The sequence below is a fragment of the Carcharhinus amblyrhynchos genome, unplaced genomic scaffold (assembly GCF_965287045.1).
Source record: "Carcharhinus amblyrhynchos unplaced genomic scaffold, sCarAmb.v2.hapA chromosome_337, whole genome shotgun sequence".
In the NCBI taxonomy this organism is placed as follows: domain Eukaryota; kingdom Metazoa; phylum Chordata; class Chondrichthyes; order Carcharhiniformes; family Carcharhinidae; genus Carcharhinus; species Carcharhinus amblyrhynchos.
The window spans coordinates 1-72,089 of NW_027650077.1; the positions used below are offsets into that span (position 1 = coordinate 1).

The 72,089-nt window shown below is 51.8% G+C and overlaps 2 protein-coding genes across 2 annotated transcripts; one reads left to right on the plus strand and one right to left on the minus strand.

Moving 5' to 3' along the window:
- Positions 1 to 10,921: 10,921 nt before the first annotated feature.
- On the minus strand, positions 10,922 to 21,069 carry LOC145339196 (rhomboid-related protein 4-like). The gene is made up of 3 exons (XM_080183580.1): positions 20,655 to 21,069; positions 16,619 to 16,748; positions 10,922 to 11,123 (listed from the first exon to the last, which is right to left on the minus strand). The coding sequence occupies exons 1-3, from the start codon at positions 21,067 to 21,069 to the stop codon at positions 10,922 to 10,924; spliced, it is 747 nt and encodes a 248-aa protein (XP_080039706.1).
- Positions 21,070 to 32,653: 11,584 nt separating this feature from the next.
- On the plus strand, positions 32,654 to 58,076 carry LOC145339195 (uncharacterized). Its single transcript, XM_080183579.1, has 6 exons — positions 32,654 to 33,777; positions 53,546 to 54,042; positions 54,295 to 55,029; positions 55,117 to 55,290; positions 55,357 to 55,729; positions 57,922 to 58,076. Exons 1-6 carry the CDS (start codon positions 33,402 to 33,404, stop codon positions 58,074 to 58,076), a joined length of 2,310 nt encoding a protein of 769 aa, XP_080039705.1. The 5' UTR covers positions 32,654 to 33,401.
- Positions 58,077 to 72,089: the final 14,013 nt, after the last annotated feature.

The following is a 72,089-nucleotide window of genomic DNA, read 5'->3' on the forward strand; positions in this document are numbered from 1 at the left end:
ACACCCCCACAAACACACCCCCACAAACACACACCCACAAACACACCCCCACAAACACACCCCCCACAAACACACCCCCACAAACACACCCCCACAAACACACCCCCACAAACACACACCCACAAACACACCCCCACAAACACACCCCCATCCAAACACACCCCCCCAAACACACCCCCACAAACACACCCGCACAAACACACCCCCATCCAAACACACCCCCACAAACACACCCCCCCAAACACACCCCCCCAAACACACCCCCACAAACACACCCCCCCAAACACACCCCCACAAACACACCCCCCCAAACACACCCCCACAAACACACCCCCACAAACACGCCCCCACAAACACGCCCCCACAAACACACCCCCACAAACACACCCCCTACATACACCCCCACAAACACACCCCCACAAACACACCCCCACAAACACACCCCCACAAACACACTCCCACATACACAACCCCACAAACACACCCCCACAAACACACCCCCACAAACACACACCCACAAACACACCCCCACAAACACACCCCCACAAACACACCCCCACAAACACACCCCCACAAACACACCCCCACAAACACACACCCACAAACACACCCCCACAAACACACCCCCATCCAAACACACCCCCCCAAACACACCCCCACAAACACACCCGCACAAACACACCCCCATCCAAACACACCCCCACAAACACACCCCCACAAACACACCCCCACAAACACACCCCCACAAACACACCCGCACAAACACCCCCCCACAAACACACCCCCACAATCACACCCCCACAAACACACCCCCACAAACACACCCCCACAAACACACCCCCATCCAAACACACCCCCACAAACACACCCCCACAAACACCCCCCCACAAACACACCCCCATCCAAACACACCCCCACAAACACACCCCCATCCAAACACGCCCCCACAAACACGCCCCCACAAACACGCCCCCACAAACACGCCCCCACAAACACGCCCCCACAAACACACCCCCACAAACACACCCCCAAAAACGCACCCCCATCCAAACACACCCCCACAAACACACCCCCCCAAACACACCCCCCAAACACACCCCCACAAACACACCCCCATCCAAACACACCCCCACAAACACACCCCCAAAAACGCACCCCCATCCAAACACACCCCCACAAACACACCCCCACAAACACACCCCCCCAAACACACCCCCACAAACACACCCCCATCCAAACACACCCCCACAACACACCCCCACAAACACACCCCCATCCAAACACACCCCCACAAACACACCCCCATCCAAACACACCCCCACAAACACACCCCCACAAACACACCCCCACAAACACACCCCCATCCAAACACACCCCCACAAACACACCCCCACAAACACACCCCCATCCAAACACACCCCCACAAACACACCCCCATCCAAACACACCCCCACAAACACACCCCCATCCAAACACACCCCCACAAACACACCCCCACAAACACACCCCCATCCAAACACACCCCCACAAACACACCCCCACAAACACACCCCCACAAACACACTCCCATCCAAACGCATCCCTACCCAAACCCACCCCACCCACACACCCCCCCACCCAACTGGGTTACTTGCCCAGTCACCCAACCACACCCCCATGCCCCCACCCGATTACCTGATCACCCCCAACCAATCACATCCCCATCCCGCCACCCAAACACCCAATCACCCAACAACACCCCCACCCAATCACCCCCCCACCCACTCACCCCCCACCCAATCACCCCCCCCACCCACTCACCCCCTACCCAATCACCCACCCCCAACCAATCAGCACACACACACACTCTCTCTCTCTCTCACACACACACACTCTCACACACACTCTCTCACATGCACACATACACACACACACACATCCACACACACTAACACACACTCTCACACACTCTCTCACACACACACTAACACACACTCTCACACACTCTCTCACACACACACTAACACACACTCTCACATACACACACTCACATACACACTGTCTCATACACACACACACGCACACACAATCTCATACACACACACACACACTCTCACATACACACATTCTCATACACACTCTCACACACTCACACTCTCATACACACACACTCTCATACACACACACTCTCACATACACACTCTCACATACTCACACTCACACACCCACACACACTCACACACTCACACGCACACACAATCTCATGCACACACACACACTCTCACACACACACTCTCATACACACACTCTCACACACACATACACACTCTCACATACTCACACTCTCATACACACACACTCTCTCACACACACACACTCACACAAATATACATACAGATACAACACACGCGCACACACAAATTTACAAACAGATGCACACATTTAAAACTCAAGTGCACATACAACAGGCACACACCAATATATCGGACACACACAGATGTACAACATTTACACACAAGTATACAACAGACTCAGAGATCTACCAGATACACAGAGGCAGGCGTACAGCACAGAAATATGCAACGTGCACAGATATACAAGACGCACTCTAATATAAAGTTCACAAATATATAGCAATAAACTGCATTGTTTTTATTCAATTTGTGGGACATGGGGTGTCTCTGTCTGGGCCAGCATTTATTGCCCATCCCTAGTTGCCCCTTGGAGGGCAGTTGAGAGTCAACCACATTGGCTGTGGCTCTGGAGTCACATGTAGGCCAGACCGGGTGAGGACGGCAGATTTCCTTCCCTCAAGGAACCAGATGGGTTCTTCTGACAATGGGTCATCAGTAGATTCTTAATTCCAGATATTTTTTATTGAATTCAAATTCCACCATCTACCGCGGCAGGATTCGAACCCGGGTCCCCCAGAACATTACCCTGGCTCTCTGGATTACTAGTTCTCTGTCTTACTAGTTCAGCGACAATACCACTACCCCACCGCCTCCCCGTAAACACAAATATACAACAATAGGTGACATGCACACAAATATACAGCAGACATAAAAATATACACAAAAACATACAAGACACATACAAAGAAATTCACAATGGACAAACGCTCAACAAACACGGACCGACATACAATATAAAATACAAAAACACACCCAAATGTACAACACCCGCACAAACTACAGCACATGTATAAATCACACATACACAAATATCCATTACAACAAATGTACGCACACATTTATACAGCACACATCGGCAAATGTAACACAGTGTACAAATACGCAACACAGTCACAAATTTACAGACACAACAAATATACAGCACACATGTAGGTGTACCGTTGACACCACAGATATTCCAGACACACGCAAATATACAACACAGTCAGAAATACACAACGCACACCCATGCAAATCTACAAGACAGAAGTGTTCAATGCACACAAATATACAGCAGATGCAAATATACAGCATGCATAAATATACAACGTGCAATGTGACAAATATACAACAGGCAATGTACAACACTCACAAATATACAACAGGCAATGTACAACACTCACAAATATACAACAGGCAATGTACAACATGCACAAATATACAACACTCAATGTACAACTCTCACAAATATACAACAGGCAATGTACAACACTCACAAATATACAACAGGCAATGTACAACATGGACAAATATACAACAGGCAATGTACAACATGCACAAATATACAACACACAATGTACAACACTCACAAATATACAACAGGCAATGTACAACATGGACAAATATACAACAGGCAATGTACAACATGCACAAATATACAACACACAATGTACAACTCTCACAAATATACAACAGGCAATGTACAACACTCACAAATATACAACAGGCAATGTACAACATGGACAAATATACAACAGGCAATGTACAACATGCACAAATATACAACACACAATGTACAACACTCACAAATATACAACAGGCAATGTACAACACTCACAAATATACAACAGGCAATGTACAACACTCACAAATATACAACAGGCAATGTACAACACTCACAAATATACAACAGGCAATGTACAACACTCACAAATATACAACAGGCAATGTACAACACTCACAAATATACAACAGGCAATGTACAACACTCACAAATATACAACACACAAACATGCACCATATCCACATATGCAGCACACAAAAATATAAACACACACACAAATCTACAACACATGCACAAACATATTACGCACAAATACGCAGTAATATACAACATGCACAAAGGAATGCACCATACTTACGGACAAATATGTGACTCCATGCAAATACAAATGGCACACAGGAATATAAAAATACTCAACCACAAACAAAATACATGACAGATACATACAGGACATACACAGATATACAAATGTACACAAATAGGCAACACACACATACAAATATACAACCTGTACCGCAAACACATGCAAGTATACAACACCCAATTATACAATTCCAAAATATGTCATGCACACAAATATACAACACACCAAAACACCGACACAAATCTACAAAGATACAAAGTAAAAGCAAAGTAGGCCATTTGGCCCTTCCCGGCCTGCTCCTCCGTTCAATAAGGTGGTGGTTGATTCGTTGTACATCTGGGTGTGTTTTGCATTTTGTATTGTATTTATATTGTTTCAAGTTCCACATTCCCATCAACCCTGACTTAGATTTTCTCAGCGAACAAGACCCCACTGGCCACCTTAAACATATTCGGTGACCTCCCCAACCCCTAACATTCCCACTTCCTGAGGCAGACAATTCCCAAACACAACTCTGTAGGGGGAATGGGGAGAGGGGGAGGGCCAACACCCCCTACTTAACCCCTTAGTTAGCTGTCACTGCCTTATCCCCTGGCCCAGGACCTCAATTCACTTCAGCCAGCTCAGCTTTCACACCCACACAGTTACCCTTATTTACGTTTAAGACACTAGTCTTTGACCCACTCTTCTCTCTTTCAAACTGGATGTGAAACTCAATCGTATCTGTGAACAATCCCCCCCAACAATAAAATCTGTCTGGCAACATAGAGTAATAGAGGTTTACAGCATGGAAACAGGCCCTTCGGCCCAACATGTCCATGCTGTCCAGTTTTTTAACCACTAAGCCAGTCCCAATTGCTTGCGTTTGTCCCATATCCCTCGATGTCCATCTTACCCATGCAACTGTCTAAATGCTTTTTAAAATTGTACCCGCCTCTACTACTACCTTTGGCAGCTCGTTCCAGACGCTCACCACCCTCTGTGGGGAAAAAATTGCCCCCTCTGGACCCTTTTGTATCTCTCCCCTCTCACCTTAAACCTAAGCCCTCTAGTTTTAGACTCCCCTACCTTTGGGGAAAAGATATTGACTATCTAGCCGATCTGTGCCCCTCATTATTTTATAGACCTCTATAAGATCATCCCTCAGCCTCCTACGCTCCAGAGAAAAAAGTCCCAGTCTATCCAGCCTCTCCTTATAACTCAATCCATCAAGTCCCAGTAGCATCCTCTTCTGCACTCTTTCTAGTTTAATAATATCCTTTCTATAATAGGGTGACCAGAACTGTACACTGTATTCCAAGTGTGGCCTTACCAATGTCTTGTACGACTTCAACAAGACATCCCAACTCCTGTCTAGCTGATCTATGCCCCTCATTATCAGGGAAACATGCAGATCATTGCACTAAAGAGCCACTAACGAACCCTGCCCCAACTTCCCCAACTCCACCCCCCCCCCCCCATAGGCCATCCAGACCACACTCAAAGAGAGCTATACAAAGGTCATCTGCGTCAGTAGCACAGTGGGGCGGCACGGTGGCACAGTGGGTTAGCATTGTTGCTTCACAGCTCCAGGGTCCTTGGTTTGATTCCCGGCTCGGGTCACTGGCTGTGCGGAGTTTGCACATTCTCCTCGTGTCTGCGTGGGTTTCCTCCCACAGTCCAAAGATGTGTGGGTTAGGTTGATTGGCCATGCTAAGGAATTGCCCCTTAGTGTCCAGGGATGTGTAGGTTAGAGGGATTAGTGGGTATAATATGTAGGGATATGGGGGTAGGGCCTGGGTGGGATTGTGTTCGGTGCAGACTCGATGGGCCGAAGGGCCTCTGTAGGGTTCTATGAGTCTATGATGATGATCTCATGGTCCAGGATGTCCAATAGAAGGTCTGCTGAGACAAAGGGCCCTCCCCCCCCCACCCCACAACCTTCCTTGCAATCCTTAATTGAAGAATTAAGAGTTCCCCAGGTGAGGGATGCATGTCCTTTGTCAAAGGGAGGGTGGAGAGGTGGGAGTAGTGGTTCTCTGGCTCGTTGGACCACTAATATTGCCTTGCAGAATGGCAAAGTCTAACAACAACAAGGCGTTGCGGCCCTGGGTGGACAGCGGGCCCCATGTACGCTGCTCCTGCTGTGAATTCTTACAAGAATCATTTCTTGTGTGCCTATCTCGGCCTGAGAAGTCTAAACCCCACTGGAGAAGTAAATTATCCAGCATCGGTTTTCAACCTGCCAAAGGAATTCCTCATTGGAATTTGATTCTGGGACTTTTTTTCCTCTGCGTTCTGCGCCTTGTGAGTCTTTCCTTTCTCCACCTTGTGGCAACATTGCAACCCACCACCCCCTGCGCTGCTTCCACTTTCAGAGTGTGCGTGTGCAGATAAACTAACCCTCAAAACAGAAAGCGCTGGAAAATCTCGGCAGGTCTGGCAGCATCTGTAAGGAGAGAAAAGAGCTGACGTTTCGAGTCCCGATGAAATATTTTTAAGACGCGGGTTGATGGGTTTTTGATAAGCGAGGGGATTAAGGGTTATGGGGAGAGGGCGGGAATGTGGAACTGAGCCACGACAGATCAGCCATGATCTTAATGAATGGCGGGGCAGGCTCGAAGGGCTGGATGGCCCACTCCTGCTCCTATTTCTTATGTTCTTATGTTCTTATGTTCTTATGACCCCTTTGTCAAAGCTGTTGAGTTCATCCTGTCTCGAGTTCACTGAGGGAGTTACTAAAAGAAACTTTGACCAAAACCAAGAGAAGACTTATAACGAGGGCAACAAATTAAATCCATCTTGCTCTTGATCGATGGAGGGTGAGAGGAGAAATTGGGGCTGTTAAAATCTGCCTGTAACACGTCCCGATTGTTTTTCTCTAAGTGCCCAGCTATAACCCCTCGATTCGAATGTGCAAAAGTGCCAGAAAAATACAACGTGCAAATGCAAACTCTCAAAATACAAAGTAAATCGAACATTGCAAAGGGTTGTTAACATAGCCCAGTCCATCACACAAACCAACCTCCCACCCATTGATTCCACCTACACTTCATAGAATCCCTACAGTGCAGAAGGAGGCCATTTGGCCCATCGAGCCTGCGCCAACCACAACCCATCCCCTATCCTCCTAACCCCCACATACTTACCCTGCCACTCCCCCGACACCAAGGGTGATTTATCATGGCCGATCCCCCTAACTCGCACATCTTTGGAGTGCGGGGAGGAAGCCGGAGGAAACCCACGCAGATACGGGGAGAACGTGCAAGCTCCACACAGACAGTCGCACGAGGCAGGAATTGAACCCGGGTCCCTGGCGCTGTGAGGCAGCAGTGCTAACCCGCCATGACACTTCCCGCTGCCTCGGGGAAAAGCAGCCAGCATAATTAAGGACCCCACACACCCCGGACATTCTCTCTTCCACCTTCTTCCATCGGGAAAAAGATACAAAAGTCTGAGGTCCCGTACCGACCGACTCAAGAACAGCTTCTTCCCTGCTGCTGTCAGACTTTTGAATGGACCTACCTCGCATTAAGTTGATCTTTCTCTACACCCTAGCTATGACTGTAACACTACACTCTGCACTGTCTCCTTTCCTTCTCTATGAATGGTATGCTTTGTCTGTATAGCAACAATACTTTTCACTGTATCCCAATACATGTGACAATAATAAATCAAATCAAATCCTTCTCCCCTGTGTACTCTATGAACGGTATGCTTTGTCTGTATAGTGCGCAAGAAACAGTACTTTTCACTGTATCCCAATACACGTGACAATAATAAATCAAATCCTTCTCCCTTGCGTACTCTATGAATGGTATGCTTTGTCTGTACAGTGCGCAAGAAACAATACTTTTCACTGTATCCCAATACACGTGACAATAATAAATCAAATCCTTCTCCCTTGCGTACTCTATGAATGGTATGCTTTGTCTGTACAGTGCGCAAGAAACAATACTTTTCACTGTATCCCAATACACGTGACAATAATAAATCAAATCCTTCTCCCTTGCGTACTCTATGAGCAGTATGCTTTGTCTGTATAGCGTGCAAGAAACAATACTTTTCACTGTATCCCAATACATGTGACAATAATAAATCAAATCCTTCTCCCTTGCGTACTCTATGAACGGTATGCTTTGTCTGTATAGCACGCAAGAAACAATACTTTTCACTGTATCCCAATACACGTGACAATAATAAATCGAATCAAATTATAGCTCATTACCCTCCAATCACACATGGAGGTGGCCACAGGTAACAACAGAGATATGACAGAAATTATACAGTGATTGCCAAGGATAGGAATGACATTGCCCAATGAACAATGAGATAAATGGATTGATTTTTTTTAGAAAAGAGATGTATTGAATGAACTAAGTTAACCCTGAGAGGTTAAAACACTTGGAGCGGATGGATTGTATCCACGGATTTTAAAAGCCTAAGGAGTCGATCAGATTAAACAATTTGATTATTTCTTCATTCATTTCTGGGACATGGGTATCGCTGGCTGGGTCAGTGTTTATTGCCCATCCCTAGTTGCCCCTTGGAGTGTAGTTGAGAGTCACCCACATTTATAGCGAAGGAGATAGAATATAAAAGCAGGGAGGTCTTGCTGCAACTGTACAGGGCACTGGTGAGGCCGCAGCTGGAGTACTGTGTGCAGTTTTGGTCGCCGCACTTACGCAAGGATATTTTGGCCTTGGAGGGAGTGCAGAGGAGGTTCACCAGGCTGATACCAGAGATGAGGGGGTTGGACTATGAAGAGAGATTGAATAGACTGGGTCTGTACTTGTTGGAGTTTAGAAGGATGAGGGGGGATCTTATAGAGACGTATAAGATAATGAAAGGGATGGATAGGGTAGAGGTAGAGAGATTCTTCCTGCTTAGAAAGGATAGCAGGACTAGAGGGCACAGCCTCAAGATAAGAGGGGGGGGGGGCAGTTTAGATCGGAGTTGAGGAGGAACTTCTTCACTCAAAGGGTGGTGAATCTCTGCCCGTTGAAGTGGTGGAGGCTGCCTCGCTAAATATATTTAAGCCACGGGTAGATAGGTTTTTGACAGACAGGGGAATTAAGGGGAGAAAGTGGGAAAGTGGAACTGATCCACTTCAGATCAGCCATGATCTTATTGAATGGCGGGGCAGGCTCGAAGGGCTAGATGGCCGACTCCTGCTCCTACTTCTGATGGACATTGCTATGGCTCTGTAGGCCACACCGGGGTAAGGACGGCAGATTTCCTTCCCTCAAGGGAACGGATGGGTTTTTCCGACAATGGTTCATCAGTAAATTCTTAATTCCAGATTTTTGTTTCATTGAATTCAAGTTCCACCATCTGCCTTGGCGGGGATTCGAACCCGGGTCTCCCAGAACATTAGCTGAGTTTCCGGGTTAATAGTCCAGTGATAATACCACGAGGCCATCGCCCCACTCTCGTCAGAGAAAAGTGTACTGCCACAGAATTGGTGGATTGATAATACAACCCCGCGGTTTGAGAAGGGGGAATGTGTCAAGGGAATCAGCGCAGTGCGAAGGAAAATAGTTTTTTCTCACTGAAGATAGAGAGGGGAGATAAATACGTACAAGTGGAAAGCCTGTTCCCAAGGGGTCAATGGTTTCAAATGAGGAAATCATATCTGGCTGTCTCTCGAGTGACAGGGGACGCCAATCGTAACTCCTTCACCTCCTCCAACAGCCCTCACTTCCTAAAGTCCACCATCTCTCCAAGCCCAGGGGCAGCTAACTCTACACAAGCCAGTGCAGGGTTTGAGGCCTCCTCAGCTTCCACAGGGCTGGGGCCCTGACCCACACCTTCGAGACAGTGCGGACTCTGATTCCAGCTCTGGATTGGATAGTCCAGATCCAGAGGGAATTTTAGAATTCAGATCCACGGCGTTATTTGGGATCATGGAATCCCGACAGCGCAGAGGGAGAGGCCATTCGGCCCATTGAGTCTGCACCGATAACAATCCCACCCAGGCCCTATCCCCTTAACCCCACACATTTACCCTGCTCACACAAGGGGCAATTTAGCATGGCCAATCCACCTAACCTGCACATCTTTGGACACTAAGGGGCAATTTAGCATGGCCAATCCACCTAACCTGTACATCTTTGGACACTAAGGGACAATTTAGCATGGTCAATCCACCTAACCCACACATCTTTGGACACTAAGGGACAATTTAGCATGGCCAATCCACCTAACCTGCACATCTTTGGACACTAAGGAGTAATTTAGCATGGCCAATCCACCTAACACGCACATCTTTGGACACCAAGGGGCAATTTATCATGGCCAATCCACCCAACCTGCACATCTTTGGACACTAAGGGGCAAATTGGCACACCCGATCCACCTAACCACCTTGGAAAAAATACATAATTTGCGCCCTCCGATCCCCCCCCCCCCCCCGACAACATTCTTGATGTTTGGCGTCTACCAGTTGACACCCCTCGCTGTTCCCACGCCCCATTGCAGTCGCGCCACCCAAATCCATCACTGCTACTGGAGTGATAGGGGCAACCGCACTGAAAGAGGCCATTCAGCCCATCGTGGGGGTGCTGGCTCCTGGCGAAGCAGTCAAGTAAGGGGCAAGGGAAGAAAAAAGCACGGCGGGCGAGCAGAGACAGCCCGAGAGGTCTATCGGCGGCCCAGAGAGGCCGGGACCCCACCTCTTTCCAAGATGTCTTCCAGACACATGCTCCGAGTTCGGTGGCAGCACTCGACAAACCGGATGTTTCCGTATTCTTTCCCCGTGAAGCAATTGATGAAAGCTTTCAGGGGTCCCTTCACATAGGCGACGCCAACCAGAATGCCTGCTAAATGGCCAACGAAGGAAGATCTGAGGTGGAGAGAAGAAAGGACAAAGACAGGCCTCAGCATCAATATACACGCCAAGGTCAGGAAAAGCAAACCGTACCCCAGTGTTATACAGCGACAGGCCCGTCCCCACCAGTACTGTACCCCAGTGTTATACAGCGACAGACCCGTCCCCACCAGTACTGTACCCCAGTGTTATACAGCGACAGACCCGTCCCCACCAGTACTGTACCCCAGTGTTATACAGAGACAGACCCGTCCCCACCAGTACTGTACCCCAGTGTTATACAGCGACAGACCCGTCCCCACCAGTACTGTACCCCAGTGTTATACAGTGACAGACCCGTCCCCACCAGTACTGTACCCCAGTGTTATACAGCGACAGACCCGTCCCCACCAGTACTGTACCCCAGTGTTATACAGAGACAGACCCGTCCCCACCAGTACTGTACCCCAGTGTTATACACTGACAGACCCGTCCCCACCAGTACTGTACCCCAGTGTTATACAGAGACAGACCCGTCCCCACCAGTACCGTACCCCAGTGTTATACAGCGACAGACCCGTCCCCACCAGTACTGTACCCCAGTGTTATACAGCGACAGACCCGTCCCCACCAGTACTGTACCCCAGTGTTATACAGCGACAGGCCCGTCCCCACCAGTACCGTACCCCAGTGTTATACAGCGACAGACCCGTCCCCACCAGTACTGTACCCCAGTGTTATACAGCGACAGGCCCGTCCCCACCAGTACTGTACCCCAGTGTTATACAGCGACAGACCCGTCCCCACCAGTACTGTACCCCAGTGTTATACAGCGACAGGCCCGTCCCCACCAGTACTGTACCCCAGTGTTATACAGCGACAGACCCGTCCCCACCAGTACTGTACCCCAGTGTTATACAGCGACAGACCCGTCCCCACCAGTACTGTACCCCAGTGTTATACAGCGACAGACCCGTCCCCACCAGTACTGTACCCCAGTGTTATACAGCGACAGACCCGTCCCCACCAGTACTGTACCCCAGTGTTATACAGCGACAGACCCGTCCCCACCAGTACTGTACCCCAGTGTTATACAGCGACAGACCCGTCCCCACCAGTACTGTACCCCAGTGTTATACAGCGACAGACCCGTCCCCACCAGTACTGTACCCCAGTGTTATACAGCGACAGACCCGTCCCCACCAGTACTGTACCCCAGTGTTATACAGCGACAGACCCGTCCCCACCAGTACTGTACCCCAGTGTTATACAGCGACAGACCCGTCCCCACCAGTACTGTATCCCAGTGTTATACAGCGACAGACCCGTCCCCACCAGTACTGTACCCCAGTGTTATACAGCGACAGACCCATCCCCACCAGTACTGTACCCCAGTGTTATACAGCGACAGACCCGTCCCCGCCAGTACTGTACCCCAGTGTTATACAGCGACAGACCCGTCCCCACCAGTACTGTACCCCAGTGTTATACAGCGACAGACCCGTCCCCACCAGTACTGTACCCCAGTGTTATACAGCGACAGACCCGTCCCCACCAGTACTGTACCCCAGTGTTATACAGCGACAGACCCGTCCCCACCAGTACTGTACCCCAGTGTTATACAGCGACAGACCCGTCCCCACCAGTACTGTACCCCAGTGTTATACAGCGACAGACCCGTCCCCGCCAGTACTGTACCCCAGTGTTATACAGCGACAGACCCGTCCCCACCAGTACTGTACCCCAGTGTTATACAGCGACAGACCCGTCCCCACCAGTACTGTACCCCAGTGTTATACAGAGACAGACCCGTCCCCGCCAGTACTGTACCCCAGTGTTATACAGCGACAGACCCGTCCCCACCAGTACTGTACCCCAGTGTTATACAGAGACAGACCCGTCCCCGCCAGTACTGTACCCCAGTGTTATACAGCGACAGACCCGTCCCCACCAGTACTGTACCCCAGTGTTATACAGCGACAGACCCGTCCCCACCAGTGCTGTACCCCAGTGTTATACAGCGACAGACCCGTCCCCACCAGTACTGTACCCCAGTGTTATACAGCGACAGACCCGTCCCCACCAGTGCTGTACCCCAGTGTTATACAGCGACAGACCCGTCCCCACCAGTACTGTACCCCAGTGTTATACAGCGACAGACCCGTCCCCACCAGTACTGTACCCCAGTGTTATACAGCGACAGACCCGTCCCCACCAGTACTGTACCCCAGTGTTATACAGCGACAGACCCGTCCCCACCAGTACTGTACCCCAGTGTTATACAGCGACAGACCCGTCCTCACCAGTACTGTACCCCAGTGTTATACAGCGACAGACCCGTCCCCACCAGTACTGTACCCCAGTGTTATACAGCGACAGACCCGTCCCCACCAGTACTGTACCCCAGTGTTATACAGCGACAGACCCGTCCCCACCAGTACTGTACCCCAGTGTTATACAGCGACAGACCCGTCCCCACCAGTACTGTACCCCAGTGTTATACAGCGACAGACCCGTCCCCACCAGTACTGTACCCCAGTGTTATACAGCGACAGACCCGTCCCCACCAGTACTGTACCCCAGTGTTATACAGCGACAGACCCGTCCCCACCAGTACTGTACCCCAGTGTTATACAGCGACAGACCCGTCCCCACCAGTACTGTACCCCAGTGTTATACAGCGACAGACCCGTCCCCACCAGTACTGTACCCCAGTGTTATACAGCGACAGACCCGTCCCCACCAGTACTGTACCCCAGTGTTATACAGCGACAGACCCGTCCCCACCAGTACTGTACCCCAGTGTTATACAGCGACAGACCCGTCCCCACCAGTACTGTACCCCAGTGTTATACAGCGACAGACCCGTCCCCACCAGTACTGTACCCCAGTGTTATACAGCGACAGACCCGTCCCCGCCAGTACTGTACCCCAGTGTTATACAGCGACAGACCCGTCCCCGCCAGTACTGTACCCCAGTGTTATACAGGGACAGACCCGTCCCCGCCAGTACTGTACCCCAGTGTTATACAGCGACAGACCCGTCCCCGCCAGTACTGTACCCCAGTGTTATACAGTGACAGACCTGTCCCCACCAGTACTGTACCCCAGTGTTATACAGTGACAGACCCATCCCCACCAGTACTGTACCCCAGTGTTATACAGTGACAGACCCGTCCCCACCAGTACTGTACCCCAGTGTTATGCAGTGACAGACCCGTCCCCACCAGTACTGTACCCCAGTGTTAGGCAGCGACAGTCCCGTCCCCACCAGTACTGTACCCCAGTGTTATACAGCGACAGACCCGTCCCCACCAGTACTGTACCCCAGTGTTATACAGCGACAGACCCGTCCCCACCAGTACTGTACCCCAGTGTTATACAGTGACAGACCCGTCCCCACCAGTACCGTACCCCAGTGTAATACAGCGACAGACCCGTCCCCACCAGTACCGTACCCCAGTGTTATACAGCGACAGACCCGTCCCCACCAGTACTGTACCCCAGTGTTATACAGCGACAGACCCGTCCCCACCAGTACTGTACCCCAGTGTTATACAGCGACAGACCCGTCCCCACCAGTACTGTACCCCAGTGTTATACAGCGACAGACCCGTCCCCACCAGTACTGTACCCCAGTGTTATACAGCGACAGACCCGTCCCCACCAGTACTGTCAGTACTGTATCCCAGTGTTATACAGCGACAGACCCGTCCCCGCCAGTACTGTACCCCAGTGTTATACAGCGACAGACCCGTCCCCACCAGTACTGTACCCCAGTGTTATACAGAGACAGACCCGTCCCCACCAGTACTGTACCCCAGTGTTATACAGCGACAGACCCATCCCCACCAGTACTGTACCCCAGTGTTATACAGTGACAGACCCGTCCCCGCCAGTACTGTATCCCAGTGTTATACAGAGACAGACCCGTCCCCACCAGTACTGTATCCCAGTGTTATACAGAGACAGACCCGTCCCCACCAGTACTGTACCCCAGTGTTATACAGCGACAGACCCGTCCCCACCAGTACTGTACCCCAGTGTTATACAGCGACAGACCCGTCCCCACCAGTACTGTACCCCAGTGTTATACAGCGACAGACCCGTCCCCGCCAGTACTGTACCCCAGTGTTATACAGCGACAGACCCGTCCCCACCAGTACTGTACCCCAGTGTTATACAGAGACAGACCCGTCCCCACCAGTACTGTACCCCAGTGTTATACAGCGACAGACCCATCCCCACCAGTACTGTACCCCAGTGTTATACAGTGACAGACCCGTCCCCGCCAGTACTGTATCCCAGTGTTATACAGAGACAGACCCGTCCCCACCAGTACTGTATCCCAGTGTTATACAGAGACAGACCCGTCCCCACCAGTACTGTACCCCAGTGTTATACAGCGACAGACCCGTCCCCACCAGTACTGTACCCCAGTGTTATACAGAGACAGACCCGTCCCCACCAGTACTGTACCCCAGTGTTATACAGCGACAGACCCGTCCCCGCCAGTACTGTACCCCAGTGTTATACAGTGACAGACCCATCCCCACCAGTACTGTACCCCAGTGTTATACAGTGACAGACCCGTCCCCACCAGTACTGTACCCCAGTGTTATACAGCGACAGACCCGTCCCTACCAGTACTGTACTCCAGTGCTATACAGAGACAGACCCGTCCCCACCGGTACTGTACCCCAGTGTTATACAGCGACAGACCTGTCCCCACCAGTACTGTACCCCAGTGTTATACAGAGACTGACCAGTCCCCACCAGTACTGTACCCCAGTGTTATACAGCGACAGACCCATCCCCACCAGTACTGTACCCCAGTGTTATTCAGAGACAGACCCGTCCCCACCAGTACTGTACCCCAGTGTTATACAGTGACAGACCCGTCCCCACCAGTACTGTACCCCAGTGTTATTCAGAGACAGACCAGTCCCCACCAGTACTGTACCCCAGTGTTATACAGCGACAGGCCCGTCCCCACCAGTACTGTACCCCAGTGTTATACAGCGACAGACCCGTCCCCACCAGTACTGTACCCCAGTGTTATACAGCGACAGACCCGTCCCCACCAGTACTGTACCCCAGTGCAATTTAGCATGGCCAATCCACCTAACCTGCACATCTTTGGACACTAAGGGACAATTTAGCATGGCCAATCCCCCTAACCTGCACATCTTTGGACACTAAGGGACAATTTAGCATGGCCAATCCCCCTAACCTGCACATCTTTGGACACTAAGGGACAATTTAGCATGGCCAATCCCCCTAACCTGCACATCTTTGGACACTAAGGGACAATTTAGCATGGCCAATCCACCTAACCTGCACATCTTTGGAGTCTGGGAGGAAACCGGAGCACCCGGAGGAAACCCAGGCAGAGACGGGGAGAATGTGCAGTCTCCACACAGACAGTGACCCGAGCTGGGAATCGAACCCGGGTCCACGGCGCTGCGAGGCAGCAGCGCTAACCCACTGTGCCACCCGGGGGTCCACAGAGGGGGTCGGGAATGCTTCACCTCGGAGAAAGCAGATGAATGAGGATAAGTTCAGCCCAGCAAGCGTCTCGTTTTTTGATTTGGAACGGTCCCGGTATACAGCCGTCAGCACTGTGTCCATTATTAATCACTTTCAGGGCAAACAGGACGCCTGTGGGAGAGAGATAGAGAGAGAGAGAGAGGGCACACAGTCATTCTCTTTGCAAACACTGCCACCTTCACAGTCTGGAGAGTATTATCTGTGTAAACTCATTCCCGCTTACGTTGAACTGGTCTGGGGCCCACCCCTGCTGAGTGGGAGAGATTCCCGTTAAACCAGCCTGATCCATTACTCCGCAATCTCCCTCTCCGACCCTCGATCTGGGTGGGAACCCGCTCCTCTCCCAGTTTGTACAGACACCTTCCTGTCTCCATGTGTCACCTGGTTTCCCTTTCACACAAACAACCTTCCTCCTCCATCGTGTACAAAGTCACTCTTCAACAGATCACTCATTGCTCTCTCTCTCCCACTCTTCACTACAAATTGTCTCCCCCCCCGTCCCTCTCTTCCTTCCATGTCTCCTGTCCCTCTCTCCGGTCTCTCTCGTCCCTCTCCCCCATCCGTCTCTGCCGTCCCTCTCTCCCGTCCCCCTGTCTCCCGTCTCTCTCTCTCTCCCATCCCTCTCTCCCGTCTCTCTCTCTCTCTCTCTCCCGTCTCTCTCTCTCTCTCTCTCTCCCATCTCTCTCTCTCCCGTCCCTCTCTCCCGTCTCTCTCTCTGTCTCTCCCATCCCTCTCTCCCATCTCTCTCTCTCTCCCGTCTCTCTCTCTCTCTCCCATCTCTTTCTCCCGTCTCTCTGTGTACCCCACTCAGTGATACCCTGTGTACACAAATTGCTTTCACTCCCATACCCAGTGTGTGTGTCCCCCTCTCTCTCCCATACCCAGTGTGTGTGTGTCTCTCTCTCTGCCATACCCAGTGTGTGTGTCCCCCTCTCTCTCCCATACCCAGTGTGTGTGTGTCTCTCTCTCTGCCATACCCAGTGTGTGTGTGTCCCTCTCTCTCCCATACCCAGTGTGTGTGTCCCCCTCTCTCTCTGCCATACCCAGTGTGTGTGTGTCCCCCTCTCTCTCCCATACCCAGTGTGTGTGTCCCCCTCTCTCTCCCATACCCAGTGTGTGTGTCCCTCTCTCTGCCATACCCAGTGTGTGTGTGTCCCCCTCTCTCTCCCATACCCAGTGTGTGTGTCCCTCTCTCTGCCATACCCAGTGTGTGTGTCCCCCTCTCTCTCCCATACCCAGTGTGTGTGTCCCTCTCTCTCTGTCATACCCAGTGTGTGTGTCCCTCTCTCTCTCCCATTCCCAGTGTGTGTCTCCTACCCCTCTCTCTCCCATACCCAGTGTGTGTGTCCCTCTCTCTCTCCCATACCCAGTGTGTGTGTCCCTCTCTCTCTCCCATTCCCAGTGTGTGTGTCCCTCTCTCTCTCCCATACCCAGTGTGTGTGTCCCTCTCTCTCTGCCATACCCAGTATGTGTGTGTCCCTCTCTCTCTCCCATACCCAGTGTGTGTGTCCCTCTCTCTCTCCCATACCCAGTGTGTGTGTGTCCCTCTCTCTCCCATACCCAGTGTGTGTGTGTCCCTCTCTCTCTCCCATACCCAGTGTGTGTGTGTCCCTCTCTCTCTCCCATACCCAGTGTGTGTGTCCCTCTCTCTCTCCCATACCCAGTGTGTGTGCGTCCCTCTCTCTCTCCCATACCCAGTGTGTGTGTGTCCCTCTCTCTCTCATACCCAGTGTGTGTGTGTCCCTCTCTCTCTCCCATACCCAGTGTGTGTGTCCCTCTCTCTCCCATTCCCAATGTGTGCGTCCCTCTCTCTCTCCCATACCCAGTGTGTGTGTCCCTCTCTCTCTCCCATACCCAGTGTGTGTGTCCCTCTCTCTCTCTCCCATACCCAGTGTGTGTGTGTGTCCCCCTCTCTCTCCCATCCCAGTGTGTGTGTCTCTCTCTCTCTCCCATACCCAGTGTGTGTGTCCCCCTCTCTCTCTCCCATACCCAGTGTGTGTCTCCCACTCTCTCCCATACCCAGTGTGTGTGTGTCCCTCTCTCTCCCATACCCAGTGTGTGTGTGTCCCTCTCTCTCTCCCATACCCAGTGTGTGTGCGTCCCTCTCTCTCTCCCATACCCAGTGTGTGTGTCCTTCTCTCTCCCATACCCAGTGTGTGTGTGTCCCTCTCTCTCCCATACCCAGTGTGTGTGTGTCCCTTTCTCTCTCCCATACCCAGTGTGTGTGTCCCCCTCTCTCTCTCCCATACCCAGTGTGTGTCTCCCACTCTCTCCCATACCCAGTGTGTGTGTCCCTCTCTCTCTGCCATACCCAGTGTGTGTGTGTCCCTCTCTCTCCCATACCCAGTGTATTTGTGTCCCTCTCTCTCTCCCATACCCAGTGTGTGTGTCCCTCTCTCTCTGCCATACCCAGTGTGTGTCTCCCACTCTCTCTCATACCCAGTGTGTGTGTCCCTCTCTCTCCCATACCCAGTGTGTGTGTGTCCCCCTCTCTCTCTCCCATACCCAGTGTGTGTGTCCCTCTCTCTCTGCCATACCCAGTGTGTGTGTCCCTCTCTCTCTCCCATACCCAGTGTGTGTGTGTCCCTCTCTCTCTCCCATACCCAATGTGTGTGTGTCCCTTTCTCTCTGCCATACACAGTGTGTGTGTCCCTCTCTCTCTGCCATACCCAGTGTGTGTGTGTCCCTCTCTCTCTGCCATACCCAGTGTGTGTTTGTGTCCCTCTCTCTCTCCCATACCCAGTGTGTGTGTCCCTCTCTCTCTCCCATACCCAGTGTGTGTGTGTCCCCCTCTCTCTCTCTCATACCCAGTGTGTGTGTCCCTCTCTCTCCCATACCCAGTGTGTGTGTGTCCCCCTCTCTCTCTCCCATACCCAGTGTGTGTGTCCCTCTCTCTCTGCCATACCCAGTGTGTGTGTCCCTCTCTCTCTCCCATACCCAGTGTGTGTGTGTCCCTCTCTCTCTCCCATACCCAGTGTGTGTGTCCCTCTCTCTCTCCCATACCCAGTGTGTGTGTGTCCCTTTCTCTCTGCCATACCCAGTGTGTGTGTCCCTCTCTCTCTGCCATACCCAGTGTGTGTGTGTCCCTCTGTCTCTGCCATACCCAGTGTGTTTGTGTCCCTCTCTCTCTCCCATACCCAGTGTGTGTGTGTCCCTCTCTCTCTCATACCCAGTGTGTGTGTGTCCCTCTCTCTCTCATACCCAGTGTGTGTGTGTCCCTCTCTCTCCCATACCCAGTGTGTGTGTCCCCCTCTCTCTCTGCCATACCCAGTGTGTGTGTCCCTCTCTCTCTCATACCCAGTGTGTGTGTGTCCCTCTCTCTCTGCCATACCCAGTGTGTGTGTCCCTCTCTCTCTGCCATACCCAGTGTGTGTGTCCCTCTCTCTGCCATACCCAGTGTGTGTGTCCCTCTCTCTCTGCCATACCCAGTGTGTGTGTCCCTCTCTCTCTGCCATACCCAGTGTGTGTGTCCCTCTCTCTCTGCCATACCCAGTGTGTGTGTCCCTCTCTCTCTTCCATACCCAGTGTGTGTGTGTCCCTCTCTCTCTGCCATACCCAGTGTGTGTGTGTCCCTCTCTCTCTCCCATACCCAGTGTGTGTGTGTCCCTCTCTCTCTGCCATACCCAGTGTGTGTGTCCCTCTCTCTCTGCCATACCCAGTGTGTGTGTGTCCCTCTCTCTCTGCCATACCCAGTGTGTGTGTCCCTCTCTCTCCCATACCCAGTGTGTGTGTCCCTCTCTCTCTGTCATACCCAGTGTGTGTGTCCCTCTCTCTGCCATACCCAGTGTGTGTGTCCCTCTCTCTGCCATACCCAGTGTGTGTGTCCCTCTCTCTCCCATACCCAGTGTGTGTGTCCCTCTCTCTCTGTCATACCCAGTGTGTGTGTGTGTCCCTCTCTCTCCCATACCCAGTGTGTGTGTGTCCCGCTCTCTCTGCCATACCCAGTGTGTGTGTCCCTCTCTCTCTGCCGTACCCAAGTGTGTCTCCCCCCCTGGGCGGGCAAGCGGGCCGTCCTACCTGAGAAGCCCACGGCGCAATCCATGTTGAACCGCTCGGTCAGGAGCGTGGCCAAGGCCGCCTTGATGGAGAGGTAGGTGAGGCCGGTCAGGAGGCCGAAGACGAGGGCGGAAAACATGAAGCGGGCGCTTCCGATGCGGCGCTCCAGCTTGCTCCCCTTCCAGACCAGCGAGGCCATGTTGAAGCCCAGGTGGTCCACGTCGATGTGGTGTAGCGGGGCCAGCAGGAGGCGATGCCACTCGCAGCCGTAGAAGGTGGTGTTGACGCTCAGGCAGACCTCGCCCACGTTGAACTCTGGCGCCAGGAAGATGAACATGTTGAGGACGATGACGGCCAGGGTGATGGGGGGGATCCCCTTGGTCTCGATGAGCAGCAGAATGAGGAAGATCACGTAGGTGCCTAGTAAGTCCTCCATCGGACATCTTCCGACGAGTGCCTGACGCTCTGCCGGAGGTCCGATTCTCTCAGTGCCCCTTCGGAACAGCCCGGAATCTGCACAACGCAAACAGCCGGCTGCTGAGTAAAGCTGGGGTCGAGGGTCTCGGGGAGGGTCAGGGGTCGGAGGTCAGAGGGTGGAGGGAATGAGCCACTTCCTGCTGCGCCCCCCTCCACCCACCATGGGAAATCCTGGCAACCGTTCAAATTTATTTGATTTGTGTCACAAGTGAAGGCTGACATTTACACCGCGTTGAAGTTATTGTGAAAATCCTCCAGTCGCCACACTCCGGCGCCCATTCGGGTAACATTGAGAGAGAATTTAGCATGGCCAATCCACCTAACCTGCACATCTTTGGACACTAAGGGACAATTTAGCATGGCCAATCCACCTAACCTACACATCTTTGGACACTAAGGGGCAATTTAGCATGGCCAATCCACCTAACCTACACATCTTTGGACACTAAGGGGCAATTTAGCATGGCCAATCCGCCTAACCTGCACATCTTTGGACACTAAGGGGCAATTTAGCAAGGCCAATCCACCTAACCCGCACATCTTTGGACACTAAGGGGCAATTTAGCAAGGCCAATCCACCTAACCCGCACATCTTTGGACACTAAGGGGCAATTTAGCATGGCCAATCCACCTAACCTACACATCTTTGGACACTAAGGGGCAATTTAGCATGGCCAATCCACCTAACCTACACATCTTTGGACACTAAGGGGCAATTTAGCATGGCCAATCCGCCTAACCTGCACATCTTTGGACACTAAGGGGCAATTTAGCAAGGCCAATCCACCTAACCCGCACATCTTTGGACACTAAGGGGCAATTTAGCAAGGCCAATCCACCTAACCCGCACATCTTTGGACACTAAGGGGCAATTTAGCATGGCCAATCCACCTAACCTACACATCTTTGGACACTAAGGGGTAATTTAGCATGGCCAATCCACCTAACCTGCACATCTTTGGACACTAAGGGGCAATTTAGCATGGCCAATCCACCTAACCTGCACATCTTTGGACACTAAGGGGCAATTTAGCATGGCCAATCCACCTAACCTACACATCTTTGGACACTAAGGGGCAATTTAGCATGGCCAATCCACCTAACCTGCACATCTTTGGACACTAAGGGGCAATTTAGCATGGCCAATCCACCTAACCTACACATCTTTGGACACTAAGGGGCAATTTAGCATGGCCAATCCACCTAACCTGCACATCTTTGGACACTAAGGGGCAATTTAGCATGGCCAATCCACCTAACATGCACATCTTTGGACACTAAGGGGCAATTTAGCTTAGCCAATCCACCTAACCTGCACATCTTTGGACACTAAGGGGCAATTTAGCATGGCCAATCCACCTAACCTGCACATCTTTGGACACTAAGGGGCAATTTAGCATGGCCAATCCACCTAACCTACACATCTTTGGACACTAAGGGGCAATTTAGCATGGCCAATCCACCTAACCTGCACATCTTTGGACACTAAGGGGCAATTTAGCATGGCCAATCCACCTAACCTGCACATCTTTGGACACTAAGGGGTAATTTAGCATGGCCAATCCACCTAACCTACACATCTTTGGACACTAAGGGGCAATTTAGCATGGCCAATCCACCCAACCCGCACATCTTTGGACACTAAGGGGTAATTTAGCATGGCCAATCCACCTAACCAGCACATCTTTGGACACTAAGGGGCAATTTAGCATGGCCAATCCACCTAACCTACATATCTTTGGACACTAAGGGGCAATTTAGCATGGCCAATCCACCTAACCTACATATCTTTGGACACTAAGGGGCAATTTAGCATGGCCAATCCACCCAACCCGCACATCTTTGGACACTAAGGGGTAATTTAGCATGGCCAATCCACCTAACCCGCACATCTTTGGACACTAAGGGGCAATTTAGCATGGCCAATCCACCTAACCAGCACATCTTTGGACACTAAGGGGCAATTTAGCATGGCCAATCCACCTAACCTGTACACCTTTGGACACCGGGGGCAATTTCTTTTGCCCCGCTAGCTAAGGTGGCTTCTTCAGTGGAAAGAAAAGTAAGGAATCTACAACAATCTCGTCCACCTGGCACCAAATTTATCCCCTTGAAGTTACTCACCCACTGAGCATGAAATGCTTCTTTCTTGAGAGAAAAACTTAAGTCAGGACAGCTAAAAGGGGTCACAAAAAATTATTGGCCCGCAGGATTAAGGAAAATTAAGGTAGATGGAGTTTAATCCCAACAAACATGAGGCATTTTGGAAGGTCTAATACAGATAGGAAATATACAGTAAATGGCAGAACCCTTAGGAGTATTAATAGGCAGAGGGATCTGGGCGTACAGGTACACAGGTCGCTGAAAATGGCAACGCAGGTGGGAGAAGGTAGTCAAGAAGGCCTTCATTGGCCAGGGTATTGAGTTTGAGAATTGGCAAGTCACGTTGCAGCTTTATTAGTTAGGCCGTACTTGGAATATAGTCTTCAATTCTGGTCGCCCACACTCCCAGAAGGATGTGGAGGCTTCGGAGAGGGTACAGAAAAGATTTACCAGGATGTTGCCCTGGTATGGAGGGGCATCAGCTACGAGGAGAGGTTGGAGAAAACTTGGTTTGTTCTCACTGGAGTGAGGGAGGTTGAGGGGGAGACCTGATAGAAGTCTACAAGATTACGAGGGGCGTGGACAAGAGTGGATAGTCAGAAGCTTTGTCCCAGGGTCAACTAGTAGGGGGCACAGGTTTAAGGTGCGAGGGGGCAAGGAGATATACGAGGCAAGTTTTTTTACACAGAGGGTGCCTGGAACTCATTCCTGGGGGGAGGTAGTGGAAGCGGATACGATAGTGAGTTTTAAGGGGCGTCTTGACAAATACAGGATGGGGAATAGAGGGATATGGTCCCCGGAAGGGTAGGGGGGGTGGTTTTAGTTCAGTCGGGGCAGCATGGTTGGTGCAGAGGGCCGAAGGGCCTGTTCCATAGAACATAGAACATTACAGCGCAGAACAGGCCCTTTGGCCCACGATGTTGCGCCAACCAATTAAAAAGCAATGACCTTCTAACCTAAACCAATCCCTTTCCCTTTCCGGTGTTGTAATTTTCATTGACTTTTTCCCCCTAAATAGCTAACCGAATTTCTTCCGTGGCGGGGAATCTTGAAGGGAGTGCGTCAACCCTATGACCAAACGCCGCCGCCTCACTTCCCTCAACAACGGCCAACCTCCAACCGCCCCCTCCCAAGGGGGCAGGCCGCCCGAAAGCGCAGTTCCCCCGCGCCCGCCCCCCACCAGCTCGAGGTTAAAACAGAAAGAGTTACCAAGGCAGAAACGCACCCTCAGGGTCACACAGCGTGTCACAGAACATGACGCTCAGGTCATGCTATTGGAATCGGAGATCCTCGACTCATCGGGGAGAGTTTTTGCGGGGGGGGGTGCGGTGCGGTGGCGGTGGAGGTTGGGTGGGGGGGGGGAGCTGTGCGGGCACTGCCCAAGGAAGGGCCAGCGGGGAGATGAGGTTCCAGCTTCCTTGAACGGTGGGCCGCTTAAGTCCTGGAGTTGCCCGGGTTCTGAGCGGGAGCTCGGGGCGTTGGGGTGATTCGGGGTTTATTACCTTAGTTCACCGTGGAAATTAACGGCAACATTGAGGTCAAAAAAGATTTTTCTCCCTCTACATCTAAAGCTCGCTTGAGTCTGCTCCCGGAGGTGACCTCAGCTGAAGCCTTACCCTCCTCACCGTGATGTCAGACAATGGGAGGAGGGGGGGGGGGGTGGGGGGTGGGATCGGGAGGGGTGGGGGGGTGGGTGGGGGGGGGGGCGGGGTGGCGTGACCTCAGCTCTTTGTTAGCTCATTTTGTAACATTGAGTGAAACATCTCACCATTTCTCCCCCTCTGTAAATCTTCATTATGGTCCCACGTATTGGGATACAGTGAAAAGTATTGTTTCTTTGCGCGCTATACAGACAAAGCATACCATTCATAGAGTACATAGGGGAGAAGGATTTGGTTTGATTTATTATTGGGATACAGTGAAAAGTATTGTTTCTTGCGCGCTATATAGACAAAGCATACCATTCATAGAGTACATAGGGGAGAAGGATTTGATTTATTATTGTCACATGTATTGGGATACAGTGAAAAGTATTGTTCCTTGCGCGCTATATAGACAAAGCATACCATTCAAAGAGTACACAGGGGAGAAGGATTTGGTTTGATTTATTATTGGGATACAGTGAAAAGTATTGTTTCTTGCGCGCTATATAGACAAAGCATACCATTCATAGAGTACATAGGGGAGAAGGATTTGATTTATTATTGTCACATGTATTGGGATACAGTGAAAAGTATTGTTTCTTGCGCACTATACAGACAAAGCATACCATTCATAGAGTACATAGGGGAGAAGGATTTGATTTATTATTGTCACATGTATTGGGATACAGTGAAAAGTATTGTTTCTTGCGCACTATACAGACAAAGCATACCATTCATAGAGTATATAGGGGAGAAGGATTTGGTTTGATTTATTATTGGGATACAGTGAAAAGTATTGTTTCTTGCGCGCTATATAGACAAAGCATACCATTCATAGAGTACATAGGGGAGAAGGATTTGGTTTGATTTATTATTGGGATACAGTGAAAAGTATTGTTTCTTGCGCGCTATACAGACAAAGCATACCATTCATAGAGTACATAGGGGAGAAGGATTTGGTTTGATTTATTATTGGGATACAGTGAAAAGTATTGTTTCTTGCGCGCTATACAGACAAAGCATACCGTTCGTAGAGTACATAGGGGAGAAGGATTTGATTTATTATTGTCACATGTATTGGGATACAGTGAAAAGTATTGTTTCTTGTGCGCTATACAGACAAAGCATACCATTCATAGAGGAGAGAGTGCAGAATGTAGTGTTACAGTCAAAGCGAGGGTGTAGAGAAAGATCAACTTAATGCGAGGTAGGTCCATTCAAAAGTCTGACAGCAGCAGGGAAGAAGCTGTTCTTGAGTCATAAGAACATAAGAAATAGGAGCATAAATAGCTGAGGCCCCAGCGCCGACCCCTGGGGCACTCCACTAGTCACCATCCGCCAATCCGAATAGCACCCGTTGACCCCCACTCTCTGCCTCCTATTTGACAACCAATCCTCTATCCACGCTAACACCCTACCCCCAACTCCACGTCCCTCGACCTTCTGCAATAACCTCTTGTGAGGCACTTTGTCAAACGCCTTCTGAGAATCTAGAAAGACCACATCCACCGGCTCTCCTCTATCCACCGCCCTAGACACATCCTCATGGAACGAAGAGTCGGTCGGTACGTGACCTCAGACTTTTGTATCTTTTTCCCGACGGAAGATGATGGAAGAGAGAATGTCCGGGGTGGTGTGGGGTCCTTGATTACGCTGGCTGCTTTTCCCCGAGGCAGCGGGAAGTGTAGACAGAGTCAATGGATGGGGGAGGCTGGAGCCTTACTTGTGACTAACAAAGAAACTTTAACTGTATCCGAACAGGCGTGGGAATGTGGTGACCACGGGATTGTCACAGTAACATCGCTGCAGTGTTAGTGTGAGCCAACGCGCGATCGCGATAAATTTCTTAAAAAGTTACCCAGTTCACAGGTGGGAAACGCGACTGAAGTGGTCACCACCACGCTCTCAGACAGTCAACCTGCTCACTTGCGTGAAAAGGGTCCTCCTCGCGTCTCCGTTGCTTCTTCCATCGGCCGTCTTAACGCTGCTGCTTTCTGGATCCTTCCGCCAACGTCGGGGGTTGGGGGGGGGGGGGGGGGACAGTTTCTCCCTATCCGCTCCGCCTGGACCCCTCGTGATTTCGAACAGGGATAAAGATCGAAGAAAATTACAGCACAGGAACAGGCCCTTCGGCCCTCTGCACCAACCATGCTGCCCCGACTGAACTAAAACCACCCCCCCTACCCTTCCGGGGACCATATCCCTCCATTCCCCATCCTATTCAGGGATTTGCCCCTTAAAAGTCACTCCCGTATCCGCTTCCACTACCTCCCCCTGGCAACGAGTTCTAGGCACCCACCACCCTCTGTGTAAAAGGTACTTGCCTCATACATCTCCGTTAAACCTTGCCTCTCGCACCTTAAACCTGTGCCCCCTAGTAATTGAATCTTCCACCCTGGGGAAAAGATATCGTCGAATCCTGACATTGCAGAAGTAGACCATTCGGCCCATCATATCTGCACTGACCACAATCCCATCCAGGCCCTGTCCCCATAATCCCATACATTTAGCCTAGCTAGTCCCCATGACACTAAGGGCCAATTTAGCATGGCCAATCCACCTAACCCGCACATCTTTGGACACTAAGGGCCAATTTAGCATGGCCAATCCACCTAACCCGCACATCTTTGGACACTAAGGGCCAATTTAGCATGGCCAATCCACCTAACCTACACATCTTTGGACACTAAGGGCCAATTTAGCATGGCCAATCCACCTAACCCGCACATCTTTGGACACTAAGGGGCAATTCAGCATGGCCAATCCACCTAACCTGCACATCTTTGGACACTAAGGGGCAATTTAGCATGGCCAATCCACCTAACCTACACATCTTTGGACACTAAGGGCCAATTTAGCATGGCCAATCCACCTAACCCGCACATCTTTGGACACTAAGGGGCAATTCAGCATGGCCAATCCACCTAACCTGCACATCTTTGGACAGTAAGGGGCAATTCAGCATGGCCAATCCACCTAACCCGCACATCTTTGGACATTAAGGGGCAATTTAGCATGGCCAATCCACCTTACCTGTACACCTTTGGACATTAAGGCGCAATTTAGCATGGCCAATCCACCTAACCCGCACATCTTTGGACGCTAAGGGCAATTTAGCATGGCCAATCCACCTAACCCGCACATCTTTGGACACTAAGGGACAATTTAGCATGGCCAATCCACCTTACCTGTACATCTTTGGACACTAAGGGACAATTTAGCATGGCCAATCCACCTTACCTGTACATCTTTTGACATTAAGGCGCAATTTAGCATGGCCAATCCACCTAACCTACACATCTTTGGACACTAAGGGACAATTTAGCATGGCCAATCCACCTAACCTGCACATCTTTGGACACTAAGGGGCAATTTAGCATGGCCAATCCACCTAACCTGTACATCTTTTGACATTAAGGCGCAATTTAGCATGGCCAATCCACCTAACCTGCACATCTTTGGACACTAAGGGACAATTTAGCATGGCCAATCCACCTTACCTGTACATCTTTAGACACTAAGGAACAATTTAGCATGGCCAATCCACCTAACCTGCACATCTTTGGACACTAAGGGACAATTTAGCATGGCCAATCCACCTAACCTGCACATCTTTGGACACTAAGGAACAATTTAGCATGGCCAATCCACCTAACCTGCACATCTTTGGACACTAAGGAACAATTTAGCATGGCCAATCCACCTAACCTGCACATCTTTGGACACTAAGGAACAATTTAGCATGGCCAATCCATCTAACCTGCACATCTTTGGACATTAAGAGGCAATTTAGCATGGCCAATCCACCTAACCTGCACATCTTTGGACACTAAGGGGTAATTTAGCATGGCCAATCCACCTAACCTGCACATCTTTGGACACTAAGGGGTAATTTAGCATGGCCAATCCGCCTAACCTGCATATATTTGTGGGGAGGAAACCGGAGCACCCGGAGGAAACCCACGCAGACACGGGGAGAATGTGCAAACTCCACACAGACAGTGACCCGAGCCGGGAATCGAACCCTGGTCCCTGGCTGTGTGAGGCAGCAGTGCTAACCACTGTTCCGCCCACCTTCTGACTATCCACTCTGTCCACGCCTCTCATAATCTTGTAGACTTCTTTCAGGTCTCCCCTGAACCTCCATCATTCCAGTGAGAACAAACCAAGTTTCTCCATCCTCTCCTCGTAGCTAACGCCCTCCATTCCAGGGCAACATCCTGGTAAACCTTTTCTGTAAACCTCTCCAAAGCCTCCGCATCCTTCTGGCAGTGTGGCGACCAGAATGTTTGGCTATTTTGCTTCCGGTAGAATAATTTGTGCTTTGTCAATCCTGCTAGTTACCAGAATACATTTTGGGGATGGATGCAAGTTCCTGCAGTGAATCAGCAGCAGGAGCGTGTGATGGCCAGCAGGTGGCAGGACTGGTCAAGCCATCCCTGCTATTTAAAAGTGGAGGGCAGAGGTCGGAGTGGGCACAGGTCAACCGGGTCAATATTAGTGGGGTCAAAGGAGAGAGAGAGGCCACTGACCATTTATTTCACAGGCTGGAGGAATGCGCAGGAAGTTGCAAAGAACCTCTTGCTATTCCTACATAACCTTCCCCTCCCCACCCCTCCCTATCTCTGTAACCTTCTCCAGCCCCTACACCCCCTCCCTATCTCTGTAACCTCCTCCAGCCCCTACACCCCCTCCCTATCTCTGTAACCTCCTCCAGCCCCTACAACCCTCCCTATCTCTGTAACCTCCTCCCGCCCCCTACACCCCCTCCCTATCTCTGTAACCTCCTCCAGCCCCTACACCCACTCCCTATCTCTGTAACCTCCTCCAGCCCCTACACCCCTCCCTATCTCTATAACCTCCTCCAGCCCCTACACCCCTCCCTATCTCTGTAACCTTCTCCAGCACCCTACACCCCCTCCCTATCTCTGTAACCTTCTCCAGCCCCTACACCCCTCCCTATCTCTGTAACCCTCTACAGCCCCTGCACCCCTCCCTATCTCTATAACCTCCTCCAGCCCCTACACCCCCTCCCTATCTCTGTAACCTCCTCCAGCTCCTACACCCCTCCCTATCTCTGTAACCTCTTCCAGCCCCTACACCCCTCCCTATCTCTGTAACCTCCTCCAGTCCCTACAACCCTCCCTATCTCTGTAACCTCCTCCAACCCCTAAACCTCTCCTTACCTCTGTAACCTCCTCCAGCCCCTACACCCCCTCCCTATCTCTGTAACCTCCTCCAGCCCCTACACCCCTCCCTATCTCTGCAACCTCCTCCAGCCTCTACACCCCTCCCTATCTCTGCAACCTCCTCCAGCCTCTACACCCCTCCCTATCTTTGTAACCTCCTCCAGCCCCTACACCCCTCCCTATCTCTGTAACCCCCTCCAGCCCCCTACACTCCTCCCTATCTCCATAACCCTCTCCAGCTCCTTACACTCTATCTCTGTAACCTCCTCCAACCCCTAAACCTCTCCTTATCTCTGTAACCTCCTCCAACCCCTACACCCCTATCTCTGTAACGTCGTCCTGCCCCTCCACCCCTCCCTATCTCTGCAACCTCCTCCAGCCCCTACACCCCCTCCCTATCTCTGCAACCTCCTCCAGCCCCTACACCCCTCCCTATCTCTGCAACCTCCTCCAGCCCCTACAACCCTCCCTATCTCTGTAACCTCCTCCAGCCCCTACACCCCTCCCTATCTCTGTAACCTCCTCCAGCCCCTACACCCCTCCCTATCTCTGTAACCTCCTCTAGCCCCGAAACCCCTCCTTATTTCTGTAACCTCCTCCAACCCCACCCGCACCCCAACCCAGACTGTTGACACCTTCATTCAAACGAGGCTATCCTATGAGGCCAAGAACTGACCAGGGTTGTGTTCACTTGCGTTTCGAAGATTTTTGGGTGATATAATCCTGGGTTTGATTCCCGGCTCAGGTCACTGTCTATGTGGAGACTGCACATTCTCCCCGTGTCCGCGTGGGTTTCCTCCCACAGTCCGAAAGACGTGCTAATTAGGGTGCATCGGCTGTGCTAAATTCTCCCTCAGTGTTACCCAAACAGGCGCTGGAGAGTGGCGACCAGGGGATTTCCACAGTAACTTCATTGCAGTGTTAATGTAAGCCAACTTGTGACGCTAACAAAATAAACTTGTACTTAATCAAGGTTTAAGATGATGAAAGGATTCAGATCAGGTGGCACAGTGGTTAGCACTGGGACCCAGGATCAATTCCCAGTTTGGGTCACTGTCTTTGTGGAGTCTGCACGTTCTCCCCATGTCTGCATGGGTTTCCTCCGGGTGCTCCGGTTTCCTGCCACAGTCCAAACATATGCAGGTTCGGGGGATTGGCTATGATAAATTGCCCCTTCGTGTCCAAAGATGTGCGGGTTAGGTGGATTGGCCATGCTAAATTGCCCCTTAGTGTCCAAAGATGAGTAGGTTAGGTGGATTGGCCATGATAAATTGCCCCTTAGTGTCCAAAGATGAGTAGGTTAGGTGGATTGGCCATGATAAATTGCCCCTTAGTGTCCAAAGATGTGCAGGTTAGGTGGATTGGCCATGCTAAATTGCCCCTTAGTGTCCAAAGATGAGTAGGTTAGGTGGATTGGCCATGATAAATTGCCCCTTAGTGTCCAAAGATGTGTAGGTTAGGTGGATTGGCCATGCTAAATTGCCCCTTAGTGTCCAAAGATGTGTAGGTTAGGTGGATCGGCCGTGCTAAATTGCCCCTTAGTGTCCAAAGATGTGTAGGTTAGGTGGATCGGCCATGATAAATTGCCCCTTAGTGTCCAAAGATGTGCAGGTTGGGTGGATTGGCCATGCTAAATTGCCCCTTAGTGTCCAAAGATGTGCAGGTTGGGTGGATTGGCCATGCTAAATTGTCCCTTAGCGTCCAAAGATGTGTAGGTTAGGTGGATTGGCCATGCTAAATTGTCCCTTAGTGTCCAAAGATGTGTAGGTTAGGTGGATTGGCCATGCTAAATTGTCCCTTAGTGTCCAAAGATGTGCAGGTTGGGTGGATTGGCCACGCTAAATTGTCCCTTAGCGTCCAAAGATGTGTAGGTTAGGTGGATTGGCCATGCTAAATTGCCCCTTAGTGTCCAAAGATGTGTAGGTTAGGTGGATTGGCCGCACTAAATTGCCCCTTAGTGTCAGTGGGATTAACAGGGTAAACATCTTATGGGGATAGGGTGGCATTGTGGTTGGTGCATTCTCGATGGGCTGAATGGTCTTTGTCTGCACTGTCGGGATTCAGTGTGAACTCTTATCAGTGCTGGGGCACCAGGACCCAAGGGAGAGTGTGTCTGCATGTCAGCCAGTCGTCTTTGATCAGAGTGGGGGCACTAGGACCCAGGGAGAGTGTGTCTGCCTGTCAGTCAGTGTAGCCATGTGGCAGTGTGTGGGCACTAGGACCCAGGCGCAGTCTGTCTGCCCGTTACTTACAGTCAGTCTGCATCTCCCTATTTAGGATTGCAAACCTCGCCAGCACTTTAAAAAAACATGCACACGCACATGCAGCGTATGTACGTCTGTGTGTAATATGCATGTGTATACACACACACAGACACACACTTAAATCTGCAATAGGGCTCACAGGCGCCTCAGAAGCAGAGTAAAAGTGGAGACAGAGACATTGCAAAAGCGGAGCTTCGGCAAAGGGCGAAATCTTTTGCAAACTCTGAATTGCAGCGGCGGGGAATTTGTGCATTAGGAAAATTTCCGCAGACGCGGCGAGGGAGCGGTGCGGGAGGACCGCGTGGAAGGAAGATGCGGCGCTGAAGCGGAGAGGGCGGGGGGGGGAGCAAGGACCGGGACTTTCCCAACAGGAGAAATTTCTTTGCAAACTCTGAATTGCAGCGACGGGGAATTTATGCAAAGGAAATTTTCCCGCAAAGGCGGTGCGGGAGGACCGTGCGGGCGGAAGGTGCGGCGCTGAAGCGGGGGAGCAATAGTGAGACTTTGGCGAACGGGAATTTCTTTGCAAACTCTTAATTGCAGCGGCGGGGACTTTGTGCAAAAGAAATTAACCGCAAAGGGATCGGTGCGGGAAGAGCGGAATATGCTGCCTTGAACCGGGAGCAAGAAGGGGACTTGAGCAAAGGGGGAATTTCTTTGCAAACTCTGAATTGCAGAGACGGGGACTTTGTGCAAAAGAAATTTTCTGTGAAGGAGGCGAGGAAGCGGTGCGGGAGGACTGTGCAAGCGAAATTTGCTTCCTTGAACCGGGAGCAGGAACGGGACTTTGTCAAAGGGGCATTTATTTTTGCAAACTCTGAATTGCAGCGGCGGGGACTTTGTGCAAAAGAAATTTCTTGCAAAGGAGGCGAGTGAGCGGTGCGGGAGGACTGTGCAAGCGGAAGATGTTGTCTTGAACCGGGAGCAAGAAGGGGACTTGAGCAAACGGGGAATTTCTTTGCAAACTCTGAATTGCAGCGGCGGGGACTCTGTGCAAAAGAAATTTCCTGCAAAGGAGGCGAGGGAGCGGCGCGGGAGGCCGGGCGAAGATGCGGCGCTGAAGCCGGAGCCGCCGGAACCTTGGGGGCTGCAATGGCCGAGAGCGCGGCGGAGCGGGACGTGCGCAAGTGCGGGATCTTGCGCAAGTGGAAGGGGCTGCAGCGGCGGCTGTGCGTGCTGCGGGCGGGCGGCGGCGGCGGCGCCGGCGGTCGGGCGGGAAGCCCGCCGCGCCTGGAGCTCTACCCGGCCGAGCGGGGGCGGGGCTGGCTGGGCGCCGGGCCGCGGCGCGCGCTGCCGCCGCCGCGCCGCGCGCTGCCGCTGGGCGCGGGCACGAGCGTGAACAAGCGCGCCGACGCGCGCGGCCGCTTCCTCCTCTGTGTCTTCACCCCGAGCGAGAGCGTGTGCCTGGCGGCGGCGGGCGCGCAGGAGCAGGAGGAGTGGTACCAGGCCCTGAGGGAGGTCCTCCAGGGTAAACACCCTCCTCACACTCACTATCCCGACCCCTTCCCCCTCGACCCTCACTATCCCCATCCTCAAACTCACTGTCCCCATCCCCCTCACACTCACTATCCCCATCCTCCTCACACTCACTATCCCCATCCTCCTCACACTCACTATCCCCATCCTCCTCACACTCACTATCCCCATCCTCCTCACACTCACTATCCCCATCCTCCTCACACTCACTATCCCCATCCTCCTCACACTCACTATCCCGACCCTCCTCACACTCACTATCCCCATCCTCCTCACACTCACTATCTGGATCCTCCTCAACCCTCACTATCCCCATCCTCCTCACACTCACTATCCCCATCCTCCTCACACTCACTATCCCCATCCTCCTCACACTCACTATCCCCATCCTCCTCACACTCACTATCCCCATCCTTCATCAACCCTCACTATCCCCATCCCCCTCGACCCTCACTATCCCCATCCCCCTCGACCCTCACTATCCCTATCCTCCTCACACTCACTATCCCGACCCCTTCCCCCTCAACCCTCACTATCCCCATCCCCCTCACACTCACTATCCCCATCCCCCTCAACCCTCACTATCCCCATCCTCCTCACACTCACTATCCCCATCCTCCTCACACTCACTATCCCGACCCCTTCCTCCTCAACCCCCACTATCCCTATCCTCACACTCACTGTCCCCATCCTCCTCACACTCACTATCCCCATCCTCCTCACCCTCACTGTCCCCATCCTCCTCACCCTCACTGTCCCCATCCTCCTCACCCTCACTGTCCCCATCCTCCTCACCCTCACTGTCCCCATCCTCCTCACCCTCACTGTCCCCATCCTCCTCACACTCACTGTCCCCATCCTCCTCACACTCACTGTCCCCATCCTCCTCACACTCACTGTCCCCATCCTCCTCACACTCACTATCCCCATCCCCCTCGACCCTCACTATCCCCATCCTCCTCACACTCACTATCCCCATCCCCCTCAACCCTCACTATCCCCATCCTCCTCACACTCACTATCCCGACCCTCCTCGACCCTCACTATCCCCATCCTCCTCACACTCACTATCCCGACCCCTTCCCCCTCGACCCTCACTATCCCCACCCTCCTCACACTCACTATCCGGACCCTCCTCGACCCTCACTATCCCCATCCCCCTCAACCCTCACTGTCCCTATCCTCCTCACACTCACTATCCCGACCCCTTCCCCCTCGACCCTCACTATCCCCATCCCCCTCAACCCTCACTATCCCCATCCTCCTCACACTCACTATCCCGACCCCATCCCCCTCGACCCTCACTATCCCCATCCTCCTCAACCCTCACTATCCCTATCCTCCTCACACTCACTATCCCGACCCCTTCCCCCTCGACCCTCACTATCCCCATCCTCCTCGACCCTCACTATCCCCATCCTCCTCACACTCACTATCCCCATCCCCCTCAACCCTCACTATCCCCATCCCCCTCAACCCTCACTGTCCCCATCCCCCTCGACCCTCATTGTCCCTATCCTCCTCACACTCACTATCCCCATCCTTCATCAACCCTCACTATCCCCATCCCCCTCAACCCTCACTATCCCCATCCCCCTTAATCCTCACTATCCCCATCCTCACACTCACTATCCCCATCCTCTTCACACTCACTATCTGGACCCTCCTCAACCCTCACTATCCCCATCCTCCTCACACTCACTATCCCTATCCTCCTCACACTCACTATCCCTATCCTCCTCACACTCACTATCCCCATCCCCCTCAACCCTCACTGTCCCCATCCCCCTCGACCCTCACTGTCCCCATCCCCCTCGACCCTCACTGTCCCTATCCTCCTCACACTCACTATCCCCATCCTTCATCAACCCTCACTATCCCCATCCCCCTCAACCCTCACTATCCCCATCCCCCTTAACCCTCACTATCCCCATCCTCACACTCACTATCCCCATCCTCTTCACACTCACTATCTGGACCCTCCTCAACCCTCACTATCCCCATCCTCCTCACACTCACTATCCCCATCCTCCTCACACTCACTATCCCCATCCTCCTCACACTCACTATCCCCATCCCCCTCAACCCTCACTATCCCCATCCCCCTCAACCCTCACTATCCCCATCCCCCTCAACCCTCACTGCCCCTATCCTCACACTCGCTATCCGGACCCTCCTCAACCCTAACTATCCGGACCTACCTCAACCCTCACTATCCCCATCCTCCTCAACCCTCACTATCCCCATCCCCCTCAACCCTCACTGTCTCTATCCTCCTCACACTATCTGCACCCCCCTCAACCCTCACTATCCCCATCCTCCTCAACCCTCACTATCCCCATCCCCGTCAACCCTCACTATCCCCATCCTCCTCACACTCACTATCCCCATCCTCCTCACACTCACTATCCCCATCCTCCTCACACTCACTATCCCCATCCTCCTCACACTCACTATCCCCATCCTCCTCACACTCACTATCCTGACCCTCCTCGCACTCACTAGGCATCATCGCCCTCAACCCTCACTATCACGACCCCCCCTCAACCCTCACTATCCCGACCCTCCTCACACTCACTATCCCGACCCTCAACCCTCCTAACCCCCTCACTCCTAACCCCCTCATATTCCATCTCTATCAGGCTCTGAGGGAGGTCCTCCAGGGTAAACACCCTCCTCACACTCACTATCCGGACTCTCCTCAGCCCTCACTATCTGACTCTCCTCAAACCTCACTATCCCGACCCCTCACTCCTAGCCCCCTCATATTCCATCTCTATCAGGCTCTGAGGGAGGTCCTCCAGGGTAAACACCCTCCTCAACCCTCACTATCCGGACCCTCCTCAACCCTCACTATCCGGACCCTCCTCAACCCTCACTATCCGGACCCTCCTCAACCCTCACTATCCGGACCCTCCTCAACCCTCACTATCCGGACCCTCCTCAACCCTCACTATCCGGACCCTCCTCAACCCTCACTATCCGGACCCTCCTCAACCCTCACTATCCGGACCCTCCTCAACCCTCACTATCCAGACCCTCCTCAACCCTCACCATCCAGACCCTCCTCAACACTCAGTCTCCTGACCCCCTCACTCTCGACCCCCTCACTCTCGACCCCCTCAAAAACCTCAACTTCTTCACACTCCATCTCTATCAGGCTCTGAGGGAGGTCTTCCAGGGTAACCACCCTTGTCAATCACTCACGCTCACTCTCCCTACCCTCCTCAACCCTCACTATCCCAACCCCTCACTCCCAGCCCCCTCAAAAACCTCTTCACTCTCACACTCCATCTCTACCAGGATCTGAGGGAGGTCCTCCAGGGTAAACACCCTCAACCCTCTCACACTCACTCTCCCTACCCTCCTCAACCCTCACACTCACTCTCCCTACCCTAATCAACGCTCTCACACTCACTCTCCCTACCCTCCTAACCCCTCAATAACCGGACCCCTCTCAACCCCCTCAAAAATCTCAACATCTTCACACTCACACTCCACCCCTATCAGACTCTGAGGGAGGTGCCCCAGGGTAAAACCCTCCTCAACTCACTCACTCTCCCTAACCTCCTCCCCCCTCATATCCCGACCCTTCAACCCCTTCAGAAACCTCAACCACCCCACACTCTCACTCCATCAGCACCTCCATCAGTCTCTGAGGAGGTTCCTCTGGAGTAAAACCCTCCTCAACTCCATCACACTCACTCTACCTAACCTCCTCACCCCTCACTATCCCGACCCCTCCTCACCCTCAACCCCCTCAAAAACCTCAACTTCTTCACACTCACTCTCCACCGCTCACTCTCCACTGCTATCAGGCTCTGAGGGAAGTCCTCCAGGGTAAAACCCTCCTCGAGTTCTTCACACTCTCCTTCCCTACCCTCCTCACCCCTTACTATCTCTACCCTCCTCAGTCCTCACTATGCTGACCACTCACCCTCAAAAACCTCAACTGCCTCACCCTCACTATCCTCACATTCCACAACCCCTCAAACCACTCCAACCCTCAACCCCTCACCCTCAAAAGCCTCAAACCTAAACCTCCACACTACCCCATCCCCTCCCCCTCATGTACATCAACCCCTCTCACATTGGCTCCCTCAGGTACCAGGCTCTTGAGGGAGATGCTACACGGTATGGAGCCTCAGACCTTCACCTCCACCCTCCTGACCCTCAAACTCCACTGCCTCGCACTCCATCTCCACCCACTCCCTTCTCGTAACTAAAGTAACTCCCACCCGCACACTGCCTCCGCCTCCAACACCCTCATCCTTAATTTTACCCCCTCGCTCCGTGTGCCAAGCTCTGAATCAACTACTGTGCAACTCTCCTCCTCACTCCCTTCCCTCAGTCCCTCCCTCCTCGACTATCCTCAAGCTTGATCCATGTCCCCCCCCCCCCTTCACTCCATACAGTCTAACACTCGCTCCATCCTCTCTCCACCTCCATTCTCACACTGGTTCCATCCATTCTCTCCACCCCCTTCTCCTCCACTCTCTCATTCTCTCCATCCTCTGCTGCCCCCACCATTCCATTCTAAAATTTCCTCCATCTCTCAAACCCTACACAGCGGCGTTCCTCCGCTGTCACACCCCTTTGCCCCTCCGACCTGAGACTGTCACACTCCCTCTACCCTCTTCACCTCTTGTCTGCCCTCACTCCCTCTCTCTCTCTCCTCCACTCTCTCAGTCTGTCTCTCTTGACCTGGCCCGGGCCCTCACCCAGACCGGTGTACCTTGAACTAAGAGACTTTCACATTTTCCCCCCCCCATCTCCTCTACACTTAGTCACTGTCATTCTCCCCCTCCAGTCCCCCATGCCTTCGCCTCCCTGAAGTACAGCACCCTAACGACACCGCAACTCATTCATTTCTGACTTATGCTCTCACCTCCCCCGCAAAGAATGATCACACCTTCAGTACTCCCCCTCTCCTTCCCTCACTCCCCCCATCCCTCCGATCCTCCGCCTCCTCCCCCCCCCGATCCTGCTTTCTCTCCCTCCTCCTCCAGAGGTTATTGCACCTTTTGCCCCTCTCCTTGCCCTCCCCTCCGCTGCCTCCTCTCTTCCCCTCTCCTTCCCTCCTGCCGCCCTCCTTTGCTGCTTCTCTCTCTCCCTCTTTTCCGCAGTGTCTCTGCCCGATTTCTCACCCCTGTCTGATCCGACCCAGCTCTCCAGCTCTTCTTTTCGCCCCCTCTCCTCCTACATTCTCCCCTTTCTCCCCTCCCTACAGCACCCCCACCACCCCCCCCCCTCACCACCCCACTACCACCCCCCCATCCCCGGTGACATTCACCCTCCAATCCTCCCCCTTTTTCCATTCGCTCACTCCTTCTGGTCTCCCTCTCTCTCTGTGTCTCTCTCTCTCTCTGTGTCTCTGTGTGTGTGTGTGTGTCTCTGTGTGGGTGTGTCTCTCTCTGTGTATGTGTGTCTCTCTCTCTCTCTCTGTGTGTGTCTCTCTCTCTCTCTGTGTGTGTCTCTCTCCGTGTCTCTGTCTGTCTCTCTCCCTCTCCGTGTCTGTGTCTCCTCGAATGTTTTCCCTGCTCTTTCCCCTTCTAGAGCCCGACCCTTGTATTTATTTTTCCTGTTTACACCCTCTCTCCCCCACTACTTCTTTATTCTCTTGGCTATTGTATATTCATATTGTTGTGTCTATGTATGAAGTAATTATAGTTTGGGTTTTGTGTTTTGACAAAGAGAGTTAGATTGCAGTAGCAGGTGATTTTTAGAATATGTCTCTTGTACATTTGTTGAAAATGGTTGGGTGGTGCGGGGGAGAGAGGTTTGTAAATTAGGGAACCCATTTATCATTCTCATCTCTCGCTCTCGAAAGTCTTTTTTTAAAGCCTTTGTGGATCGGAATCTCTTAATTCGAAATTAGTAATTCATTCATTCATACTGTGGCACAGTGGTTAGCACTGCTGCCTCGCAGTGCCAAGGACCAAGGTTCGATTCCCGGCCTTGGGACCACCGTCTGCTGTGGAGTCTGCACGTTCTCCCCGTGTCTGCGTGGGTTTCCTTTGGGTGCTCCGGTTTCCTCCCACAGTCTGGAAGACGGTTAGGGCGCGTTGGCCGTGCTAAGTTCTCCCTCAGTGTTACCCGAACAGGGGCCAGAGTGTGGCCACTGGGGGATTTTCACAGTAACTTCATTGCAGTGTTAGTGTAAGCCTGCTTGTGACACTAATAAATAAACTTAAAAAAAGAACCTTGAAGTCAATTAACTCGATACACTTACGCTTTAATATTAAACCCATTGTTCCGACATCTTAGCAAAACGACTCTCATATATTCAGGTTATTACAACTCTAGCCGAACCATTCAAACCTTCTTGCACGCTATACAAAGCATACCATTCATAGGGTACATAGGGGAGAAGGATTTGATTTATTATTGTCATATGTATTGGGATACAGTGAAAAGTATTGTTTCTTGCGCGCTATACAAAGCATACCATTCATAGGGTACATAGGGGAGAAGGATTTGATTTATTATTGTCACATGTATTGGGAGACAGTGAAAAGTATTGTTTCTTGCACGCTATACAAAGCATACCATTCATAGGGTACATAGGGGAGAAGGATTTGATTTATTATTGACACATGTATTGGGATACAGTGAAAAGTATTGTTTCTTGCACGCTATACAAAGCATACCATTCATAGGGTACATAGGGGAGAAGGATTTGATTTATTATTGTCACATGTATTGGGATACAGTGAAAAGTATTGTTTCTTGCGCGCTATACAAAGCATACCATTCATAGGGTACATAGGGGAGAAGGATTTGATTTATTATTGTCACATGTATTGGGAGACAGTGAAAAGTATTGTTTCTTGCGCGCTATACAGACAAAGCATACCATTCATAGAGTACATAGGGGAGAAGGATTTGATTTATTATTGTCACATGTATTGGGAGACAGTGAAAAGTATTGTTTCTTGCGTGCTATACAGACAAAGCATACCATTCATAGAGTACATAGGGGAGAAGGATTTGATTTATTATTGTCACATGTATTGGGAGACAGTGAAAAGTATTGTTTCTTGCACACTATACAAAGCATACCATTCATAGAGTACATAGGGGAGAAGGATTTGATTTATTATTGTCACATGTATTGGGAGACAGTGAAAAGTATTGTTTCTTGCACACTATACAAAGCATACCATTCATAGAGTACATAGGGGAGAAGGATTTGATTTATTATTGTCACATGTATTGGGATACAGTGAAAAGTATTGTTCCTTGCGCGCTATACAGACAAAGCGTACTGTTCATAGCGAAGGAAAGGAGAGAGTGCAGAATGTGGTGTTACAGTCATAGCTAGGGTGTAGAGAAAGATCAACTTAGTACGTGGTAGGTCCATTCAAAAGTCTGACAGCAGCAGGGAAGAAGCTGTTCTTGAGTCGGTCAGTACGTGACCTCAGACTTTTGTATCTTTATCCTGATGGAAGAAGGTGGAAGAGAGAATGTCCGGGGTGTGTGGGGTGTCCTTGATTATGTTGGCTGCTTTTCCCCGAGGCAGTGGGAAGTGTAGACAGAGTCAATGGATGGGAGGCTGGTTTGTGTGATGGATTGGGCTACATTCACAACCCTTTTGTAGTTCCTTGCGGTCTTGGGCAGAGCAGGAGCCCGGACCAAGCTGTGATACAACCCAGAAAGAATGCTTTCTATGGGGCATCTGTAAAAGTTGGTGAGAGTCGGAGCGGACATGCCAAATTTCCTTAGTCTTCTGAGAAAGTAGAGGCGTTGGTGGGGCTTTCTTAACCATAGTGTCGGCATGGGGGGGACGTTGAGTACATGCTGGGTTTCTGCAGAGCAATCCAGACAGCCCCATTCATAGAACCCTACAGTGCAGAAAGAGGCCCTTCGGCCCATCGAGTCTGCACCGAATACAATCCCACCCAGGCCCTACCCCCATATTATACCCACTAATCCCGCTAACCTATTCCTCCCCGGACACTAAGGGGCAATTTCTTAGCACGGCCAATCAACCTAACCCGCACATCTTTGGACTGTGACTACTCTCCCCGCCCCCTGCCATTCCTGTATCCTGGGAACTTAATTTCTCTCGGAATGCCCATCCAATTCCCACTTGTTCGTCCCCTTCCACCACCCTCATGGGCAGTGAATTTACCCTTCGCTGGGTAAGGATCTTCACTCACATTCGCCCCCCCCCCCCCCCAACCACCTCCGTATCCCTTGTGCAAAATCTTACGTCCGTGTCTCCGAGTCCTGGTTACGCCCGAGAGAATGGAAGCGGCTTCTCTCTGTGACAGATTAGGAGAGTCCGCGTCCACCTCGATCGCATCTCCCTTCGATCTCCTTTACTCCCCAGGGAACCACCCCGGCTCCCCCAACTCGAATCTCGGAGCTGACGTTTCCCCCACCCATTGCTGGGGACCCCACCCTGGTAAATCTCCCTCCGCACCCCCCTTCGAGGATCCTCGCCTCCTTCCTGAAGTGTGGTCAGCGCAACAGTGGTTAGCACTGCTGCCTCACATTGCCAGGGACACGGGTTCGATTTCCGGCTTGGGTCACTGTGTGGAGTTTGCACATTCTCCCGATGTCTGTGTGGGTTTCCTCCACGTGCTCCGGTTTCCTCCCAGGATATGCAGGTTAGGTGGATTGGCCATGATAGATTGCCCCTTAGTGTCTAACGATGTGTAGGTTAGGTGGATTGACCATGCTAAATTGCCCCTTAGTGTCCAAAGATGTGTAGGTTAGGTGGATTGGCCATGCTAAATTGCCTCTTAGTGTCCAAAGATGTGTAGGTTTGGGGGATTGACTACGCTAAATTGCCCCTTAGTGTCCAAAGATGTGTAGGTTAGGGGGATTGGCCATGCTAAATTGCCCCTTAGTGTCCAAAGATGTGCGGGTTAGGTGGATTGGCCATGCTAAATTGCCCCTTAGTGTCCAAAGATGTGTAGGTTAGGTGGATTGGCCATGCTAAATTGCCTCTTAGTATCCAAAGATGTGTTGGTTAGATGGATTGGCCATGCTAAATTGCCCCTTAGTGTCCAAAGATGTGTAGGTTAGGTGGATTGGCCATGCTAAATTGCCTCTTAGTATCCAAAGATGTGTTGGTTAGATGGATTGGCCATGCTAAATTGCCTCTTAGTGCCCAAAGATGTGCAGGTTAGGTGGATTGGCCATGCTAAATTGCCCCTTAGTGCCCAAAGATGTGCAGGTTAGGTGGATTGGCCATGCTAAATTGTCCCTTAGTGTCCAAAGATGTGCAGGTTAGGTGGATTGGCCATGCTAAATTGCCCCTTAGTGCCCAAAGATGTGTAGGTTAGGTGGATTGGCCATGCTAAATTGTGCTGTGTCAGGGGGATTAGCAGGGTGAATATGTGAGGTTACAGGAATGGGGCCTGGGTGGGATTTCAGTTGGTGCAGGCGTGATGGGCTGAGTGGCCCCCTTCTGCCCTGTAATGATTCTACGAACTTATAAAATTCCGACAGGGTAGATTCAGAAAGAATGTTCCCGATGGTGGGAGAGTCCAGAACCAGGGGGGCTCATAGTTTGAGGATAAGGGGGTAAACCTTTTAGAACTGAGATGTTGAGAAATTTCTTCACCCAGAGGGTGGTGAATGTGTGGAATTCAGTACCACAGAAAGTAATTGAGGTCAAAACGTTGTGTGATTTCAAGAAGAAATCAGATATTGCTCTTGGGGCTAAAGGGATCGAGGGATATGTAACTGTCTAAACACTTCTTAAAAGACAAAATTGTACCGGCCTCTACGACTACCTCTGGCAGCTCGTTCCAGACACTCATCACCCTCTGTGTGAAAAAATTGTCCCCCTGGACCCTTTTGTAACTCTCCCCTCTCACCTTAAACCTCTGCCCTCTAGTTTTAGTCTCTCCTACCTTTGGGGAAAAGATATAGACTATCTAGCTGATCTGTGCCCCTCATTATTTTATAGACCTCTATAAGATCACCCCTCAGCCTCCTACACTCCAGAGGAAAAAAGTCCCAGTCTATCCAGCTTCTCCTTATAACTCAAACCATCAAATCCCGGTAGGGCCCTAGTAATTTTTTTCTGCACTCTTTCTAGTTTAATAATATCCTTTCTATAATAGGGTGACCAGAACTGTACACAGTATTCCAAGTGGCCTTATCTATGCCCCTCATTATTTTTATATACCCAGATCATTGTGATAAAATGATTAAAACTTTGAGACAGAGACCAACCTGAAGGAATCATAGAATCCCTACAGTGCAGGAGGAGGCCATTCGGCCCATCGAGCCTGCACCAGCGACAATCCCACCCAGGCCCTACCCCCTCATATTGTACCCACTAATCCCTCTAACCTATGCATCCCTGGACACTAAGGGACAATTTTCTTAGCACGGCCAATCAACCTAACCTGGACATCTTTGGACGAAACCAGAGTACCCGGAGGAAACCCACGCAGACACGAGGAGAATGTGCAAACTCCACACAGACAGTGACCCGAGCCGGGAGTCGAACCCGGGACCCTGGAGCTGTGAAGCAGCAGTGCTAACCCGCTGTGCTACCGTGCCACTCAGTTTTTCTCTGCATGGAAAAACGTACCCAGCACATCTCTCTTAAACTCCCCCCAACCCCACCTTGAACCTGTGTCCCCTGTAATTGACACTTCTGCCCTGGGGATAAATGCCTCTGACTCTCCATCCAGCCTCTCAGAATTTTGTCGACCTCTATCGGGTCTCCCCTCAGCCTCCGTCTTTCCAGTGACAACAATCCTAGTTTCTTCAAACTCTCCTCATAGCCAACACCCTCAAGACCAGGCAACACCCTGGTGAACCTTTGCACTCTCTCTTCCATGTCCTTCTGGTATGTGGCAACCAGAACTGCACCCAATACTCCAAATGTGGCCTAACCAAGTTTTATATTGCTGCAACATGATTTGCCAGTTCTTGCACTCAGTGTCCAGGCTGATGAGGGCAAGCGTGCTACGTGGGTGGCACGGTAGCACAGGGGGTTAGCACTGCTGCTTCACAGCTCCAGGGTCCAGGGTTCGATTCCTGGCTCTGGTCACTGTCTGTGTGGAGTTTGCACATTCTCCCTGTGTCTGCGTGGGTTTCCTCCAGGTGCTCAGGTTTCTCCCCACCGTCCAAAGATGTGCGGGTTAGGTTGATTGGCCAAGCTAAGAAATTGCCCCTTAGTGTCCAGGGATGCGTAGGCTAGAGGGATTAGTGGGTATGATATATGGGGGTAGGGCCTGGGTGGGATTGTGTTCGGTGCAGACTCGATGGGCTAAAGGGCCTCTTTCTGCATTGTAGGGATCTACGCTTCTTAATCACCTTGGACGCCTGTTTGCCATTTTTAAAGTACTGTGGACCTGCACGCCCAGATCCCTCTGTGTTAATGTTCCTCAGGGTTCTGCCGTTTATGGTATAAAATGTGTGTTGGCCTGGTATGTGTATGTGTACAGTTTTGGTCTCTTTAGTTGAGAAAGGATATACAGCCACAGGAGGAAGTGCAGAGGAGAGTCACCAGGTTGATTCCGGAGTTGAGAGGGTTGGCTTATGAGGAGAGACTGAGTAGACTGAGGCTATACTCATTGGAATTCGGAAGAATGAGGGGAGATCTTATGGAAACACATAAGATTACGAAGGGAATAGATAAGATAGAAGCAGGGAAGTTGTTTCCATTGGGCAGGTGAAACTAGAACTAGGGGGGGGCACAGCCTCAAAATAAGGGGGAGCAGACTTAGGACTGAGTTGAGGAGGAAATTCTTCACCCAAAGGGTTGTGAATCCCCTGCCCAGTTGAGGCTACCTCGTTGAATGTTTTTAAGGCAAAGATAAGTAGACTTTTGAACAGTAAAGGAATGCAGGGTTAGTGTGAGCAGGCGGGTGAGTGGAGCTGAGTCCACGAAGAGACCAGCCGTGATCTTATTGAACGGCGGAGCAGGCTCGAGGGGGCCCGGATGGCCCTACTCCTGCTCCGAGTTCGCGTGCTCCGGACCGGCCTGCTGTGTGTGCGTCCGCAGGGTTTGTGCTTCAGGGCTGACGCCCGAGGGAGTTTTGGTCTTCGGAAGTCAGCAAGACGTTCCAAAAGAGCTTGCAGAAGAGACCGTGCGGGCTTAGGAGACGTTGGAAGAGGGTTGAACACAGTTTGTTTCTGTGGCATGAAAAAACTGTGGGGCGACCCCTGATTACTGTCTGAAGGTTATGAAGAGGATTGGACAGGGGGGAGGTAAAGGAGTGGGTTTCACTTACCAGAGACCCCCGAATCAGGGACAGAAATAAAAAATATCCTCACTAATATCCACGATAAAATATCCCATACTCCGAAAGACGTACTGGTTAGATGCGTTGGCCGTGCTATGGGGAGGTAATGGCCTAGTGCTATTATCCAGAAACTATTAATCCAGAAACGCAGCTGATGTTCTGGGGGGACCCGGGTTCGACTCCCCGTCACGGCAGATGGTGGAATTTGAATTCAGTCTGAAACAAAATCTGGAATTGAGAATTGACCACGAAACCGTTGTCGGAAAATCCCACCTGGGTTCACTTTAGGGAGGGAAATCTGCCGTCCTTACCCCTGTCTGGCCTACACAGCCAATGTGGTTGACTCTCAACTGCCCCTCCAAGGGGCAATTAGGGATGGGCGACGAATGAATTTTTTAAAAAAAAAAGTGCCAAGGGCCCGGGTTCGATTCCCGGCCTTGGGTCACTGTCTGTGCGGAGACTGCACGTTCTCCCCGTGTCTGCGTGGGTTTCCTCCGGGTGCTCCGGTTTCCCTCCCACAGTCTGAAAGACGTGCTGGTTGGCCGTGCTAAATCCTCCCTCGAACAGGCGCCGGGCGTATGGCGACTGGGGGGGGGGGGGGGGCAGTTTTCACAGTAACCTCATTGCAGTGTTAATGTAAGCCTTACTTGTGACACCAATAAATAAGCTTAAAACTCGTTCCCTGCCTCTGCTTCTCCTGGGCCTGACAATCTGAACGTCCTCCTGGTCTGGCCTCCCATGTTCTGCTCTCTGTGAACTTTAAAGCTAACCCAAACCTTGCGCTACATTGCACCAAGTCCCTCCCGCCCCACCTCCCCCCCCATACGCGGAGACCTACGCGGTCAGGCCGCGCTTCCATTTTAATTAAAACTCCCCATCCTTGTCCTCAGATCCCTCCGTGGCCTCGGCCTCTCCCCATCTCTGTAATCTCCATCTCCACGACCCCACCAGATCTCAGCACTCCTCCAATTTCCAGCGTCTCCCAGATTCCCAGTTCTCCGCCATTGGTGGCAGTGCCTTCAGCCGGGGCCCTGAGCTGCTCCTCCGTCTGGATTTCCTCCCTCCAGACCCGTTTTACCCCCAGCTGGTTGGCCCGAATGGTTCCTTCAGTGGCTCTGTCTTGTTCCTTTTCATAACGTTCCTGTCTAGTGCTTCTCCATTCAGTTAAAAGGAGCTGTTGAAATGAATCCAATGGGGAATTTGGGAAAAATCTCTTGGGGAGTGAGGGAGAATGTGGGACTCGCTCCCACGGGGGGAGTGGGGGAGAATGTGGGACTCGCTCCCATGGGGGGAGTGGGGGAGAATGTGGGACTCGCTCCCACGGGGGGAGTGGGGGAGAATGTGGGACTCGCTCCCACGGGGGGAGTGGGGGAGAATGTGGGACTCGCTCCCACGAGGGGAGTGGGGGAGAATGTGGGACTCGCTCCCACAGGGGAATGTTTGAGGTTAACAGAAGAGTCATTATGAGGGGGAAGCTGGATAAACGTGAGTTAGAAAGAAATAAAGGCTTTGATATGAGAGATTTAGAGACGAGAAAAATGAAGTATCCTCAGTTGGATCATAGCCTGGTTGGACTGATGGGCAGGAGCAAGCCAAAAGAAGCCTTATTTGATTTATTATTGTCACATCTATTGGGATACAGTGAAAAGTATTGTTTCTTGCGCGCTACACAGACAAAGCATACTGTTCATAGAGTACATAAGGGAGAAGGATTTGATTTGGTTTATTATTGTCACATGTATTGGGATACAGTGAAAAGTATTGCTTCTTGCGCGCTACACAGACAAAGCATACTGTTCATAGAGAAGGAAAGAAGAGGGTGCAGAATGTGGTGTTACAGTCATAGCTAGGGTGTAGAGAAAGATCAACTTAACGTAAGATAGGTGCTAAATCCTGGTTCATTTTACCCAGGCCACAAACCCCTGATTCCAGATTTCATTGTGTGTTTTTTTCTTTCTGAAATTAGTGAAACGTTGAGTCTGGTGATTGATCTTGCCGGCAGTACAGTCTGCTGATTGATCCAGTCTCAGTGCACAGTACGAGCTGCCTATTGACTGGTGCCTGCTTGGTTCTGTCCTTGTTAGCGTCTCCATGCCAACCCGGCTGCATTCAGACTGCAAATTGCATAAGCTGTCTGCCCACCAGCAGCCCAATATGAGAGACAGTGCAGAGAGAGCTTTACTCTGTATCTAACCCCGTGCTGTACCTGTCCTGGGAGTGTTTGATGGGGGAGAGCAGTGTAGAGGGAGCTTTACTCTGTATCTAACCCCGTGCTGTACCTGTCCTGGGAGTGTTTGATGGGGGGACAGTGTAGAGGGAGCTTTACTCTGTATCTAACCCCGTGCTGTACCTGTCCTGGGAGTGTTTGATGGGGGGACAGTGTAGAGGGAGCTTCACTCTGTATCTAACCCCGTGCTGTACCTGTCCTGGGAGTGTTTGATGGGGGGACAGTGTAGAGGGAGCTTTACTCTGTATCTAACCCCATGCTGTACCTGTCCTGGGAGTGTTTGATGGGGGGACAGTGTAGAGGGAGCTTTACTCTGTATCTAACCCCGTGCTGTACCTGTCCTGGGAGTGTTTGATGGGGGGACAGTGTAGAGGGAGCTTTACTCTGTATCTAACCCCGTGCTGTACCTGTCCTGGGAGTGTTTGATGGGGGACAGTGCAGAGGGAGCTTTACTCTATATCTAACCCCGTGCTGTACCTGTCCTGGGAATGTTTGATGGGGGGGACAGTGTAGAGGGAGCTTTACTCTGTATCTAACCCTGTGCTGTACCTGTCCTGGGAGTGTTTGATGGGGGACAGTGTAGAGGGAGCTTTACTCTGTATCTAATCCCGTGCTGTACCTGTCCTGGGAGTGTTTGATGGGGGACAATTCAGACAGCCAATTCTATCTTTCCCCCAAGCTGCCTCCAGCAGGAGGGAGGGAACTTGGTTTTGCGAATGATTGGGGGTAGGCCTGCTGGGTTGTGAGAGGGGGAGGAGGTGAAGGATTGAAGTGGAACCTGGTGTGCATTTCTGATGAAGCACTTCATCTGTCTTGTAGCCTGTAATCCAAGAGCCACAGTGTCAACCTGCACACACGAATACAGAGAGCTTTATGAGCCCATCACCTGAACAGAATGAAAGACCCAAGTAATATGCAACTGTGGGGAGTTACCACTCAGCTGCTATCATAGAGTAGGGGATAGGATATAACCCTTAAGAAGGAAAAAAATTAACATGGCCCACAGAAGCAATTAGGATGAAAAATTATTGGCGTGGTGTACAATATTTATTGCTGATTGAAATATTTCCAAACTCATCTGAAAGAGTGAGACCGGGTCAAACTATCATGGTCTTTTTCTTATCATTATTCCTGGTTGTGCCTCAGATGCAAGTATGAGTTGCAAGGTTAATTTATCTTTCCTGGCTGTGGGACAAGTGTTCATAGATCATAGAATCATAAAACCCTGCAGTGCAGAAAGAGTCTGCGCCGACCGCAATCCCAGCCAGGCCCTACCCCCCTATCCCTACACAGCTACCCGCTAATCTCTCTGACCTACGCAGCTCAGGACACTAAGGGGCAATTCTAGCACGGCCAATCTACCTAACCGGCACGTCTTTCGGACTGCGGGAGCAAACCGGAGCACCCGGACGAAACCCACGCAGACACGGGGAGAATGTGCAAACTCCACACAGACAGTGACCCCGAGCCGGGAATCGAACCCGGGTCCCTGGAGCTGTGAAGCAGCAGTGCTAACCCACTGTGCTACCGTGCCCCCTGTTCTGCAGGGCCCCAAGTTTTACAAAGTTAATTCATTACTGTCACAAGTCAGCTTGCATTAACACTGCAATGAAATCACTGTGAAAATCCCTTAGTCACCACTCTCCGGCGCCTGTTCGGGTGACACTGAGGGAGAATTTAGCACGGCCAATGCACCCTAACCAGCACATCTTTCGGACTGTGGGAAGAAACTGGAGGAAACCCACGCAGACCTGGGGACAATGTGCAGACTGTGCATTGATATGTTTTAAAGTTTTATCTATCGGTGTCACAAGTAAGGCCGACATTAACGCTGCAATGAAGCCACTGTGAAAATCCCTTAGTCACCACTCTCCGGTGCCTGTTCGGGTAACACTGAGGGAGAATTTAGCCTGGCCAACGCACCCCTAACCAGCACGCTGTGGGAGGAAACTGGAGCACACAGAGGAAACCCACGCAGACATGGGGAGAATGTGCAGACACCCCACACACACACACACACACACACAGAGACAAACTGGGAATCAAACTCGGGTTCCTGGCGCTGTGAGGCAGCAGTGCTAACCCACTGCGCCGCCCATGATACTCGAGTGGTGATAATGTGAAGCTTGTACGCTGCCCTGTGTGTATGTCTGTCTGGGCGAGGTGAACGAGAACAATACTTGGAATGAGTGATCTGGAGAATGGTGTGCTGCCGGGTCACAGTCGCTCCACAAAGGTGAACGTGAAATGTGATAGAGGCACTCAAAATCATGAGGGGATTCGAGTTCTTGCAACTTAAAGGGCATGGTATACAGGTACAGGAGTGACTTCGGAAAAGGAATAGGGCAGCACAGTGGCTAGCACTGCTGCCTCACAGCGCCAGGGACCCGGGTTCGATTCCCGGCTCGGGGCACTGTCTGTGTGGAGTTTGCATGTTCTCCCCGTGTCTGCGTGGGTTTCCTCCGGATTCCTCCCACACTCCAAAAATGTGTAGGTTAAGGTGGATTGGCCATGCTAAAATTGCCCCTTAGTGTCAGGCGGATTTAGCAGAGTGAATGCGTTGGATTACGGGAATAGGGCCTGAGTGGGATTGCTGTTGGCGCAGGCTCGATGGGCCAAGTGGTTAGGTGGATTGGCCATGCTAAATTGCTCCTTAGTGTCACAGGTTCAATTCCCCGCTTGGTTCACTGTCAGTACGGAGTCTGCGTGGTAACCCTGCGTCTGTGTGGGTTTCCTCCAGCTGCTCCGGTTTCCTCCCACAGTCCAAAGATATGCAGGTTAGGTGGATTAGTGATGCTAAATTGCCCCATTGTGTCCAAAGATGTGTTGGTTAGATGGATTGGCCATGCTAAATTGCCCCTTAATAATCAAAGATGTGTAGGTTAGGTGGATTGGTCACGCTAAATTGCCCCTTAGTGTCCAAAGATGTGTAGGTTAGGTGGATTGGCCATGCTATAATGCCTCTTAGTGTCCAAAGATGTGTAGGTTAGATGGATTGGCCATGCTAAATTGCCCCTTAGTGTCCAAAGATGTGCAGGTTAGGTGGATTGGCCATGCTATAATGCCTCTTAGTGTCCAAAGATGTGTAGGTTAGATGGATTGGCCATGCTAAATTGCCCCTTAGTGTCCAAAGATGTGCAGGTTAGGTGGATTGGCCATGCTATAATGCCTCTTAGTGTCCAAAGATGTGCAGGTTAGGTGGATTGGCCATGCTAAATTGTCCCTTAGTGTCCAAAGATGTGCAGGTTAGGTGGATTGGCCATGCTATAATGCCTCTTAGTGTCCAAAGATGTGCAGGTTAGGTGGATTGGCCATGCTAAATTGCCCCTTAGTGTCCAAAGATGTGCAGGTTAGGTGGATTGGCCATGCTATAATGCCTCTTAGTGTCCAAAGATGTGCAGGTTAGGTGGATTGGCCATGCTAAATTGCCCCTTAGTGTCCAAAGATGTGCAGGTTAGGTGGATTGGCCATGCTATAATGCCTCTTAGTGTCCAAAGATGTGCAGGTTAGGTGGATTGGCCAGACTAAGTTGCCCCTTAGTGTCCAAAGATGTGTAGGTTAGATGGATTGGCCATGCTAAAATGCCTCTTAGTGTCCAAAGATCTGCCGGTTAGATGGATTGGCCATGCTAAGTTGCCTCTTAGTGTCCAAAGATGTGTAGGTTAGATGGATTGCCCATGCTAAATGTGCAGAGTTACCGGGATAGGGTTGGTTGGGCTTGGGTAAGATGCTCTTTTAGAGAGTCAGTGCAGGCTCGATGGGCTGAATGTTGAGCTCCTGCCCTTATGGGGCTTCTAATACTCTGTAAAAATGGTTGAGGCGAACACAGGGAGAGAGGAAATTAGCAGCGTGACGGAGGAAATGAGACATGCCCCGTAGGGAGAGTTAGTCCGAAGGCACAGTGAGGCCCCGCACGGGTCAGCACTCAAGCTCTCACCAATCAATAGTTCACCAACAAGGTGCACAAATAAATCTACTGAGTGAGTCAACAGTTGGAGCAGCGGCCAGAAGCTTGTACAAATTGGGAGTTAGTCTCCTGCACTTAGACCTTTGATGTTCACGTACAACACAGCAAACTGGCTGCCTTTCCATCAGTGCGACTTTTCAAAGGGAACTGTCGATCCCAGGAGGGAAAAGAGAAGGGTGTGTGTGTGTGTGTGTGTGTGTGTCCAAGAACCAGGACAGGCACTTCATAGAATCCCTACAGTGCAGAAGGAGGCCATTTGGCCCATCAAGTCTGCCCACAATCCCACCGAGGCCCTACTCCTGTAACCCCTCTTCTCACAAATCCCCCTGACACTAAGGGTCAATTTAGAATGGCCGGTCCACCCAACCTGCACATCTTTGGACACTAAGGGGCAATTTAGCATGGCCAATCATTGAACCTGCACATCTTTGGACACTAAGGGGCAATTTAGCATGGCCAATCCACCTAACCTCATCTTTGGACACTAAGGGGCAATTTAGCATGGCCAATCCACCTAACCTACACATCTTTGGACAAAAAGGGGCAATTCAGCATGGCCAATCCACCTAACCTACACATCTTTGGACACTAAGGGGCAATTTAGCATGGCCAATCCACCTAACCTACACATCTTTGGACACTAAGGGGCAATTCAGCATGGCCAATCATCGAACCTGCACATCTTTGGACACTAAGAGGCAATTTAGCATGGCCAATCCACCTAACCTCATCTTTGGACACTAAGGGGCAATTTAGCATGGCCAATCCACCTAACCTCATCTTTGGACACTAAGGGGCAATTTAGCATGGCCAATCCACCTAACCTACACATCTTTGGACACTAAGGGGCAATTTAGCATGGCCAATCCACCTAACCCACATATCTTTGGACACTAAGGTGCAATTTAGCATGGCCAATCCACCTAACCTGCACATCTTTGGACACCAAAGGGCAATTTAGCGTGGCCAATCCATATCTTTAGACTGTGGGAGAAAACCGGAGCATCCAGAGGAAACTTATGCAGACGTGGGAGTGGGGGGGGGGTGGTCAGTGAATGTGCAAACTCCACACAGACAGTGAACCCAAGGCCGGAATTGAACCCGGGTCCCTGGCCCTGCGAGGCAGCAGTGCCAACCCACTGTGCCGCCTTAGCGGTAGTAGGTTTTGACGGGTTTAGTTGTGTTAAATTGGGGAAGGGTGGGGGGGGAGAGATATTCCCAGCGGTCAGTCAGAATCTAAAGGGGCGTCGATTTCACCATCGCCGGAGGAACATTGGTCATTCTGATCCTTCTCTCTCTCTCTCTCTCTCTCCCCCCCACCCTCACCCCCCTCTTTCCACTGTAGGCAAATCCCAAGTGGAGAACGGAGAGCCCGGTTACAACGCGGCGCCCGGCCCGCCCTACAAGGAGGTCTGGCAGGTTAACCTCCGCCCGCGGGGCCTGGGCCAGTCGCGGAACATGAGCGGCGTCTACCGGCTGTGCCTGACGGACAAGACGGTCAGCCTGGTGAAGCCCGGCGCGGAGGCCGGGGAGGCCGTTACGCTGCAGCTGATGAACGTCCGCCGCTGCGGGCACTCGGAGAGCTTCTTCTTCGTGGAGGTGGGCCGCTCGGCCGTCACCGGGCCCGGCGAGCTCTGGATGCAGGTGGACGACCCGGCGGTGGCCCAGCACATGCACGAGACCATCCTGGAGGCCATGAAGGCGCTGAGCGAGGAGTTCCGCCTGCGGGGCAAGGGCCAGCCGACCAGCTCCAACCCCATCTCCGCGCCGGCCCGCTGCCAGCACCCGCCGCCCAGGAGGGGCGGCGCCGGCTCCCCGGCCCAGCGCTGCGGCCTGGCCCGGGCCCGGAGCGCCGACGAGGCGCCCCCCAGCCCCTCCCCCGGGCGCCCCCCTCCTCCTCCTCCTCCTCCTCCTCCTCCTCCTCCCCCCCCGCCCCGCCAGGGCCCACCCAGGTTGACCCCCCACCCCGCCTGCCGCCGCTCCCCCTGCGGCCGGGCCTCCTCCTCCTCCTCCTCCTCCTCCTCCTCCTCCTCATCCTCCTCCCCGCCTCCCCCGCCTTCCCCCTCGCCCCCCCTCTCCTCCTCCAACGACGAGGAGGAGGATGGGGGGGAGGAGCACGGCTCCCGCGGCCGCTTCCCGCCGCCCCCGGGGAGGCCCCAGCCCGACTACGTCGCCATGGGGGCCCCGCCCCGGGGCCAGGAGGCGGAGGGGCCAGGCCCGGGCCGGCTGGGCGAGGGGGCAGGGCCGCGGGGCGGGGGGGCCGACGGCGGCTACGTGGCCATGCTGCCGGGGGGGGCGGGGGCGGCGGGCCGGGCCTCGGGGGACGACTACGTGGCCATGACCCCCCGGGCCCCTCGGCCGACGGGGGGTCCGCAGGCCTGCGGGGGCGGGGGCGGGGGCGGGAGCTACATGCTCATGTCCCCCGGCGGCAGCTCGCCGGGGGGCGGCAGCGACTACATGAACATGTCGCCCGCCGGCCGCTCGGCCTCGAGCACGCCCCCCGCCAGCCGGGAAGCCCGCCCCGGCCTACGCCGGGGGGGCGAAGCCCAGCCGGCCGACTCCCACTGCTACCGCTCCCTGCCCCGCTCCTACAAGCAGCCGGCCTCCATTCCCTGCTCCGGCCAGGCCCTCCACCCCCCCCCTCCTCCTCCGCCGCCCTCCTCCTCCTCCTCCAGCAGCGACAGCCTGGGGGATAACACCCAGAGCGGCCCGGCCCCCCCTCCCCCCGAGGCGGGCCCCCCCCCGGCCGCCCGGAGCCCCTCCGGACCGGGCGGGTGGTGCCGGCAGGCGGCGGCGGCGGGCCTGCGCCTGGACGTGGCCAGGGCCAGGGCCAGGGCCAGCACCCTGCCCCGGAGGAGGGAGAACCCCCCCCAGCCCCCGCCGCCGCAGCCCCCCCCCACCCCACCCCCCGGGGAGCCGCACAGCCCCGGGGAGTACGTCAGCATCGAGTTCCGGTGCCGGGCCCCGGCCGGGCCCGCCCCCGAGTACGCCAACCTGGCCTTCGCGCCGGCCTCCGGGCCCCGCCGGGGGCCTCCCGGCAGCCCCCTCCCCGCCGAGACCGCCGCCCTCCCGGGCCTGGGCCTGGGCCTGGTCCCGGCCTCCTCCACCTCCTCCTCCTCCTCCCCCCCCACCACCACCACCACCACCACCGGGGAGGGTCCGGGCGGCCCGGGGGGGCGGCGGCGCCACCGCTCCGAGACCTTCCTGACCCCGCCGTCCGGGGCCCCCACCGCCGCCCCCACCGCCGGCCCCTCGGCCCCCCGTGCGGGGGGGCGCCGCGCCTCCGCCTCCCTGGAGGGCGGCGGGCGGAAGGGCGGGAGCGGCAGCGGAGGGGAGGGGCCGGGCGCCGGGATATCGCGGCACATGTCCGCCGGCTTTGAGGACGGCCTGAACTACATTGACCTGGACCTGAGCGCGGACAGCAGCGGCGCGGACCCTTCGGCCCCCCAGACCAGACTGTACGCCGCCCTGAACACTTACGCCAGCATTGACTTCCACAAATCCGAGGAATTAAGGAGCCACAGAGAAGGTGAGTGTATCCTAACACCCTAATCTCATTCGGGTGGGACGGCGCAGCGGGTTGGCATAATTGGGTAGAACGTAGAACATTTCAGCGCGGTACAGGCCCTTCAGCCCTCGATGTTGCGCCGACCGGCGGAACCAATCTAATGACCCTCTAACCTCAACTATTCCAGTGTTATCCATGTGCCTATCCACCGACCGTTTGAACGCCCGTAAAGTTGGCGAGTCCGCCACTGCTGCAGGCAGGGCCCTTACCACCCTCTGAGTAAGGAACCTACCTCTGACATCCGTCCTGTAACTACCACCCCCTCAATTTAAAGCTACGTCCCCTCGGGTAGGACGGCGCAGCGGGTTCGCAATGCTGCCCTCGCGGTGCCGGGGGAGGGGTGGGGGGATCCCCCCCCGGGGTTCGATTCCCAGCCTCGGGTCGCCGTCTGTGCGGGGAGACTGCACCTTCCCCCCGTGCCTGCGCGGGTTTCCTCTGGGCGCTCCGCTTTCTCCTTGAAACCGCACGACGTTTTTTTTGGCCTCCGCTCCCTCCTGTGGGGGCGAATTCACCACCCTCCGGGTGAAGAAATTTCTCCTCGCCTCAGTCCTGAAAGGTTTACCCCTTATCCTCTGCGTGGGGGTTTCCTCCGGGTGCTCCGGTTTCCCCCCAAAGACGTGCTGGTTAGGGTGCATCGGCCGTGCTAAATTCTCCCTCAGTGTTACCCCAACAGGCGCCGGAGTGTGGCGAACAGGGGATTTTCACGGTAACTTCATTGCAGTGTTAACGTCAGCCGACTTGTGACACTCGTAAACAAACTTTATAGGATTTGGACCCTGTAACTTGTGAATAATAAGTAAACTTTAGTTTGTGAAGTTTATTTAATAGTGTCACAAGTAAGGCTCACATTAACACTGCGATGGAGTTACTGTGAAAATCCCCTGGTGGCCACACTCCGGCGCCTGTTCGGGTAACACTGAGGGAGAATTTAGCACGGCCAACGCGCCCTAACCTAATGCCAACGCGAGGGGACGTAGCTTTAAATTGAGGGGTGGTAATTATAGGACGGATGTCAGAGGTAGGTTGTTTACTCAGAGGGTAGTAAGGGTGTGGAATGCCCTGCCTGCAGCGGTTGTGGACTCGCCAACTTTAAGGGCGTTCAAATGGTCAGTGGATAGGCATATGGATAACATTGGAATAGTTCAGGTTCGAGGGTCATTACGTTGGTTCCATTGGTTGGCGCAACATCGAGGGCCGAAGGGCCTGCACTGCGCTGGAATGTTCTACGTTCTAACCCGCACGTCTTTCGGACCGTGGGAGGAAACCCGAGCACCCGGGGGAAACCCGGGCAGACACGGGGAGAACGTGCAGACTCCGCGCAGACGGTGACCCCCGAGCCGGGAATCGAACCCGGGTGCCTGGCGCTGTGACGCAGCAGTGCTAACCCGCTGTGCCACCCACTGTCGTGCGCAGAGTCCAGTTTTGGACTCCTTATTTCGGGTAGGGTGTGGTGGCAGCTCAGAGAAGGTTCGCCAGATTGATTCCGGGGATGGGAAGGTTGAGGAGAGATTAAACAGTTTGGGGCTCGTACTCGCTGGAGGATAGAAACTAGAAGCAGGAGGAGGCCATTTGGCCCTTCGAGCCCGCTCCACCATTCATTATGATCACGACTGGTCATCAAATTCAATATCCTGATCCCCACCTTCCCCCCACCCCAATATCCCTCTCTCCCTTTAGCCCCAAGAGCTGTATCTAATTTCTTCTCAAAATCACACAACGTTTTGGCCTCAGCTACTTTCTGTGGGAGTGAATTCCACACATTCCCCACCCTCTGGGTGAAGTAATTTCTCCTCACCCCAGTTCTAAAAGGTTTGCCCCCTTATCCTCAAACTCTGACCCCCTAGTTCTGGACTGCCCCCACCATCGGGAACATTCTTTCTGAATCTACCCCTGTCTAACCCCGTTAGAATTTTATAAGTTTCTGCGAGATCCCCCCTTCTCACTCTTCTAAACTCCAGTGAATATAATCCTAACCGACTTAGTCTCTCCTCATATGACAGACCCAGGAATCAGCCTGGTAAACCCTCGCTGTACTCCCTCTATTAGCAATAACATCCTTCCTCAGATAAGGAGACCAAAACTGCACACAATACTCCAGGTGTGGCCTCACCAATGCTCTGTATAATTGCAGCAAACGCAGGCCCGTCTTTTAGCCAAGGGGTTGGAGTTCACCTGCCTGTCCATTAAGGCCAGAGGCTGGATTGGCGAGAAGGTGTTGAAATGGGCACACTTTGAAACCAGCTGGGGCACAGCCATTGGAGGGAAGTGCTTCTCGGTCACCATGTTAGTTGCTGCCCCCTGCTCCTAGAGGTAGACCGTCTGTGTGCAGCGATCCAAAATGTCCACAGCTAGGGGGAGAGATAATTGGCCTCATCAAACCCTGCTGTAAGCAATTGAAATTGATTTCAGGCACGTGGAATCTTGTTAACCTCCACTGACTGTATTTTTGCTGGGGTGATGATCTCGCAGGAGGTGATTTTATTTTATTTAATATTGTTTCAGTCTGAGTTGTGTGTGCTGCAGTTTGTAGATACTTTTTATATAGGCTCTGTAGTCTGTTCTGTAGTACGGTATTTAAATAGACTCTGTAGACAGTTCTGTAGTATGCTATGTAAGTAGACTCTGTATTCTGTTCTGTAGTACGGTATTTAAATAGACTCTGTAGACTGTTCTGTAGTACGGTATTTAAATAGACTCTGTAGACTGTTCTGTAGTACAGTATTTAAATAGACTCTGTATTCTGTTCTGTAGTACGCGATTTAAATAGACTCTGTAGACTGTCCTGTAGTACGCGGTTTAAATAGACTCTGTAGACTGTCCTGTAGTACGCGGTTTAAATAGACTCTGTAGACTGTCCTGTAGTACGCGATTTAAATAGACTCTATAGACTGTTCGATAGTGCGCTATTTAAATAGACGTAGACTGTTCTATAGTATGGTATTTAAATAGACTGGTAGTATGCTTTTTAAATAGACTCTGGAGACTGTTCAGTGGTGCGCTATTTAAAGAGACTCCGTAGTGCACTATTTAAATACTCTGTAGACTGTTTTGTAGTATGGTATTTAAATAGACTCTGTAGACTGTCTGCTGTTGGGCGAGTGTGAAATCCACTTCTTGCTGTGAGTCCTGCTTAAGTTCTTGCCGTCATCACTCATAAATCCAAGAAAAGCTAGAGTGTCAGAGACTGTGCCGACACACCAGAGGTCAGAGGAACCAGCTATGAGTGGCTGGCTTCCATGAGTGACTTTCTGAGGTTCGCGCATTCGATAGAAGAATGAGAGGTGATTGCATTTAAAAAAAAAATCATGTAAGGTTGACAGTGAATGAGGGTGGCATGTTTTCCCCCCTGGGGCTGATGACAACGAGGAGCCACAGTTTTAAGAATAAAATAGTCGTTTGGTAATATCAAACTTGGAGCAATGCTTGAGGAGGGGGAACAAAAAATAAAGTTTTTTTTTGTCGAACCTTTGTCCCTGCATTCATCAGGACGTTTTGCAAGAATACAATGCCGGGGGAAACCAACAAATTATACTGTATGAGAAGACAGTGCTGATTGGCAGGTGGACTCTGTTCAGTAGAGGCAATGCCATGGAGAATGCACCAGTTGATGGTGACTGACAGTTAACTGCCGAACATTGTTTGAAATTAAGACCTGTTCGAGCCGCACTGTCCCAAGGGAAGGATTTGTTGCTCCCCCTGAGATTGGTATTCCAGCGAATCGTCCTGATGAGTGCAAGATGGAAAATTTCAACATGTAAAGTTGCTTTTATTCAGAAATACTCCAATTTAAAAATAAGCTGGGGGCTCTGCAGTCTCCCACTTGAGACGGAGGTGAGAAGGATTTTTTTTTCTCTCGGGGTTGTGAATCGTTGGACCCTCTTCCCCAAGGAGAGGTGCAGGCAGGGTCAGTGAATATTTTTAAAGCAGAGATAAATAGGTTCTCGATGAATAGGGGAGCCAAAGATCATTGGGGTGAGGGGAGGTTACGCAGTGAGAACTGACGCCCAGGCAATGTGGCACTCCCTCAGCACTGACCCTCTGACAGTGCGGCGCTCCCTCAGCACTGACCCTCTGACAGTGCGGCGCTCCCTCAGCACTGACCCTCTGACAGTGCGGCGCTCCCTCAGCACTGACCCTCTGACAGTGCGGCGCTCCCTCAGCACTGACCCTCTGACAGTGCGGCGCTCCCTCAGCACTGACCCTCTGACAGTGCGGCGCTCCCTCAGCACTGACCCTCTGACAGTGCGGCGCTCCCTCAGCACTGACCCTCTGACAGTGCGGCGCTCCCTCAGCACTGACCCTCTGACAGTGCGGCGCTCCCTCAGCACTGACCCTCTGACAGTGCGGCGCTCCCTCAGCACTGACCCTCTGACAGTGCGGCGCTCCCTCAGCACTGACCCTCTGACAGTGCGGCGCTCCCTCAGCACTGACCCTCTGACAGTGCGGCGCTCCCTCAGCACTGACCCTCTGACAGTGCGGCGCTCCGGACTCCATTGACAACCCAAGTTAGGGCCAGTGGAGGGCAAAGGAACCACAAAGGATTCCTGGTTAGTAAGAGAGTACTTTGGGTGGCACAGTGGTTAGCACCGCTGCCTGACAGCGCCAGGGACCTGGGTTCGATTCCCGGCTCGGCTCACCGTCGATGTGGAGTTTACACATTCTCCACGTGTCTGCGTGGGTTTCCTCCGGGTGCTCCGGCTTTCTCCCGCAGTCCAAAGATGTGTGGGTTCGATTGATTGGCCATACTAAGTTGCCCCTTAGTGCCAGGGGGACTCGCTAGGGTAAATGGTTAATGCGTGGGGTTAGGAGGTTAGCACCCTAGGTAAGATTGTGGTCGGTGCCAACCATCCTCCTCCCATCCATTGACTCCGTCTACACTTCCCACTGCCTTGGGGAAAAGCAGCCAGCATAATCAAGGGCCCCCCACACCCCGGACATTCTCTCTTCCACCTTCTTCCATCGGGGAAAAGAAACACAAGTCTGAGGTCACGTACCGACCGACTCAAGAACAGCTTCTTCCCTGCTGCTGTCAGACTTTTGAATGGACCCACCTCGCATTAAGTTGATCTTTCTCTACACCCTAGCTATGACTGTAACACTACATTCTGCACTCTCTCCTTTCCTTCTCTGTGAATGGTATGCTTTGCCTGTATAGGGCGCAAGAAGCAATACTTTTCACTGTATCCCAATACATGTGACAATAATAAATCAAATCCTTCTCCCCTATGTACTCTATGAACGGTATGCTTTGTCTGTATAGCGTGCAAGAAACAATACTTTTCACTGTATCCCAATACATGGGACAATAATAAATCAAATCAAATCCTTCTCCCCTATGTACTCTATGAACTGTATGCTTTGTCTGTGTAGTGCGCAAGAAACAATACTTTTCACTGTATCCCAATACATGTGACAATAATTAATCAAATCCTTCTCCCCTATGACGTCTGTAAACAGAATGTTTTACGTATTAAGTTGATCTTTCTCTGCACCCTAGCTGTGACTTTAACACGACATTCTGCACTCTCTCCTTTCCTTCTCTATGATCAGTATGCTTTGTATAGCGCGCAAGAAACAATACTTTTCACTGTGTACGAATACACGTGACAATAATAAATCAAATCAAATCCTTCTGCCCTACTCTATGAACGGTATGCTTTGTCTGTACAGCGCGCAAGAAACAATACTTTTCACTGTGTACGAATACACGTGACAATAATAAATCAAATAAAATCAAAAAAATCAGGCTCGATGGGCTGAATGGCCTCCTTCTGCACTGTAGGGCTTCTATAAACATTGGAGATGGTGGTTGGGTAAGAATGGGTTAACACCTCCCTTTTGCACTGCTGAGACATCGAGTCTCGGTTACTCCGTGTCCTTTGCATCTCTCTCACTGTTCACCAGAAGACAGTACGGTCTGTCTTGAGCAATGGTTATTAGCGATGAATGAGTGTGGTTGCATTCAGCACAGCCTCTGTCTGTCTGTCTGTCTGACTGTCTGTCACTGCCTCCGTCCCGCACTCAGCAACTGAAGGTCTGGTGTGACTCACCGATGGGGCAGTGACGCACGGCTGTGAGGATATTGACAAATTATTCAGCACTGCTTGACGCGGCAACCTGACTTACATTCACGTGGCAGAGTGGTGTGTTTTTTTTCTCCCCCCTGCCTTCTCTGTCTGCCGTCCTTCCGGGGGGGTCTGGCTCAATTAGCTGGATGCTCCCGAGTCCCACTTCACTGTCTGCAGGCCAGTGTTACTGAATGACAGTGTGAGGGAGCTGGATTAACATCAGTACAGATACAGTCAGTAACACAGGGTGCTGGGGGAGAGAGGGGTTACTGAGTGACAGTGTGAGGGAGCTGGATTAATATCAGTACAGATACAGTCAGTAACACAGGGTGCTGGGGGGGGAGAGAGGGGTTACTGAGTGACTGTGTGAGGGAGCTGGATTAACATCAGTACAGATACAGTCAGTAACACAGGGTGCTGGGGGAGAGAGGGGTTACTGAGTGACAGTGTGAGGGAGCTGGATTAACATCAGTACAGATACAGTCAGTAACACAGGGTGCTGGGGGAGAGAGGGGTTACTGAGTGACAGTGTGAGGGAGCTGGATTAACATCAGTACAGATACAGTCAGTAACACAGGGTGCTGGGGGGGGAGAGGGGTTACTGAGTGACAGTGTGAGGGAGCTGGATTAACATCAGTACAGATACAGTCAGTAACACAGGGTGCTGGGGGGGGAGAGGGGTTACTGAGTGACAGTGTGAGGGGGCTGGATTAATATCAGTACAGATACAGTCAGTAACACAGGGTGCTGGGGGGAGAGGGGTTACTGAGTGACAGTGTGAGGGAGCTGGATTAATATCAGTACAGATACAGTCAGTAACACAGGGTGCTGGGGGGAGAGAGGTTACTGAGTGACAGTGTGAGGGAGCTGAATTAATATGAGTCAGTAACTGAGTGATAGTTTAAGGATTTAGTGACTTGGACTCTGTATTGGCTCTGTGGCGTACTCAGGAGGAGATCAAGCAATTAATCCAGTGACTGGGCTGGTCACCTTGACAATCTCCCCAGGCCCATGTTAAAAGGTGGGAACTACATTCTCCCCAGTAACCTGGCGAATGTTCCAAGGTGCCACTTCTCTTCTGTTTAACATCTCCCTTTCGAGGTGTGGGGGGGGCGGTGAGGGGGTCGAAAATAGAGTCTGAGAATGGTTTGAGGGTTACACCAGTTGGTATTACTGCCTCACGGCGCCAGGGATCCGGGTTCGATTCCCGACCTCGGCTCACTGTCTGTGTGGAGTCTGCACATTCTCCCCCCGTGTCTGCGTGGGTTTCCTCCGGGTGCTCCGGTTTCCTCCCACAGTCCAAAGATGTGCGGGTTAGGTTGATTGGCCGTGCTAATTGCCCCTTAGTGTCAGGGAGGCTAAGAGGGTGACTACGTGGGGTTACTGGGTTAGGGCCTGGGATTAATTTGAATTATTATTGTCACGTATATTGGGATACAGTGAAAAGTATTGTTTCTTGCGTACTCTACAGACAAAGCATACCATTCATAGAGTACATAGGGGAGAAGGATTTGATTTGATTTATTATTGTCACATGTATTGGGATACAGTGAAAAGCACTGTTTCTTGCGCGCTATACGGGCAAAGCATACTGTTCGTAGAGAAGGAAAAGAGTGTGCAGAAATGTAGTGTTACAGTCATAGCGAGGGTGTAGAGAAAGATCAACTTAACGCGAGGTAGGTCCATTCAAAAGTCTGACAGCAGCAGGGAAGAAGCTGTTCTTGAGTCAGTTAGTACGTGACCTCAGACTTTTGTGCCTTTTCCTAACGGAATAAGGTGGAAGAAAGTATGTCCAGGGTGTGTGGGGTCCTTGATTATGCTGGCTGCTTTTCCCCGAGGCAGCGGGAAGTGTAGACAGAGTCAATGGATGGGAGGCTGGTTTGCGTGATGGATTGGGCTACATTCACAACCCTTTTGTAGTTCCTTGCGGTCTTGGGCAGAGCAGGAGCCCAGACCAAGCTGTGATCCAACCAGAAAGAATGCTTTCTATGGGGCAGCTGTAAAAGTTGGTGAGAGTCGTAGCGGACGTGCCAAATTTCCTTAGACTTCTGAGAAAGCCATCTTTTTTTTGGTTAGTCACAAGCAAGGCTTACATTAACACTGCAATGAAGTTTCTGTGAAAGTAGAGGTGGGCTTTCTTAATTGTATTGTCGGCATTGGGTGGCGGGGGGGGGGGAACCAGGACAGGTGTGTTGGTGACCTGGACCCCTAGGAACCTGAAGCTCTCGACCCTTTCTACGTTGTCCCCGCTGATATGGACGGGGGACATGTAGGCTTCCCGAAGTCGGTGACTATCTCCTGGGTTTTGTTGACATTGAGGGTTGTCGGTGCAGGCTCGATGGGCCGAATGGCCACCTTCCGCCGGGTTTGCGGCAGAGACATTGGTGCGGACAGCCACTGGCGACGTGAACTGTGCCCCGACAGACAGGCTGCCCTCAACTGTTAACCTTGGGCTCGGCAAGTCACAAAACGGCAATCAGGTTCGTTCGGCGTGCAATATCTGTGTACCTCAGACTAGGCAATCATTCATCCACATACCCTGCCCATGTGCAAACAGTAAAATAAAACCACAGGGTAGTCAAACACTCACGGTACACAGAGAAGATAAGGGCTTTTATAGTTCTAGTCTCCAGGTAAGATTAGGCTGTGATTAGCTGTACTTTAAACAACGGAGTATTAAAACCAGTTAATCGCAGTTTGAGTGTCTGCTTGGAGCCCTAATTATGTCATAGAACGCTACGGCCTAACTAGAGAGGCCTCTCGGCCAGTCAGCTCGTCCTGGCCCATTCAAAGACCAATCCAGATAGACCCGCTCCCCCTTTCTTCTCCCGTATTTTGTTGTTCTTTATATCGCAGGAAGGACTGCTTCACTTTGGTCCATTTTATTGTCCGCCAGGGCTCAGTAGGTCTTGTTTTGGCCTCCAACTCAAAAGGTCATGAGTTCAAGCTGCCCCCCCCCAACCCCTGAAGATTTGAGCCCAAAATCCAGGTGAACACTTCCAGCGTCATAGAACATAGAACATTACAGCGCAGTACAGGCCCTTCGGCCCTCGATGTTGCGCCGACCAGTGGAACCAATCTAATGAGCCTCTAACCTAAACTATTCCAATGTTATCCATGTGCCTATCCACTGACCATTTGAACACCCTCAAAGTTGGCGAGTCCATAACTGCTGCAGGCAGGGCATTCCACGCCCTTACTACCCTCTGAGTAAAGAACCTACCTCTGACATCCGTCCTATAATTACCACCCCTTAATTTAAAGCTATGTGCCCTCGTGTTAGCCGTCACCATCCGAGGAAAAAGGCTCTCACTGTCCACCCTATCTAACCCTCTGATCATCTTCTATGCCTCAATTAGGTCACCTCGTAACCTTCTTCTCTCTAATGAAAATAACCTCAAGTCCCTCAGCCTTTCCTCACAAGACCTTCCCACCATACCAGGCAACATCCTGGTAAACCTCCTCTGCACCCTTTCCAATGCCTCCACATCCTTCTTATAATGCGGCGACCAGAACTGTACGCAATACTCCAAGTGCGGCCGCACCAGAGTTTTGTACAGTTGCAACATGGCCTCACGGCTCCGAAATTCAATCCCTCTACCAATAAAAGTCGGTGCTGAGGGAGTGCCACACTGTCAGAGGATCAGTGCTGAGGGAGCGCCACACTGTCAGAGGGTCAGTGCTGAGGGAGTGCCGCACTGTCAGAGGGTCGGTGCTGAGGGAGCGCTGCACTGTCAAAGGGTCGGTGCTGAGGGAGTGCCGCACTGTCAAAGGGTCGGTGCTGAGGGAGCGCCGCACCGTCAGAGGGTCAGTGCTGAGGGAGCGCTGCACCGTCAGAGGGTCAGTGCTGAGGGAGCGCCGCACCATCAGAGGGTCAGTGCTGAGGGAGCGCCGCACTGTCAGAGGGTCAGTGCTGAGGGAGTGCGGCACTGTCAGAGGGTCAGTGCTGAGGGAGTGCCGCACTGTCAGAGGGTCAGTGCTGAGGGAGTGTGGCACCAACGGAGGGTCAGTGCTGAGGGAGCGCCGCACTGTCAGAGGGTCAGTCCTGAGGGAGTGCCGCACTGTCAGAGGGTCAGTGCTGAGGGAGTGCCGCACTGTCAGAGGGTCAGTGCTGAGGGAGTGCCGCATTGTCAGAGGGTCAGTACTGAGGGAGTGCCGCACTGTCAGAGGGTCAGTGCTGAGGGAGTGCCCCACTGTCAGAGGGTCAGTGCTGAGGGAGCGCCGCACTGTCAGAGGGTCAGTGCTGAGGGAGTGTGGCATGTTCTCTACAGCAAGTTGTGAGAGGTGCACAGTGGGAGTGAACGGGAAGGGGTTTGGGTCCATTGGGATTGTGTACAGTGGGAGTGAACGGGAAGGGGTTTGTGTCCATTGGGATTGTGTACAGTGGGAGTGAATGGGAAGGGGTTTGGGTCCATTGGGATTGTGTACAGTGGGAGTGAACGGGAAGGGGTTTGTGTCCATTGGGATTGTGTACAGTGGGAGTGAACGGGAAGGGGTTTGGGTCCATTGGGATTGTGTACAGTGGGAGTGAACGGGAAGGGGTTTGGGTCCATTGGGATTGTGTACAGTGGGAGTGAACGGGAAGGGGTTTGGGTCCATTGGGATTGTGTACAGTGGGAGTGAACGGGAAGGGGTTTGGGTCCATTGGGATTGTGTACAGTGGGAGTGAATGGGAAGGGGTTTGGGTCCATTGGGATTGTGTACAGTGGGAGCGAACGGGAAGGGGTTTGGGTCCATTGGGATTGTGTACAATGGGAGTGAATGGGAAGGGGTTTGGGTCCATTGGGATTGTGTACAGTGGGAGTGAACGGGAAGGGGTTTGGGTCCATTGGGATTGTGTACAATGGGAGTGAACGGGAAGGGGTTTGGATCCATTGGGATTGTGTACAGTGGGAGTGAACGGGAAGGGGTTTGGGTCCATTGGGATTGTGTACAGTGGGAGCGAATGGGAAGGGGTTTGGATCCATTGGGATTGGGCACAGTGGGAGTGAATGGAGAGCGTGTTCTATAAAGTGAGGTGGGATGAACGTTAATTTGCATCGTAAACATGAAGAACATGCACAGACATGCTGAGCATTGCACAAGCTCGAGCCCACAATTAAACAGTAACAAATGGCCTTGTTAGGCAATCAGCTGGTTTCAATCAATAAATTAGTCACCATTTGACAGGGCTGAGAAATGTTCAATCCAGTTGACTCTAGCTGGCTATCTCTCAGTGCAGGACAGTTCCCAAAGGGGCAAGACGGGGCTATTCCCCAGTTCCCAGCTCAGTGGCTCCCACACCAGTGTATATGAGGAGGCCAGCAGCAAACTTATGGCATTGCTGATACAGAACTGTGTGTGACATGTATCATTCTGCTCCTGAACTGTACATCGATTATTATCATCTCTTTTGGACCGTGTGGTGTAACTTGGGTCAGTTCGAGGGTCATTGAGTGGTTGTAAATCAGATTGATTTGATCAGACCCAAATTTCTTTGCACCGCGATTGGCAGCTGTACCTTCAGCTGCCTCAGCCCTTGGCTCTGCATTTCCCTCTTTGAACCTCTCTGTGGCACTCGCTCTCGTGCGTGCTCTAATGCGCGCACGCTGTCTCGCGTTCTAGCAGACGCACTCTCGCGCGGTCTCTCGCCCTCTCTCGCTCTCGCACGCGTGTTTTCCCTCTTTGTCTCTCACATTCTGTCTCTCTTTTGTACATGTGTGCCCTCTCGCGTGCACTGCTGCACGCACGCGCCCTCTCGCGCACGCTCCTGCGCGTGCGCGCCCTCTCGCGCGCACTCCTGCGCGTGCGCGCCCTCTCGCGTGCACTCTTGCGCGCGCGCGCCCACTCGCGCGCACTGCCTGTTCTGTCTGGCGTTGTCTTCTCATTCCATCCACGATCTTGGTAAAACCTTACCCTGTGACCACCCTTTTGGCCACCCCTCCCTCCCTAGTATCTCGGCCTGGCTCAAAGTCAAATCTCGTGTGGTGATCACTCCTTGGGAAACCCCTCTTGGACATTTGGTACGTTAAGGAAATGACATACAAGTTGATGTTTTAGATGGTTATGGCAGGCGTGCGATTTGCCAGTATTGCGTTTGCTCGTGCCTGCTGGCATGTATTGGAATATTCTGAAACATTAATGATCAGGGAAATAAGTCAAGGTGTTAACCAGGTCTTTTGCTGATTCCTTATGTGTCCCAGTGAACAGATTGGAAGAAGATTGTCAACCTCTGGAACAACCAGCTTGGTGAGTTCCAATAGGATTGTTAGATGGATAAAGAATTATTTGGAAGTCCGATTATTTAGTCAGCTGCGGCTAAGCGTGTCGCGCTCTCATCTCTCGTTCAAAAGGTCGTGGGTTTAAGTTCCATGACCGATATTTGAACATAAAATCCCACCCTAGTCTCTGTGCTGACGAAGGTGATACCTTCAGATGAGATTTTAAACTGAGGGCCTGGATGTGAAAGATATTATTGCCCTAATTTAAAGAACAGGAGTGTTCCTCCTCATAGAATCCCAACAGGAGGCCATTTGGCCCTTCCCATCTCCACCAACTCTCTGAAAGAGGTTCTTAGCCAGTCCTTAGACCTTTAACTCCATGTATTTTGCATGCTAATCCCCCTAATTTACACACCTTTGGACACTAAGGGGCAATTTAGCATGGCTAATCCCCCTTATCTACACATCTTTGGACACTAAGGGGCAACTTAGCATGGCCAATCCACCTAACCCGCACATTTTTGGACACTAAGGGGCAGTTTACCATGGCCAATCCACCTAACCTGCACATCTTTGGACACTAAGGGGCAATTTAGCATGGCTAATTCCCCAAACCGACATATCTTTGGATACTAAGGGGCAATTTAGCGTGGCTAATCCCCCTAACCTACACATCTTTGGACCCTAAGGGGCAATTTAATACGGCCAAACCCACCTAACCTTTGTGGAACTCTGTGGAACTCTTTGCCGCAGAAGGCTGTGGAGGCCAGGTCATTGAGTGTCTTTAAGACAGAGGTAGATAGGTTCTTGATTAATAAGGGGATCAGGGGTTATGAGGAGAAGTTGGGAGAATGGAAGATGAGAAAAATATCAGCCATGATTAAATGGGGGAGCAGACTCGATGGGCTGAGTGGCCTAATTCTGCTCCTATGTCTTATGGTCTAACCTGCACATCTTTGGACACTATGGGGCAATTTAGCATAGCTAATCCACCTAACCTGCAAGTCATTGGACACTAAGAGGCAATTTAGCATGGTCAATCCACCTAACCTACGCATCTTTGGATACTAAGGGGCAATTTAGCATGGCCAATCCACCTAACCTTCACATCATTGGACACTAAGGGGCAATTTAGCATGGTCAATCCACCTAACCTTCACATTTTTGGACACTAAGGGGCAATTTAGCATGGCCAATCCACCTAACCCGCACATCTTTGGACACTAAGGGGCGATTTAGCACGGCCAATCCACCTAACCTGCATATCTTTAGACTGTGGGAGGAAACCAGAGCACCCGGAGGAAACCCACACAGACACAGGGAGAACATGCAAACTCCACAGATTGTGACCCGAGCCTGGAATTGAACCCGGGTCCCTGGCGCTGTGAGGCAGCAGTGCTAACCCGCTGTGCCGTCTGACTCTGGGTGTATTCCCTCTCACAAGGTTCAGTGTCAGGGCAGCCCCCCGTACACAGGGTCCCGTTCACCGTGAGAACCTCGGCAACGAGCGAGTTAACAAGGCAGTTGAAAACTGCAAACCCACCTCCGGAGTTCTCCTGTAGGGGCAATTTGGCAATGGCCGTCTCACACTAAGTAGTGGAAAGGAAATATTAAACTCATATCCAGGCCATTGTGGACCACACTTGGAGTACAATACGTGCTTCTCATCTGATTATAATAAGGATATGAATACAGTTGGAGGGAATGGAAAAAATATTCAGTTTGCTCCAGCCAGAACATTAACTGGCTTTCGTGCAGAGAAAGCATCTTGAGATGCTTTGTAAGAGTGTTCCAAGACCATAAAGAATGTTGATGACACTGAAATTGAGTGACAACAACTGAGTATAGGTTTGTGGGTGTGTGTGTGTGTATATTTGATTTGATTTATTATTGTCACATGTATTGGGATACAGTGAAAAATATTGTTTCTTGCGCACTATACAGACAAAGCATACTGTTCATAGAGTACATAGGGGCGAAGGATTTGATTTATTATTGTCACATGTATTGGGATACAGTGAAAAGTATTGTTTCTTGCACGCTATACAGACAAAGCATACCGTTCATAGAGTACACAGGGGAGAAGGATTTGATTTATTATTGTCACATGTGTTGGGATACAGTGAAAAGTATTGTTTCTTGCGCGCTATACAGACAAAGCATACCGTTCATCGAGAATTAATCGACTGTAGTGTTACAGTTATAGCGAGAGTGTAGAGAAAGATCAACTTAATGCGAGGTAGGTCCATTCAAAAGTCTGACAGCAGCAGGGAAGAAGCTGTTCTTGAGTCGTTTGACGCGTGACCTCAGACTTTTGTATCAGCCAGCATAATCAAGGACCCCACACCACCCTGGACATTCTCTCTTCCACCTTCTTCCGTCGGGGAAAAAGATACAAAAGTCTGAGGTCACGTACCAACCGACTCAAGAACAGCTTCTTCTCTGCTGCCGTCAGACTTTTGAATGGACCCACCTCGCATTAAGTTGATCTTTCTCTACACCCTAGCTATGACTGTAACACTACATTCTGCACCCTCTCCTTCCTTCTGTATGAATGATATGCTTTGTCTGTATAGCGCGCAAGAAACAATACTTTTCACTGTGTCCCCAATACACGTGACAATAATAAATCAAATCCTTCTCCCTATGTACTCTGTGAATGGTATGCTTTGTCTGTCTAGTGCACAAGAAACAATACTTTTCACTGTATCCCAATACATGTGACAATAATAAATCAATCAAATCCTTCTCCCTATGTACTCTATGAATGGTATGCTTTGTCTGTATAGTGTGCAAGAAACAATACTTTTCACTGTATCCCAATACATGTGACAATAATAAATCAAATCCTTCTCCCCTATGTACTCTATGAATGGTATGCTTTGTCTGTATAGTGCGCAAGAAACAATACTATTCACTGTATCCCAATGCATGTGACAATAATAAATCAAATCAAATCCTTCTCCCTATGTACTCTATGAATGGTATGCTTTGTCTGTATAGCGCGCAAGAAACAATACTTTTCACTGTATCCCAATACATGTGACAATAATAAATCAAATCCTTCTCCCCTATGTACTCTATGAATGGTATGCTTTGTCTGTCTAGTGCACAAGAAACAATACTTTTCACTGTATCCCAATACATGTGACAATAATAAATCAAATCAAATCCTTCTCCCCTATGTACTCTATGAACGGTATGGGGAGAGGGAGGTGGAGAAGTTTAGGCAGGGTATTCCAGAGCCTTGGACTGGAAGCATGGCTCCCAGTGCCAGAGCGAAGGAAACTGGGGCAAAGGAAGAGTGCAGTATTGGAGCAATGCGGATAGTATGAACCCACACAGATGGTGCGGGGGGAAGGGAGGTGTGGAGTTTGGCAATTTGCAGCTCATTAGCGCCTTTTTGCTCAATCTGTTTTGGATGTGAGGGTGTAAAGTTGGGAAATGTAGCTCAGCTGGAGAGTTAACCCTTTGCTGAGCGTGCCTGAGCCTGTGTGTGTGTGTGTGTGTGTGTGTGTGTACGCGTTTGTGTGTGTACGCTTGCCCGCGCGTACACTGTACATGTACAGGTGTACCCGGTGAGGCGCACGCAGTGACAGTCTGGAGTCAGTCAGCTCCTTTCGTCAGGTGTTGAATCTATTTACCTCCTCCGTCCCCGCGGGATTGGGCTAGCTCAGTGTGGCTGGGTAGGTTCGCTATTCGAGCTCAAACCTGGGTGCACATCTGCAAAGCTGCCGCAAAGCTGTAGATGTAACATCTCCGGGAATTATCCCTCTAACCATCTCCAGCCCACACTTCCCCAAGATCTGGTGCTCCTCCAAATCCAACCTCCCCCAGATTCCCGTCGCTCCACCATTGGCCTTCTTGGAGTGGGGGGGGCGGGGGTGATCCCTGATTTTCTCTCCCGAAAGCTCTCCACCCATCTCTCCCTCTCTTTGCATTGGCTCTTGTGTGACCTTGCTGTCACACTGTCTCTCTCTCTCTCTCTCTCTCTCCCTTACTTGTTCCCTCACTCACGCGCTCTCTCTCACTTCCACGCTCGCTCTCTCAGAG

Coding starts and splice junctions, on each gene's coding strand:
- LOC145339196 (XM_080183580.1), bottom strand. CDS start 21,069: ATGGAGGACTTACTAGGCACCTACGTGATCTTCCTCATTCTGCTGCTC. Junction 16,749..20,654: donor TTGCGCCGTGGGCTTCTCAG/GTAGGACGGCCC, acceptor TCTCTCCCACAG/GCGTCCTGTTTGCCCTGAAA. Junction 11,124..16,618: donor ATTCATCTGCTTTCTCCGAG/GTGAAGCATTCC, acceptor TCTCCACCTCAG/ATCTTCCTTCGTTGGCCATT.
- LOC145339195 (XM_080183579.1), top strand. CDS start 33,402: ATGGCCGAGAGCGCGGCGGAGCGGGACGTGCGCAAGTGCGGGATCTTG. Junction 33,778..53,545: donor CCTGAGGGAGGTCCTCCAGG/GTAAACACCCTC, acceptor TTTCCACTGTAG/GCAAATCCCAAGTGGAGAAC. Junction 55,291..55,356: donor CGGGCCTGGGCCTGGGCCTG/GTCCCGGCCTCC, acceptor ACCACCGGGGAG/GGTCCGGGCGGCCCGGGGGG.